The sequence below is a fragment of the Neomonachus schauinslandi genome, chromosome 7, assembly GCF_002201575.2.
Source record: "Neomonachus schauinslandi chromosome 7, ASM220157v2, whole genome shotgun sequence".
NCBI lineage: Eukaryota > Metazoa > Chordata > Mammalia > Carnivora > Phocidae > Neomonachus > Neomonachus schauinslandi.
This window is the reverse complement of record NC_058409.1, coordinates 4,679,881-4,751,058: the sequence shown is the minus strand read 5'-3', so window position 1 is coordinate 4,751,058 and position 71,178 is coordinate 4,679,881. Positions and strand designations below refer to the sequence as shown.

The following is a 71,178-nucleotide window of genomic DNA, read 5'->3' as shown; positions in this document are numbered from 1 at the left end:
ATAGATTAATCTTAAAAGCATTATGCTAAGTGAGAGAAGCAGGACACAAAAGGTGACATATTGTGTGCTCCTTTATATATAATATACAAGAAAAGGCAAAGCTAGAAGGGACAGAAGTAAAATCAGTGGTTCCCTAATGCTGGGGATAATGGGGGAAGGGATTAACTGTAAAGGAGCACAAGAGATAGTGAGTTCAGTGGTGAAGAGGCTGTATAAACAAACCTTATTCTTTACTAATTTAGTACCCAAGCCCAAACTTCTTTGTCTTGTCCACTTTTCACAAATGTATTATTGCTTTGTCTAAAAGCTGCCTGCTTTGGTCACTTCTCTGAGTCTTCCATTTCTGTGAGCTCCTGTACATGCAAATTAATCTGTCTTATGTCAATTTAGTATTTATTTATTTATTTTAAGATTATTTACTTATTTTAGGTGGGAGGGAGAGAGAAAGAGAGTCTTTAAGCAGACTCCATGCTGAGTGCGGAGCCTGACACAGGGTTCAATCTTACGACCCATGAGATCATGACTTGAGCCAAAACTAGAGTTGGATGCCCAACTGACTCTGCCACTGAGGCACCCCATGGTCAATTTAATTTTTAGAACAGCCAAAAGGATCTAGAAGGGTAGAGGAAACTTTTCCCCTCCCCTACAATATGGCAGTTCTATTTTTAATTTAAGGAAACTCTGGGGGCGCCTGGGTGTCTTAGTCGTTAAGCATCTGCCTTCAGCTCAGGTTATGATCCTGGGGTCCTGGGATCGAGCCCTCACATTGGGCTCCCTGTTCAGCGGGAAGCCTGCTTCTCCCTCTCCCACTCCGCCTGCTTGTGTTCCCTCTCTCACTGTGTCTCTCTCTGTCAAATAAATAAACAAATAAATAAAAATCTTAAAAAAAAAATTAAGGAAACTCCATACTGTTTTCCACGGGGACTGCACCAATTTGCATTCCCAGTAACAGCGCACAAGGGTTCCCTTTTTTTCACGTCCTGGCCAACACTTGTTATTTCTTGTCTTTTTGATAATAGTCATTCTAACAGGTGTAAGGTGATATCTCATTGTGATTTTGATTTGTATTTCCCTGCTGATGAGTGATGTTGAGTACTTTGTCATGTACCTGTTGGCCATCTATATGTCTTCTTTGGAAAAATGTCTACTCAGGTCCTCTGCCCATTTTTTTAATCAGATTGTTTGGGGTTTTTTTGCTGTCGAGTTATATGAGTTCTTTATCTATTTTGGATATTAATCCCTTATCAGATATATGATTTATAAATATTTTCTCCCATTCAGTAAGTTGCCTTTTCATTTGTTGATAGATTCCTTTGCTGTGTAGAAGCTTTTATTTTTTTTTAAATTAGGAAACACTTGATAAAAGGGTTGGGAGTTATAACTCAGTTTCCTTCTTTGTAGTGTTAAAAAGAAGACAGCAGGCCCAGGATGGAGTCACTTGTGCTAAACCCCACATCAGCAAACCAAGACTTAATACCCAATCTAATTAGTTTCAGCCCTCCAGGAATGTGACCTTTAACCAGTTCATCTGAAGTTACCTGGTCAGCACTAGTTAGGAGGTCCACCTGGCCTGGAAGAATGCATTCACTCTCTGTTAATAATTTCCTTTTCTCTACCCCCACTCTACCTTTACAAACCTTACCTTTTTGCAGCATTTTGGAGCTCCTCTGTATTTATTAGATTGGATGCTGCCCAAATTATGAATTAATAAGGCCCATTAGACCTTCAGACTTAAACTTGGTTGCATTTTTATTATTTAACAGATTTGGTGACAGTGGTGGGACTGAAGGAGGCTTCCAATGGCTTCAGGGACAGCAAAAACATAGGTGTGGTATCCCATAAACCTTTTGAGTTTACAGTCTTTCTCATGGTTTCCAAGGACCATAGGTAGATCCCCTTTCTGTTCTGAGCTCCACTCTCTGCATTGAGTTCCTGATCTAATTGGCTTTCTAGTCCAGGATTTAGCAGGTCAGTTTGAGCAGGTCAGTTTGACCATTAGTTCTGGAAATTCTTACCAAGTTCAATTTTATGATCTTAAAATTACAGCAAAGCCCTTTCTATGAATCTCTCTGAAGATGAAACACTTTTGCAAAAGCATCAGAGTAAAATAATAACTCTGTAAATGACAAAGACTGAAAATTTCCACGGTTAGAGATCTGATTAGAGTTCATTATGAGGCAGTTGACAAGGAAATTTGGTTATTTTTGTGACATACAACTTTTAAGATAATAACTAGGATTATGACGGGAACAATATTTAGTTATCCATTTAACCATAGTGACAAAAGATTTCGCAGGCAAACATAGAAGCTTACATAGTCCTGAGCAAAACTTAGCTCTTTCAATGATGAGTGTACCAGGTTTAATGTCGGTGATTATTTTTGACAAGACACAGGCCTTTGTTTTTCCTAGGCAGACTACTTAAAAGGTAAATAAATAAGCAACCTTTCATAATCCCTTATTATCGAGAGCAGACCAATAGTCCAAGAAAATTTTGTCCTTTGAGCTAAGAGAAAACCAAATTCTAACTTTGCTCCAGCTTATTTTTAATACAAAACTCATTTACTTAAATTTGTTCCAATCTTATCTAATCCAGATTATGTATAAAATTCCTTTCCCTTAGCTTTTTTTTTTTTTTTAAAGGTTTTATTTATTTATCTGAGAGAGAGAATGGGAGACAGAGAGCATGAGAGGGGGAGGGTCAGAGGGAGAAGCAGACTCCCCGCAGAGCAGGGAGCCCGATGCGGGACTCGATCCCGGGACTCCAGGATCATGACCTGAGCCGAAGGCAGTCGCTTAACCAACTGAGCCACCCAGGTGCCCCTCCCTTAGCTTTTCTAGTAGTTTTAATTACATATATTAGAATTGTTATCCTTTACAAACCTTAGTTTTTAGTGAAATTAAATAAGTAAACAATCATGAACTGTCTTTTATATTAACGTTCTGTGTTTTTGCAAATGTATTAATACATTTCATAATTTCTAGCAACATATGCTTTCTCATAGTAAATGTTTCAATGGGGTGTCATATATGTTTACTAACAGACCCAAATTTATTTGCAGTTCCTCTGTAATAAGCCAGAGGTAAATAAACATATATTCAGTAATAAATGTTTCAGTATCTTATCTTATTTGGAAATGATCTAGCTATTTAATGACCTCATCATTTAATTTAACTTAGCAAAACTTTAAGGTTTTAGGTGACCGAAATTTTCAGGGAACCTAAAAACTTTTATCCCCCTTACATCTATTTAAATCACTTGTTTTCAACAATTATGTTTGGAGTACCTACAGAAACCTCATTAAACATTAGACAAAGTTAACCATTACCCCCAAGCTATTTTTCTTGCTGACATATCTTGTAAGAGATAACATGAACTTACTTGGCTAGTCAACTCAGGTGGAATACAAGTTTTATGTTTAACGTTGATTGAATAAACCAACAACCTTAAACTAGCTTTAATGCCAAATCTTTTTCCCAGATCACATGAACCTGAAATTCCCTTGGGTTAGTTTCTATTATATTCTTGAGAATTTTTATGAAGTTTATGTAAGTGCTTATTTGTTTAAACCAACGAAAGAGAAGTCTAATGCAAATTAACTTGATAGTACCGTCTGGAGGTAGAAAATACCACACATCCACAACACACATGTAGAGACACACATAAACATGCAGACGGAATAAACAGAGACTTTATAGCTTCCGCTTTCGTTCTAAAAGAAGTTGGATCTCAGTTGTTTTTCTGGCGAGTGGAGTAAGTTAAAGCCACCTGCTCGGATGGCTAAAGCTAAGTTTCAAATAAGTTTTCCCCCATTTATTTTTCTTGTGATAAGAATGACCTTCCCGAAGTTTGTGCTTTAACCTTTGCCTCCCAAAGGCACAGGGAGAGAATGCAAGTTACAAGCCTTTTAAGAGAAATAGGGGAGGTTTCGGGGTGGGTAAAAAGGAATAGGTGAACTTTGAACTGCCTTCGGAGCTGCATCTCTAGCTTTGCAAGGATTTGTGAGGTCAAGACAATTGCTCTCCACTTCCCAAAGAATGACACTATATCCTAAATGACCTCCGAAGTTGATTTTACCCACCCAACCGCATTCTCTTCTATTTGCTTTTGGGGTGGGGGGTGGCTAAAAAATTTTCTATCAGGCTCTGAATGTCAGCTTTCAATTTGGCCGAATTTCTGATCGTAGAGTTTTAAATCCTTTTAAATACCTTGCCAGGTTTCAGCGTGGCCAAGCAGTCAATATTTCGGGCAGCACTAAACAACCCCATGGCCCCGGGAGGCACCCTCAGAGAGGGTGCAAGGGATATTGTCTTCACAAGATCCAGAGCCACTCCCAAAGATCAGTAACCAACGCCCTGGATTTGGAAAGGTAAAGGACAATGGGAAATCTGATTTGTCTCTCCGGGTACTACAGACAGAGATCCGGGCGCGAGAGCTGATTCTGGTCCGAAGTCTCACGTTAGCTGGCTTCTGCCAGTTTCCCCAGGATCCCATCTGCAGGCTCTGAATGGGGTTTAAAGAAGAGGATGTAACTCTGCTATTTACCAGAATTTGGCAAGATATTTCATTAGGGTTAATTTTATTTTTCCTTGGCTCCAGAAAAATCCCCAAGTCCTATCAACTCCTGAGAGGGACCCGCACAGGGGCCTTCCTTTGGGGAGAGATGTAGGGATGTCCATTAGGCCACTAACTGGGTAGACTTTTGTTGACATCTCGTAGATGCAATTCAGACCAAGGATTACTAGAGCTGAGTATTCAAATAAAGGAGGGTAGAGGGGAGCAGGAGGATGGATGTCAGGCTTACTGCCTTTTATTTTAGGCACCTCTTAAGTCTTCAGTTTTTCATTAGCCTTTAGCAACAAATCTTCCAATGAAGCTACTTAGGAATTTCGAAGCCCTTTGGAGACTTCTGCATGGCAATTAAAATAGTTACCCCATTCTGTCTATTGATTCGGGAACCCTTGCTTTCAAGTGCACCTCCTAAACAATCTTGTCTGATTGGAACATTCCTCGTAATAGCTGCTGTAATTTTCCCTGAGGGCCGGCGGCAGTTTGTTGGAACCCTGGGCCGCAAACTGAGTTCACCCCACATTTTTGTTGAGTCCTATCTGGCTATAAAGGGGGTGCAACCCACATTTCTGTCCAGCCACATTTTGGGGTCCCCCACTCTGATAGTTACCAAGCCAAGTTCTTGGGACACAAAATTCTAGGCTTTCTTTGATTAGATGTTGGCCATTTTTATAGGTCTTTATAGCTTCGGGGAGCATAGGTCTTTTTTTTTTTTTAAAGATTTTATTTATTTGAGAGAGAGAGAATGAGAGAGAGCAAGCACATGAGAGGGGGGAGGGTCAGAGGGAGAAGCAGACTCCCTGCTGAGCAGGGAGCCCGATGCGGGACTCGATCCAGGGACTCTAGGATCATGACCTGAGCCGAAGGCAGTCGCTTAACCAACTGAGCCACCCAGGCGCCCCGGGGAGCATAGTTCTTAAGCAGGGATGGTGGAAGGGGGCATCCTGAACTCTTTAGAATTTTAAGGATCCCATTTCTCTGACTAAGCCTTTGGGTCTCTGGGAGCCAAACTGATCCCCAAGAGGGATGTGCCGTGGGGTTGGAGATTGCGTGGTATTTTACAACGCACCTCGTTGCACGGGAATTTTCTTGCGGTCGGTGGGTGACCTAGGGTTAATCTAACCTATTCCAACAAATGGTGCTATTGCCCCCATAGCCAGGATTAGAAGACCCAGGAATCCAGGGGTAGAACCAGAGGTACCACTATTACCCTTAGAGACCCGCTAGAAAAATGTTTGCTTCTGGTTCCCACAACCTCGTGTTCTGCTGGTGCAGTGGTCTTGAGTTCCACAGGGTGGACTGCTCCCACCTGGAGACACAGCAATAATTACCCTCAACGGGAAGTTAAGGTGGTCACTTGGGACTCCTCGTGCCTCTGAATCAACAGGCAGAGCAGGGGTTTACCCGTGCTGGCCAAGGTGATTGCTCCCGAGTACCACCCCGGGGAAGGTAGACAGCTGTGCCGCAGTGGAATACAGGAGACCCCTCTGGAAGTCTGTAGTGTCACCACGCCCTGCGATTAGGGTCAAGGGAAAAGTATAACCACCCAACCAGACAGGACTATCGATGGCTCATAGTATTTATGTTACAGGATATCAAGGAGAAGCGTAAACATCACTCAAAAACATTACCTTCCCTTCTGGGAAAGGGGTTAGTGAGTTTCTGGTTGTATGCAGGAGAGTTGTATCACGTTAAGTGAAGTGACCTTGTTATTGCCCTTATATAGAGCTTAAGTGTGGCTTAAGGAGATGCATATGGGGCCAAGTAGACAAGGGGTGATGTGGTGATGTTTAATTGCATATGTCAACTTGACAAGGGCCCAGGGCGCACAGATATCTGATCAAACATCATTCTGGGTATGTCTGTGAAAGTGTTTTCCAGAGCAGATTCACATTTGAATTGGCAGACTGAATAAGGCAGATTGCCATCCTTAACATAGGTGGACCTCATCCAATCAACGGAAGGCCTACACAGGACAAAAAGGCCTACCCTCCCTTCTTTGAGCTGGGACATTGGTCTTCTGCTGTTGGACTCGAACTGAAACATCAGCTGGCCTTCTGTCTGGAACATACACCATGGGCTGTCCTGGTTCTGAGGCCTCAGGCTGAAACTCCATGTCTGTCTGTCTATCTATCTATCTATCTATCTATCTATCTATCTATCTATCTACCTATCTACCTATCTTCTGTTTCTCTAGAGGATGCTGACTACAGTAGTTAACCACATCTGCAAATGATGAGAGTGTGTATCTTTAATTCAATCATGCTTATTTTTTTCTTGTACTGACTAGTGCCCCCAAGAGAGAGTGATAATTGGAATTGTTGTCTTGTTCTGAGTTTAAAGGAATAAATACCTGAAATGACTTCATCACCAAGTATAATATTTTCTGTAGGCTTTTGGTAGCTAACTTCATCAGGCTAAAGAAGATCCCTAGATTACTAAGTTTTTAAAATCATGAATGAATATTAGATGTTACCAAATGCTTTCTCTGCATCCATTTAGATAATCATTTTTTCCCTTTAATCTGTTAATGCAGTGAATTACGTTAATAAATTTTAAGTCATTAATCTGCTGAAGTGCATTTCTGGGGCAAACCAGACTTGCTTATGAGGTTTTTAAGTATTTCAGGTTGCAAATGTTTTGACTAGGATTTTGGTCTCTGTGCTCCTTAGTTTGGCTGAAAATTTTATCTCTTGTTCTAGCTATGTTTTGGCTTCATAAAATGAACGGTAAAATACTTTCTTTTTTCTACTCTGAAAATTTTTATGTGAAGAAATGTGTTCTACTGCAGTAATGCTTCTGTATTGTGGATTTATGCGGTGTTATACGGAAGGTTTCTTGGTTTGTATGAGATTTTTCCCCAGAAAATTAATATTTTACACTTCGGGCAAGAGGATCTGAATGCAGGCAAGCCAGCGCAGCTGAGAGTAGTCCAGCTGGGGAGAACAGGACTATTCCTGACACCACTGTCTCTCGTAGCTCAGTGTGGCCGCCTGCTTTCAGTCTGAAACACTTCTATGTGGTCTTCCTAACTCAGTGACACAAACTTTCCATCATATTCCTTTTCCAAGGAATTTCCTTCACCATTCTTAATAAGTGAAGCGCCCTTGCTCTCTCTGTCTCGTGTGTATGTACTTATGTATCTAATAACTTACAACATCTTTTTAACTGTGCGATTACTTTTTATTAGGATTGTGGTTTGGCAGGCACCTGGGTGGCTCAGTCGGTTAAGCGTCTGCCTTCGGCTCAGGTCATGATCTCTGGGTCCTAGGATCAAGCTCCGCATCAGGCAGGAAGCTTGATCAGCAGGGAGTCTGCTTCTCTCTCTCTGCCCCTCCACACCGCTCGTTCTCTCTCTCAAGTAAATAAAATCTTCTTCAAAAAAGGATGGTGATGGAACGCCTAGGTGGCTCAGTCGGTTAAGCACCTGCCTTCTGCTCGGGTCATGATCCCAGGGTCCTGGGATCGAGCCCCGCATCGGGCTCCTTGCTCAGCGGAGAGCCTGCTTCTCCCTCTCCCTCTGCCTGCCACTCCCCCACTTGTGCTCGCGCACTCTCTCTCTCTCTCTGACAAATAAAATCTTAAAAAAAAAAAAAAAGGATGATGGTTTTTGTTAGTGTCTGGTTCTAAACCTGCTTATGGTTTGAATGGTCTGCTTATGGTTTGAATGGTCTGCTTATGGCTTGAATGGTCTGTTCCAATCCCATTCTTCCCACAGTAACTCCAGTTATCTTTCGTCGGCATTTTTAGGTGACACCAAAGTTATCAGGAATACATACACTGTGCTCCAGCAGAAACACCTGCATGCATTCCTTGATTCATTTGTGCCGGACTGTATCTGGAGTCACTGGTGGCTCTTCTCTCTGCCTGGGAGACATTGCTCTGTCACACACTTCATTCAGGTTCAGGTCTTTGCCCACATATGACCTACCATAGAGGATGTCTATGCATCCAACTGGATGTCCACGTGCAGAGGGATGCCCCCTACCCACACATCATACACAAAAATTCACTTCACGTGGATCAAAGCCCTAAATGTGAGAACTAAAACTATCAGAATCTTAGAATAGAATCTAGGTGTAAATCTTCATGTCTCAAATTTGGCAATGGATTCTTAGGACACCAAAAACATGAGCAATAAGATGTATATGTTATTTTGACTTCATCAAGATTGAAAACTTCTGTGTATCAAAGGACACTATCAGGAAAGTGAAAGACAACCTAGTGAATGGAACAAAATATTTGCAAATCATATCTCTAATAAGGATGTATCCAGAATATATAAAGAACTCTTACAACTCTTAAAACCACAAAAAGATTAAAAAAAAAAAAAAACCTAATACAAAAGGGTCAAAGTATTTTTTTTTAAAGATTTTATTTATTCATTTGAGACACAGAGATAGAGAGAGAGAGAGCATGAGCAGGGGGAGAGGCAGAGGGGAAGAGAGAAGCAGGCTCCCCGCTGAGCCAGGAGCCCCATGTGGGGCTTGATCCCAGGACCTTGGGATCATGACCTGACCCGAAGGCAGACGCTTAACCATCTGAGCCACCCAGGCGCCCCAAAAGGGTCAAAGTATTTAAATAGCCATTTTTATAAAGAAGATCTACAAACAAAAAGCCCATGAAAAGATGCTCAAGATCATTGGTCTCTTGGGAAATGCAAATGAAAATCACAGTATCACTTCACATATGCTAGGAAAATAATTAAAAATATGGAAAAAAGCAAGTGTTGGTGAAGATGTGGAGAAATTGAAATCCTTATGCATCGTGGGTGGGAATGTGAAATGGCTCAGCCACTGTGGAAAACGTTTTTATAATTCCTTAAAAAGTTAAACATGGAATTATCATATGATCCAACACTTCTGCTCTTAGGTATATGCCCAAGAAAACTGAAAACATATTGTATTAGGGTCTTCACAAAAACCAGAAATCTGTGTGTATGTGTGTGGTGTACAGAGAAAGATTGAGAAAGATTTACTTTAAGGAATGGCTCACAGAGTTACGCAGACTGGCAGGTTCAAAATCTGTAGAGTGGGTCAGCAGGCTGGAGACCGAGTGTGAAGGCTGTCTGCTGGTAGAATTCCCTCTTACTTGGGTGAGACCAGCCTTTTGTTCTATTCAAGCCTTCAGTTGATGGGATGAGGGCCACCCACATTATGGAGGAGAATGTGCTTTACTGAAAGTCCACCAGTTTGAATCTCATCCAAAAAATACCCTTACAGAAACATCCAGAATAATGTTTGATCCAGGCACATGACATATAAAATTAACCATCACAAATCCACCCCTTGTCAACACCCATTTGGGTCTCCTTAAACCATACTTAATCTTCAAATGAAGGTAATAACAAGATTATACTTCCACCTAACATGACACAACTATCCCGAGTACAACCAAAAATGTACTAATCTCTCCCCCAGAAGAGGAGGTGAAGTCCTTAAGTGATGTTCACTTTTCTCTCTGATATCTGTAACTTCAATACAATGATATAAAGTAAAAAAAAAAACTTAAATATTATGATATAAAGTCAACAAATCTTCTGTTACATGATAAGGGAATAAGAGAAGTGGGGCGCCTGGGTGGCTCAGTCGGTTAAGCGTCTGCCTTCGGCTCAGGTCATGATCCCAGGGTCCTGGGATCGAGCCCTGTGTCGGGCTCCCTGCTCAGCGGGGAGCCTGCTTCTCCCTCCTACACTCCCCCCTGCTTGTGTTCCTGCTCTTGCTCTCTCTCTGTCAAATAAATAAATAAAATCTTAAAAAAAAAAAAAGGAATAAGAGAAGAAAGAAAACAAAACATATAAACATATATCACAAAAAATGAACTCATGATAATCATAATCCTTGTTCGTGTTAACTGGTCACGTGGTCGGAGCTGGTATTTATAACTACCTTCTTCCACTACCCATTTTATATTCCCTTTGCCCTCAGCAAGTTGCTCTTAATCTGGTGACCTTCAAGGGTATGAGCCATTAGCAGCCTTGTCTGGATTGGGTTGTTTTCCATTGAAGGTAGTCACAGTGTTGGACCACCGCCACCTCTATATCATTTCAAAACATCTGACTCATCCCCAAAGAAAACTCTTTGTCCCTTAAGCAGTGACTCCCCAATCCTTCCCCCGACCCAGCCGTGGCAACCACAAATCTACTGTGTCTCTGAATTTACCTATCTTGTATAGTTCACGTAAATGCGTTTGTGTAGTACGTCCCCTTTGGGGACTAACTTCTTTCATTTAGCGTAACGTCTTTGAAGTTTATCCCCATTGAATCCTGTATCAGTATTTCATTCCTTTTACAACCGAGTAACATTCCATCACGTGAACCTATCTTAATTGCTTCTTTCAGTCATCCACTGGTGGACGCTTGGGTTGTTTCTAACTTCTGTCTGTTATGCATAATGCCGCCATGAGCATTTGTGCAGAGGGATTTTTGAGGGGGTCAGGTGCAGAGGGCCAGGCCTGGCAGGGCAGCAACGGAACGGGAGGCTTCTGAAGGCACACGTGTCTCACGTCTGCCCACACAGGACATTCAGGGAGGGCTCGGGGGATGTCCTCGGATACAACCAGGTGTCTCAACCTCCTCGTGCCGCAGACCATGCCATTTCTCTCACAAACCACGTCCCCCACTCCCTTTGAACAAACATGAAGGTGGACTGTGTGCAACCCAATCCAGGGATCAGCAGCTTTGAAGCTAAACATTAAGTGAACCCCGAGAACACAGAGTTTTAAATGAATTTTGCAATAAAAATCATCTGGTAGTTCAGTCAGGAGGCTAGTCTAAAAACATATATATATATATTTTTTTTTTTTTAAATTTATTTATTTGACAGAGAGAGAGACAGCTAGAGAGGGAACACAAGCAGGGGGAGTGGGAGAGGGAGAAACAGGCTTCCTGCTGAGCAGGGAGCCCGATGCGGGGCTCGATCCCAGGACCCTGGAATCATGACCTGAGCCGAAGGCAGGCGCTTAACGACTGAGCCACCCAGGCGCCCCTAAAAACATAGATATATTTAACCTTCCAGCTTTGGGGCTAGAAATGTGAAAACATACCGAGAGTAGCAGCCCCGAGCCTTGAATTTCATTTAGTCTTGACAGTTGAACTAGCTGGAGCTGAAATTATGGACTCAGAAGTAAAAGTTGTCGAAAACCCATTTTATGATGGGTTGTGTGAGCAGCCCCTGGTCTGCTGTGCTGTGTGGACTTGGGGGAGTCACTTGGGGGAGTACCTCTCTGTTTGTGTCGTCTGTTTAAGGTGTGTGTCGTCTGTTTAAGGTGTCGTCTGTTTAAGGTGAACAAGGACCCCTTTGCCACTGCATGGGGCTGAATTAATTATAATGAATTTTTCTTTCCTCGTCGGTCCCTGTTTCTTGGCCTCTGTGCCGCCCAATTTTCCATCCCTCCTCACCTCCTTGGCCCCCCCCCTCCCAGGCTCCTCTCTTCTATTTTACCTCCCACTGTTGGGGAGCCTGGGGCTCCGTCCTCACCCTCTGTCCACATCCTCTGCCTGGCTGAGCTCATCCATCCATGACTTTAAATACCACACATTTGCTGATGCCATCCCAGCTTCATCTTCCAGCCTGGCCTCTTCCCTCAATTCCAGACTCGTGAATCCAACCATTTGAATGAGATTCTCGGCTTTCCTGTGTCCCAGACTGAGCTCTTGATTTCTGCCCTCCACGGACCTTCTCTGCCCTGGTCCTGGTCTGGATGTTCTCAAGGAATGCTCCTTCTTCCTCCCAGGTGCCCCAGCCACGACACCTTCTTCTTCCTCACGCTCAGAGCCAGTCCTTCCCCCTGCCTGGAGCCCACCCACTTCCCTTCCCTTCCACCTCCGGCAGCCCGGTCCCAGACCCTCCCCCGCCCCCTGCACCATTGTTTGGGCTCTGCCCCAGTTGCCTGCCGATGGTCTGTCTTGCATTCAGGAGCCAGTGGGATTCTGGAACCTGCTTTGTGACATTGGCGGCAGCGGCCTCCTCTGATCCATTCTGAGCAGGGGAGGGCCGTGGGGGACTGTGTGAGCCCCGCCCACCCACCTCCAACATCCAGTTTGTGTGGCTCTTTGTAATGCCAGGCTTGGTGCCTAGTGCCAGCTAAGTGCTCCGTCCTTCCCAAGTTGTAAAATGGGTAGAGCTGGACCCCGTTCTCCTGGCTCCCAGCCTCTGCCAGAGAGAGGTGCCCGGACAGCTCTGGGAGCAAGACTGGCGGGGCCCTTGAATGTGGTGGGGGAGGAGAGAAGGGTGACATGGCTTCTGCTCATTCCCTCCGCCAGTTTTGCCCAAATCCCTGCGTCCACCCTAATCCGCCCTGCCTAATGGAGCCCAAGCCAGCTCAAGCCCCTGTGGGATGAGCCTGCAAATCCCTGGGGCTGGGAGCTCCCCACCTGTCTCCTGATGCCCTTTGCTCTCTCTCTCTTTGCATCAGAGAACCAAATCCGGGGCCTCAGACAGGAATGATGGTAAAAGTGTATTGTGGCTAAAGCCCCCCTCACCGTAGCCGTCAGTGATGAGATGGGGAAACTCAAGTCCAGAGCCTCACACTGTGGAAGTCACTGCTTCAGACCCCAGAGCCCAGGAGGGCTTTCCACATGACCAGAAGAACAGTTCTTTAGGGTTCCATCATCAGATGCGAGAGGTTGGGGCAGAAGCTGCAGGGTGAGCTGGCCCTGTCCCTCCAGCCTCCTCCATCAAAGGCCGTGTGGGCAACCGGTTTCATACCAGCCTGCGTGCAAATCCTGATGCTGACCCACGCCGACTATGTGACCTTAGACGAGTCACTTCATTCCTCAAGGTCTCTATTTTCCCATCTGCCAAACGAGGCTCATGGTAAACGGCTCCTCTTTGTAGGGTTGTTGTGTGTGTATTAATCAGAGTCCTTGCTAAGATTAAAGGTCGGCTTCCTGGTGCTTCCTTCCTGGCCAGCCCTGTTCTCCCTCCTGCTGCTCAGATGTACTCGGCTCATTCAGCCTGAGCTCTTTCTCCCTCCATTCCCCGGGGAGTACTGCAGGGTTTTGCAAGGACAAAGCTGGGGAGCGCCTTGGGTAGCTGGAGCCAAGGCCCTGGTGGCTAGGAAAGAGAGGAAGAGAGGGACAAAGAGAGAACGAAATTGACAGAGACAGAAAGAGAAGAGACAGAGATGGGCAGGGGGCAGAGACAGAGATAGAGAAATAAACCGAGAGACAGAGAAGGACAGTGTGGGTGTCAGAGACAGCCAGAGAGAGTTGGGGTCAGACACACACCCAGAGAGGAAAGAAACAGCCCCAGGAGAGTAGGGCTCCCTCCTCTCCTAAGAGGGAGGGAAAGGAGATGGAGAGAGCGCCCCTTCTGCGCACACCCCATGTTCAGGAGGGGTCTCCACCCTCAGGGCGGCCTCTCATCCCTTCCCCAGAATCCCTAAATCCTCTCTGGGCCCTGCACATCTGTCACAGCCCTGTCCTGACCGACAGCGGCTGGCGCAGGTGAGTGTGGCTGGGGAGTGCGTTTGCGTTTGGTTGTGCGCTGAGGACGAGGGCCGCAGGGCTGTCCGGGAGAGGCAGGCCGGCGCGGCGGAGACAGGGGTCGGGCAGGGGGACCTGAGCGATAAGATCCAGAGGCTGTGTGAGCGCGGTGGAGGCTTGGGAGGGCAGGGCGAACTGACATCCCACCTCCTCCGCAAGCGGCTCAGCCAACATTTGTCGCGCGCCTCCCCTTCTCCCCGGGACCCGGGGCGCCTCCCCCTTCCTCGCGGCCCGGCGTCCTCCCTCTGCCAGGCGCTCAGAGCGTTCCCGCGTTCTGTTCCCCTCCAGGCCGGGTCTTCCTCCCGCAGCGGGACGGCGGATGGCCCGGCCCCGGAGCGCCCGCGAGCCGCGGCTCCACGCGCCGCGGCTGGTGCTGGTGCTGGCGCTGGCGCTGGCGCTGGCGGGCGCGGCGGGCGCGGCGGGCTCGGTGCGCGTGGCGGGCGGCCTCACGCTGGGCGGCCTGTTCCCGGTGCACGCGCGGGGCGCGGCGGGCCGGGCGTGCGGGCAGCTGAAGAAGGAGCAGGGCGTGCACCGGCTGGAGGCCATGCTGTACGCGCTGGACCGCGTGAACGCCGACCCCGAGCTGCTGCCCGGCGTGCGCCTGGGCGCGCGGCTGCTCGACACCTGCTCGCGGGACACGTACGCGCTGGAGCAGGCGCTGAGCTTCGTGCAGGCGCTGATCCGCCGCCGCGGCGACAGCGACGAGGGGGCCGTGCGCTGCCCCGGCGGCGTCCCCCCGCTGCGCACCGCGCCCCCCGAGCGCGTCGTGGCTGTGGTCGGCGCCTCGGCCAGCTCCGTCTCCATCATGGTCGCCAACGTGCTGCGCCTGTTTGCGGTGAGGCCACTCTCTCCCTGTCCCCGTCCCGTCCTCGGCCTCGGGGTGGCCGATGTCTGGTCTCCTGGCAGAAGTCCTCAAATTCGCAGAGATGAACCGCTGCTTCAGAGAAACCCTGTCCCGTGCGCCAGATGCAAGCCTGAGCCACATCAACCCGACCGGTGCTCCCTTCCTTGTCTGCTCTGGGGCCCTGCGAGAGCTGCCATCCGCGCACACAGCCCTTTGTGAGAATTAAGGAAACCTACCTTCTGCACGGTCAAGGCGGCCCCCTCCCAGAGGAGGCTGCAGCCTTCTCTTGGGGGCCGATTGACCAGAACAGGGCAGCCTGTAGTTTAGCGCTTGCTTGGTTGTCCTCGTTTGGGACACACACTGCACCCGCCCTGTGTGGTGGTCTCGCCCCGGGCCCTTGGGAGATCTCTGGGTAATGAGGTGCAAGTTTTTCCTGGAACCAGGGCCCTCCTTCTGGTGGGGCAACTAGGACATACCCCAGACTGCTGGGGTGTGGAGAGGGTAATTCCCTCATCTTTAGGAAACCGTCTTAAATGCAGGGCAGCCCCTTCCTTGAACCCTGGGGGACAGTGACTGGGGGAGGGGCATAGGAATCAGGAATTGGGGGGCCTTTGGCATTAGAGTTTGGGGGTTTTCTGTAGTAGTCATTCACTGGGGTTCAGTGGGGGGAGGGGGCATTTCTGTCCTTCGCTCTTTCTGTGAAGAGAAGAAGGCTTTGCTTCCATCTGGCTAGGGGAGGGGACTTCCGTTCCTTGAGAGTTTCTCTGATTCTCCCAGGCGTGGCCTCTGTTTCTACCATGCTGGGTAGGGGTTTTATCTGGGCCCCTCTCCATCATGTGCATCCATGTAATTCCCCCCACCCTGGTTCCCACTGAATAACAGCTTGTCATACAGACACACCTTCTAGTTGGGACAGGGAGAGCTTATGTGTGTGTTGCGGGGGGGGGGGGGGTAGTCTCTGTCTCACACGCCTGCCCATGTAAGTGTGTGTTTGTACCTCTGTCCCCTGTCCTGCCTGGAGCTCTGGTTTCTGTCCCTTTCCCTGTGTCTGCCCCTCTAGACTGAGTGCAGAGATCTCAAACTCAGGGGCCTTCAGGGGCCAGGTTTGGGGTATAGATGAGTGAAGCAGGATCCCGCGAGTCCAGGGCCCACTGCTGCCAGCTCAGCCCAAGACTGGGGTGGTGCCCCACTCCCACATTTTAAACACTGGCTGCCAATCCAAAAATTTAGAAAAATGAAGACATTGGTGCATGAAAGGCAACCAGGGGCCAGATTTGGCTCCCTGGGGGACCTTTTTGCAGTTCCTGGTCTAGGAGCAGAGCTGAGGGTTTCCGAGTTCACCTCCATATGTGTGTGCATCACTGGGATCGGCATTTTAGATGAACTTCCCGGAGGAGGTTCAACCTGTACAGGAAGGTGGTTCTGAAGATCAAACTTGAGCGTCTGGAGTGCCCACAGTAGACACAGTGTCCGTTAACTGCTCTGGGCCTTTCTCTGACCTTCCCTCCTTCTTTGTGGTTCTTCTTGTTTTTCTCTATCACCCTGTCTCTCTTCCCCCTTCCTCCTTCCCTCTTTCCTTCTCTCTCCCTCTTGCTCTTCCCATCATGTCTCCACACTCCACGCTTTCTTTCTGCCTTGCTTCAGACATCCCTGTCTCCCCTGGACCAACTCAGCCCACTCCTTCCAGAACATTCCCTCTCTTCTGCCCTTCACACCAGCTCCCACCTCATCCCTCTTCTCTGCTAGTCTCCCTCTCCCTGACTTCCTCAGCCTTCTGCTACCACTCTCCACTCTCCTTTCATACTTGCTCTTCCCCGCCCCCCCCCCCACCTTCTCCAGGATCAGCTCAGCCCATAATCCCATGGAACTGGGCACACAGACAAACCCAGGTCCATGCGGGCCCCTCCATTAGGCCAGAAACAGCTCTGAATCAAATAACCCCTTCCCAGCTCCCCTGCCCGCCCTGACCCTGCCTGGGGCTGCCGCTTCCCTACACAGACTTGTCCCTCTGTGTGAATTAGGAAAATAGGTTGTCCCCTGGGGCTGACAAGGAGTCCCATTCCCCTTGCCATTGCAGCGTGTGCCCAGCAGCTGGATTGCTGCAGGCTGGACTTGAGGCCCTACTTCCCCTTTGCCTGGACACACCCGGTTCCTATGTATACGGGGCCTTGCCCTCTCCCCTAGACCCTCATACCTCCCACATTCCGTCAGATCATGTCTCAAATACAGAGCACTCCCCACACCCTTGGGCCTCTCCACCCGGCTCTCCCACATTGGCCCCTGGTGCCCTCATCCCAGACTTCCGTGCCCCGACCTGTGTCCTGGATCCCCGCTGCTCTCCCTCCCCCCGGGGGTCACTGGCCCTCCATCCGTAGCCCAGGTGTCCTTCCCTATTCCAGATACCCCAGATCAGCTACGCCTCCACAGCTCCTGAGCTCAGCGACTCCACGCGCTACGACTTCTTCTCTCGAGTGGTGCCACCGGACTCCTACCAGGCCCAGGCCATGGTGGACATCGTGAGGGCACTGGGATGGAACTATGTGTCCACGCTGGCCTCCGAGGGCAACTATGGCGAGAGCGGGGTTGAGGCCTTTGTGCAGATCTCCCGGGAGGCTGGTGAGCTGGGAGCGGGGGTCCAAGGCATCAAGGAGCCTATAGAGGGCTGAGCCAGGGGCCATCGGGCAGGGCCAAAGCCAGGAGATGGGGCACTGACTGGGTCCATGGTGGGGAGCCTGGATGGTGCCCCTGTGGGCAGGCGCCCCTTTCCTTTGGAGCACTCAGCCCCTGCCACAGTATGGGCGGCCCCGGTGGGTGGGTGCTTGGGTAGAACAAGAGGTGACTCTGGCATCCCCGACACCCAGGGGGGGTCTGCATTGCCCAGTCCATCAAGATTCCCAGGGAACCGAAGCCAGGAGAATTCAATAAGGTGATCAAGAGGCTCATGGAGACGCCCAACGCCCGGGGCATCATCATCTTTGCCAATGAAGATGACATCAGGTGGGACAGTGGGCACATTGAATCACAGTAGTTATCAGAGGCTCTCCTTAAAAGCCCTGCCCCCTCTTCTTACACATCCCCCAGCCATGCACATCCTCCCTTCCTCCTCCTCCCTCTTCTTGACCCCCCCCCTTCTGCCCTTACACACTTTTCCAGCTGCCATCTGTCTGTTTGGTGCAGCCAGAAATGAACTGGGCCCAGCCTGGGTGGAGATGCTCCAGGACTAGCCAAGGGGAACACACAGGAATAGCTGTCTGTTCTTATCATTCACAGTGGGGGAGAGACCCGGGGGCAGATCTAAGTGCCAAAAATGAGCTGTCAGAGAAGGAGGCCCGGGGGCAATTCAGGGGGTATCAGTAGGTGGCCATGGACCCTGGCCTGAGGCCTGTGTGGCTCCGAGCCAGCAGGAGCCTCTGCAAGAGAAGGGAGGCCCTTCTTCCAGGCGTGTGAAGTGGGCTGCAGCGCACCGAACAGGAGGGCAGGCCTGGGGCCAGAGCCTGGCTGGAACCTTTACTACCTGAGAAGCCCGGGGCAAGTGTCCAAAACCCCCTTCGCCCCACTTTTCCTGATAAACGAGGGTCTGATGAGTGGTTTGGAATGGGATAGAAGGAGAGAGAAGAACAGGAAGTGGCCAGAGGTAAGTTGGAGGAGGATCTCAGGCCCTTCCTCACCCCTCGCCCTGTTCCTACCAGGAGGGTCCTGGAGGCCGCAAGCCAGGCCAACCTGACAGGTCACTTCTTATGGGTCGGCTCAGACAGCTGGGGAGCCAAGACCTCTCCCATCCTGAACCTGGAGGACGTGGCTGTGGGGGCCATCACCATCCTGCCCAAAAGAGCTTCCATAGATGGTGAGTGCAGGGATGCCCACCCCCACCACGTCCCAGGCCCCTGCTTGTCCTTTCCCACGATCCCCTCTTGGGGGTGTGCATTTTCCCCATCTGTACAATTGTATCCTGCTCCATGTCCCTTCCGGGATTCCCAAATTCTAGGATTCTGAGATTCTGTGAATACATCCCTCCAAGCAGTGTTTGATTTGGCAAAGGAGGAAAAGCCCACCCCACTGTACAGGGTCAAGAGTTAGTTGTGTCTTTTCTGTTTTTGTTTTTGTTTTAATTCAGTGTCTATCTGCCTGGTATTCCTGGTTCTGCAAAAGACACACTAATTTGACGGTGGGGGAAGAGGGAGCAAAACTGAGGATGGGGACCTATTGTCTTGTTGATCAAATCATGAAGCCTGCCTCCCCTCCCTTCCTCCACCATCCTTTACGACAGGATTGATTGTTTTCCCAAAACCTGAACTGAAGATGCCTTGACGAGGTGCTTCAGGGCTATTTTATGAGGCTAAACCTTGTAAAGACTGAGAACCCTGACTTTCAGGGGCTCCCAGCCTCCCACCCACCCTCACACTCTTGCTTTCCTTTAGAGTGCACTTGGTTGCATTTGACAAATTAGAATGAGAGTGATTTTAGCAATAAAGGCATTTCATCAACAGATTAAGACATCTGAAAATAGGCCACTTCAGGTCTGGGACAGTGAGTTAATGATGTTCTCAAAGCCCCGAGCCCTGTCCCCGCTTCTGTTCCTGTCCCCGCTTCTGTTCCACCATTCTCGGTGGTTGCTCTGTGCCTTCGTGACTCAGGTATCTTATTCACAAAGTGGCTGCTGAAGCTCCGCCCATTAAATCTTCACCGCAGCATCCTAACCAGGAAAGAAGGAGCAGCATACAAGTCTTCAGTGTGGCAAGGCTCTGAGTTTACAACAGGATGCACATTCTACCCTGAGGCCCCGAGGCGGCTTTGAAATCATGGGCCAGAAGCTGGTCACGTGGCCAGTCCCAGCTGCAAAGTGAGCAAGTGGTGAAGGGACACAGAAGAGTCATTCAGATGGTTGCCGTCTGTCCTCTTTCCTCCCTCTCAGGATTTGACCAGTACTTCATGACCCGCTCCCTGGAGAACAACCGTCGGAACATCTGGTTTGCCGAGTTCTGGGAAGAGAATTTTAACTGCAAGCTGACCAGCTCAGGTACCCAGTCAGATGACGCCACCCGCAAATGCACAGGTGAGAGCTGCCCAGGGTGGCACGGGAGATGAGGGAGAAGATGGGAGGCCAGGCGGGGCACCTGGGAGGGCCGGGCACACTTCCTCTGGGCATCCCTAGGACAGGCGAGGAACGCATCGGCCGGGACTCGACCTACGAGCAGGAGGGGAAGGTGCAGTTTGTGATCGACGCTGTGTACGCCATTGCCCACGCCCTCCACAGCATGCACCAGGCGCTCTGCCCCGGGCTCACTGGCCTGTGCCCCGCGATGGAGACCACCGATGGGCGGATGCTGCTGCAGTATATTCGAGCCGTCCGCTTCAATGGTGAGTGGGAGCCAGATCCGCTCCCACAGGGAAGGGACGTGCCAGGGATGGATCTCTGTGCTGGACCTGGGGTGACTCAGGATCAAACGGATGGGAGAGGCAGAATGGGATCGTGTCCCCTGGTACCAGCAGAGGGCCTGGCACACAGGCAGGGCTCAGAATAAGGTCTGGAAAAGGCCTGAGTGGACTCAAGCCACCCTCGTGGTTTGTGCGGAGAGATACACTTCTTGTTCAGTGACGATCCTTTGTAAACTTAAAAACGGTTCTCCCACCAAATATTGAGCACCTCCTCTCTGCCAAGCTCTCTGCTAAATAGCACAGCTTAACGTCACCCCAGATCAGCTTTACGAGCTGGTAGAACAAGCCTCTAAAAGAAATAAGGCTGATTGTTCTTTGTACAAGTCTGAACCCACCGTCTCTCTTGGCCGGCTAAGCCGTTTCCTTTTCTTTTTAAATTGTGGTAACATACACGTAGCGTCATGTCTACCATCTTCATTTTTTTTTTTTTAAAGATTTTATTTATTTATTTGAGACAGAGAGAATGAGAGAGAGAGAGCACATGAGAGGGGGGAGGGTCAGAGGGAGAAGCAGGCTCCCCGCCGAGCAGGGAGCCCGATGCGGGACTCGATCCCGGGACTCCAGGATCATGACCTGAGCCGAAGGCAGTCGCTTAACCAACTGAGCCACCCAGGCGCCCCTACCATCTTCATTTTTAAGGGTACGGTTTAGTGTGTGCACTGTGTGCAACCGTTCTCCAGAACTTGTTTTATCTCCCAAGACTGAAATTCTGTCTCCATTAAACACTAACTCCCCATTCCCCCTCCTGCAGCTTCTGGCAGCTTCCATCCTACTTTCTGTCCCTGAGATTTTGCCGACTCTATGTACCTGAGAGGGATCATGCAGTATTTGTCCTTTTGTTCCTGGCTCATTTCCCTCAGCATAACGTCCTCAACCTTCACCCATGCTGTGGCCCATGTCAGAATGTCTTTCCTTTTTAAGGCTGGAGAATAACCTTGCACCAACGAATAGGGAACATTTTGTTTATCCATTCAACCCCCATTGCGTCCACCTTTTGGCTACCAGGAATGATGCTGCCGTGAACATGGGTGACTCATCTCTGAGAGTCCTGGAGCTGAGTCCCTTCTTTGGGGCATACGCCTGGAAGTGGGGTTGCGGGGTCAGGTGGTAATCCTAAGTTCAGTTTTTGGAGGACCGGCCACACTGTTTTCCACAGTGACGGCACCATCTTCCATCCCCACCAGCAACCTCGGGGTTCCAGTTCCTCCACATGCTCCCGAGGCTTGTTCTTTCCGGGGGTGGTCACAGTGGCCATCCTAATGGGTGTGAGGACGCTGAGCGTCTTTGCGCCTGCCCGTTATACTCTTCCTTTATCCTGGCCGGGCCCTGGGCCTCTCCGGGAGGGGCTGGACAACCAGCTGAGGGTGCCGGGCTCTCGGTCCAGGCAGCGCGGGGACCCCCGTGATGTTCAACGAGAACGGGGACGCGCCGGGGAGATACGACATCTTTCAGTACCAGGCGGCCAACGGCAGCGCGGGCAGCGGCGGCTACAAGGCGGTGGGCCAGTGGGCAGAGACCCTCAGGCTGGACGTGAGTGGGCGCGGACACGCGAGCTCGGGGCGGCGGGGGCGCGCAGGCCGCACCGGCCCCCCCCCCCGGACGCAGGTGCCAGGCCCGCGCGTCTCCCGTGCCGCAGGTGGAAGCCCTCCAGTGGTCGGGGGAGCCCCGCGAGGTGCCCGCGTCCCAGTGCAGCCTCCCCTGCGGGCCGGGTGAGCGGAAGAAGATGGTGAAGGGCGTGCCCTGCTGCTGGCACTGCGAGCCGTGCGACGGGTACCGCTTCCAGGTGGACGAGTTCACGTGCGAGGCCTGCCCCGGGGACATGCGGCCCACGCGCAACCACACGGGCTGCCGGCCCACGCCCGTCGTGCGCCTCAGCTGGTCCTCGCCCTGGGCCGCGCCGCCCCTGCTGCTGGCCGTACTGGGCAGCATGGCCACCACCACCGTGGTGGCCACCTTCGTGCGCCACAACAACACGCCCATCGTCCGGGCCTCGGGCCGCGAGCTCAGCTACGTGCTGCTCACCGGCATCTTCCTCATCTACGCCATCACCTTCCTCATGGTGGCCGAGCCCGGGGCGGCCGTGTGCGCGGCCCGCCGGCTCTTCCTCGGCCTGGGCACCACGCTCAGCTACTCGGCCCTGCTCACCAAGACCAACCGCATCTACCGCATCTTCGAGCAGGGGAAGCGCTCCGTCACGCCCCCGCCCTTCATCAGCCCCACCTCGCAGCTCGCCATCACCTTCAGCCTCACCTCGGTGCAGGTGGGCCTCGGGCTCCCGGGGCCACGCTGGGGGCGGGGGTGGGGGTGGGGGTGGGGGCGGGATGGAAGGCGGCTGGGCTAGGGGGTTGTCCTTCACTCTGAAAATCAGAGAAGGACTCTTCTATTTTGGCTCCTATGTTTTTTTGTTTGTTTTTTTTTTAAAAAGGCTGCAGGAGGGGCGCCTGGGTGGCTCAGTTGGTTAAGCGACTGCCTTCGGCTCAGGTCATGATCCTGGAGTCCCGGGATCGAGTCCCGCATCGGGCTCCCTGCTCGGCGGGGAGTCTGCTTCTCCCTCTGACCCTCCCCCCTCTCATGTGCTTGCTCTCTCTCATTCTCTCTCTCTCAAATAAATAAATAAAATCTTAAAAAAAAAAAAAAGGCTGCAGGAGACAGGGCCCCAGTGTTCTATAAGCGGAACTCCTCCTCCCTCCCCCCACCCCATCCTGCTCCATCCTGGAGGGAACTGGGTCAGTAAGATGGGGAGTGCCAGCATCCAGCTCCATTTCTGTAAAAAAAAAAAAAAGAGAGATTATTTTCCTACACGGAACAGGTTCTTCCACAATTTGGCTCCCATATAAAAATAAGGCAAAGAGGGGCATCTGGGTGGCTCAGTCGGTTGTCTGCCTTCGGCTCAGGTGGTGATCCTGGGGTCCTGGTATCGAGCTCTGCGTAGGGCTCCCTGCTCGGCAGGCGGGGAGCCTACTTCTCCCTCTCTGTCTGCCTGCCACTCCCCCGCTTGTGCTCTCCCTCTCTCTGTCCAGTGAATAGGTAATATCTTAAAAAAATAAATAAAATAATAATAATAATAATAATAATAAGGCAGAGAGCTATCTGACAATTTTTCTCAAGCAGAAAAAGAATCAGTTTCCATAAAGGGAGTTCCTGCTGCCCGGTCACTGGGGTAACCTGGATGAGAGGCACGGCTCCAGCGACTTTACTGTGGAGTGGGGTGTCCAGCTCCATAAATGGCCAGGATTTCATGACATGTGTACAGCAAAAGCAGAGTTCCTTCAGGGGTTTCTCTAAGGTTATAGCACTGGAAATTATTCTCATGATCTGGGAAGCACTGGATGTTTTCAGTGCTCAGGTGTGGGCGACATTGCGGCACCATAGAGCCAGGCCAGTTCTCAGGGCTACGTGGAGGGCCTTTGCTCAGCCTACTTTGGACATGGCACACTCTGCACTCCAGGCAAACCCTTCCCCCTACCTAGCTCTGTGTATGCCACGTTCATTCCCACCTGCAGGCCTTGGTCCATGCGATTCTCCACAACTGAAAGGTGTTGCCATCTTCCCGCAGAGAGCAGGGCCCAAGCTATCCCTGTGAGGGCCAGAACGCCAATGCCCAGTGCATCCCGACCTCTTACCTCCCTGCTTCCCTGCCCGAAACCCCTGTGGTGCCCCTGCCCCCAGGACAGAGGTACTTAGACTACAGTCAGTACTTCCTGGCTCATCTATGGACTCCCCACATTATACCTTCCTTTCCGGAAATCCCAGGCTCCTGCAAAGAGGCACACCTGCAGTTTTACTAGGTTATTTATCAATATGGTGCACACGAAATGGCATCTCATTGTTTTAATTTGCATCTACTTAGTTACAAGTGCAACTGGCCTTTGAAGTTTCCTCTTCTGTGATGTGCCTGTTCCTGTGCTTTGCTCATTTTCTATTATTTTGTAGGAGGTGTCTTTTTTTGTTTTTTGTTTTTAACAGGTACTAGATGCTAGTTCCTTATCGATTACAGGGGTTGTGAAATTAGTGGGGTCCATTTTGGTTGCTATTCTGGTGTACCTCAGACCTTGGATAGGTTTCTCATAGGCAACTTTTTTCCCTACCTAGAAGCTTGTTCTAAGAGGCGCCTCCAGACTGCCTTCCTGGACGTTGGGTGGGGTGTTATTAGTCCCTTGTCCATGGAGCTACTGCCTCTGGAGAATCACAAAAAGGTTCTTCTTTTGGTTGTACAAATTATTAAAAAACATTCCTTCCTCCAGGATCACACAGCCCCACTCTAGGTACATAGCATGACACTGAAGTGTTGGCTAAATTTCAGCCCTACCTGCCCCACAACACACACACACACACACACACACACACACATACACACACACACACACACCAGGCAGTCTTGTACAGTGAACAACCTGCACAAACGAACAGGACAGCCCTTCCAGGGTCCTACCTTCATGCAGGTGTCTAAGTTCCTGCTCCCCAGCTTCCCTTGGCTCAAGGTCATGTCTCCTGTCACTGTGAGGGAACTGCTACTCCTTCTCCTCCCTGTTAGTGCTTGCGTTTGACTTTTTTTTTTTTTAAGATTTTATTTATTTATTTGTCAGAGAGAGAGAGAGAGAGAGTGCACAAGCAGGGGGAGCTGCAGGCAGAGGGAGAGCCAGGCTCCCTGATGAGCAAGGAGCCTGATGCGGGACTTGATTCCAGGACCCTGGGGATCATGACCTGAGCCTAAGGCAGACGCTTAACCGACTGAGCCATCCAGGCGTCCCTGTGTTTGATTTTGATAACCTCCCAGGCCACCCGGCATCAGCTCACATCCTTACTACTCTCTATTTCGTGCCTCATTCTGAGCTTCACTCTGCATTCCCACATGATCTCATTACATTATGTTCAAAAGTTCTCTGGATCTGGAGAAGGAAGGGGTCCTCAGGAATGAGGTTTGCCATGTTGCTAGACGGGGTTAAGCTAGTGTTTTCACATCTACAGAATGGAGATGGTCCTGCCTACCTGGGGGGTAGAATACAGGAAGAGGACATCCAGGGGCCTGTTACCCAGCCAGCCCTGACATTGCCAGCATGTACCTCCACTGTCCACCAGCCTTTGCATGGGCAGTCCCCTCCTGGATGGCCCGCCGCTCTCCCTGGGGGCTCTCAGTCCTGAGCATCCCACTCAGTAGGCCAGGAGCCTCAAGGCGACCCTAACCTGCCAGAGACATTGGTGGGTGGCCAGGCTGGGTATGTCCCTGATCCGGTGTTGGCTCCTGCAGGTGGTGGGAGTGATGGCATGGCTGGGGGTCCAGCCCCCACACAGCGTGATCGACTATGAAGAGCAACGGACAGTGGACCCAGAGCAGGCCAGAGGGGTGCTCAAGTGCGACATGTCGGACCTGTCCCTCATCGGCTGCCTGGGCTACAGCCTCCTGCTCATGGTCACGTGCACGGTATATGCCATCAAAGCCCGTGGCGTGCCTGAGACCTTCAACGAGGCCAAGCCCATCGGTTTCACCATGTACACCACCTGCATCATCTGGCTGGCTTTTGTGCCTATCTTCTTTGGCACTGCCCAGTCAGCTGAAAAGGTAATCTGGGGTCCCCCGTTGGTTCCACTGCCTCCTTTGTTTCCTGCCTGTCCGAAGAAGGGCTCAATTGTCCCAAGAGCTGGGCCACCCACATGAATGATTGCTTGTTGGTTAATTCATTCATGTACTTAAAAACTCATTCACTTGTTTGTCAGTCTCCCTTTGCTGCCTCAGTCAGTCCTGTTTTCCTTCCTTCATTCATGTGTTCATCCGTGCTTCTAACCATCCATTAACTTGGATTTTTTTTTTAAGGATTTATTTATTTATTTTAGAGAGAGAGAGCATGTGAGCCAGAGAAGAGGCAGAGAGAGAGGGTGAGGGAGAATCTCGAACAGATTCCATGCTGAGCATGGAGCCCAACACGGGGCTCAATCCCATGACCCGAGATTATGACCTGAGCTGAAACCAAGAATCAGATGCTTAACTGACTGAGCCACCCAGGCGCCCCTCCATTAACTTATTTTTATTCAGTTACTCCTTTATATACTTTATACCCATCAGTCCATTAATCTGTCAATCTATTTGCTTGCTCATAATTCAGTGATTTATTTGTGTGTATAGTAGAACATGTTTATTCACCCCTGGCCTTCATATGTTTGCCCACTTGCTCTTTTATTCAATGTGTTCACTCATTTGTACATTTGAAAACATTCATCCATTCATTAACATGCTCTAGCACTTTTTAGGCATACGGACCACTTCCCCAGGTGTCACTCGCTGTGAATGAGCCCTTCACTTCCCTTGGTCACTTGTCCACTTGGTCCTGTGTTATTCATCCTCCTTCCTGCCTACATCAGAGCCACACCATGACCATCACTTCTTCATGCCACAGGGCCTTTGCTTATATGGTTGCCCTTTCCATTCACCCAATGAACAGACCCATGTGGGGGTGGAGGGTGGGAGAGAACAGGGCCGAGTCCCACCCAGTCCCTTCCTCCATGGCTCAGATCTACATCCAAACCACCACACTGACTGTGTCCTTGAGCCTGAGTGCATCAGTGTCCCTCGGCATGCTCTATGTGCCCAAAACCTACGTCATCCTGTTCCACCCGGAGCAGAACGTGCAGAAGCGGAAGCGGAGCCTCAAGGCGACCTCGACAGTGGCAGCCCCACCCAAGGGCGAGGACACAGAGGCCCCCAAGTAGTGAGTGGGGAAGGAGTGGGGATGGTTGCTCCCTCCCTTCTGCTCTTTCCTTTCTCTTGCTTCACGGTGGAAGCTGTGGAAAGTCCAGGTCTGCAGTGAACAATCAGAAGGAGAGAGTCCATGAAGCCCATGACCACTAGGATGGGGCTGGCCTCCAGAAAGACCTGCACCCACACACCACACTTCATCCCTGCTTTTCCGTGCCTGTTGGCATCATGCATACCCCCTGCAGACCAGACTTTCTACTCATGGTGGGAAACAGCTACCGAGAGGATCCTACTCTAGGGAGGGACTGAACTTACACCCCTGGTCTGAGTTCAGAGAGTGTGATGAAGCCCCTGGACGTGGCCCAGCGTGAGTGAGATTTCTACCCAAATAGCCATCAGAACGTGGGGATTGGGCAGGATGCAAGAATGTATAGATCTCACTTTAGAAATACAGGGCTGGATTTGGGGAGGGGCAGTTTCCACAAGAGACCTGGGGTTCTGTCTTCTGGCCTGAGTAACTCAGGCTTGGCACTGAGGGATAGAACCTTGGGTGAGAGAGCCCTGTGAGCAAGGATGGACCTGGGACAGGACGTGGGAACCAGCAGAGGAACTGGGACATACCCCATGGGGTTACTTGTGTTGAGGTCTTTTTCTTGGGACCTTCGCCCCTAGGGTCTGGGGCATGTCACACTTAGACCATAGCTTTTTGCCTTTCCTGTGCATACTCCCTTAAATGACCCCCAAACACTCGTGTGGTGTTAGTGGTGTGAGAATAAAGCAACAGGGTGACAGTTGCCCTCTTCTGATGCCCATGAGGGATTATGGTCAGGAGTTTCAGGTTGTATCCATGGTGATGATTAATTCCAAGTAGATATCTTAGGATGAACATCAAAACTTTCCTCTCCCAACATTTACTGAGAGGTCCCCTTTGAAAGGCAAACATGAAGCATGGGGAGGAAGATACTTGGACTTCAGATGCATGGACATTTATTTTTCAGGTTTTTTTTTTTTTTTTTCCAAAAAGCTTGGTTTCAGTTATGGAATTGTATTTCCCTGTGGTACAATTTACATTTGTTAAATTGGCTCTTTTCATTTATCAGTTTGAATTCTCTAGTATCTAATGTCCAGAGCTGATTCTGAGGGTCAACCACACTTCATACATAAAAGACTCTTTCCTCTTCCTCTGCTGCATAAATAGATTTTGACCCTGGGGCCAGGTGTTTCTGTGTTCTTTAAGTTAATAGAGCTTCTCAGAATAACATTTTTGGTGTACAGATGCTCCTTCCTCACATTTTTTGCATTTCTCTGGTTTCTCCACAGTGTGAATTATGAAGTTTTATCTATCACTCAGTGCTTTCCAAAATTCATTTATTTCATAGGACTTCTTTCCTGTGTGGGTTTTCTGATGTATAATGTGATGAGGTGTTTTCTTGCTGAAGGCTTTCCCACATTAGTGCTTTGATAGGGTTTTTCTCTTATATGAACTCTCAGAGAGCCGGTGAGCTCCGATATCAGAAGGAAGGTGTTCTTGTGTTTTTGTTGTTGTTGTTGTTTTCTTGATGTTTCTCCCAGGATGAATTCCCTGTTGTGCAATCAGTGTTGACTTCTAGTTAAAAACTTTCCCACATATTTTACATATTTGTGGTTTTCCCCACTTTGAACTCTGTGACTTAGAGTTTGGAGGATTTCTTAGTATAACTTTTCTACATTTAGAGGATTTCTCCCCAGTGTGAGGTTTCTGCCTTAGAGTCCTGGCTTCCGACTGAAGATTTTCACACACTACCCACATTCGTTCATACCAGTCTCTCTGATGTGAATGCTTTGCCACAAGCAGGTTCTGGTTCCTTCTTATGGGCGTCTCATATTCAGTCCACTTGTCATGATTTCCACAGCAGGTGCGCCATTTTGTGTGCAGTGGGGAATCCTCAGTGCGGGGTTGACAACTTCCTGAAGGTCTTCCTGTGCTATTTACAAGCATAGTTTTGCCTTCTCTGAGGTTCAGTCTATTTGAACCCCTGAATAAAGGCTTTTTTTTTTTTTTTCAAATTTGTGAAATTTATAAGGCATTCTGCCTGTGTGGTTTCTTTTATGCTGAATAAGAACTGGGCTATGCTTGTTGGCTTTCTCACATTCATTGCCCATGAATGATTTCTTCCCAGTATGAATTCTGTGTTCCAGTGAAAATGGGGCTCTGGATTGGAGGCTTTCCCACATTACGATCACAGTGTTTCTCTCCAGTATGAGTTCTCTAAAGCAGAGGAAGATTACATTTTGGTATAAACTTTTATTCACCTATTTGCAAGGGTATCATCTGTGTCCAATGTGTGGAGAGTTGTATAAGGAGGGCCTCTCTCATATTAACTATGTGCTCATATCTTTTCACTAGTGTGAATTTTTCAGCACATCTATTACATTTACTATAGCTTTGTCACATTTACTACATTTTGTACTCTTTGGAAATTTTCCCCAAATTCATTACTTTCATTGTCTCTCACTCAGTGACTTCTTGTTGAATAAATATACATTTTTCCAGAAGTTTGACTTGCATTTTCTGCTGCTTTTTTATGTAGTCACCAATTTGCAAGACTCCTTCTAAACTGGAATAAAGTGCACAATTCCAGGTGAATCTTACTCTGGTGGGATACTAACAAGTCTTTGCTTCCTGTGTCTTTCCCCTCCATCCCACACACCAGTATCAAAATCATCATTCCGGGGCACCAGCTCCCCACCCTCATAGGGATGCTGCTATGGGCCCTGCCCTCTTCCGGCACCTGTATCTGGCTGCGATTCACTCTCATATTTGCCTGCAGACTCAGAAACAGAAATAGCAGGAAGGACACATGGGTCCGGCCCCACATGCTGTTCACTGATACAACCTGGCAGATGAAATATTATTAGCTTATTCTACCAGGGCTCTTGAATGTTGAACTTACCCATACTATCAACTTCTGAGTTATTTTTTTTCCCATCCTGATCTGCCAGACAGGGAAATTTCCAGGGCCCACAGACTTTGTCTTGCCCCAGACACTGTAGACTTCCTCCAGTCAGCTTTTGTATCTAGAAATTGTACAGCGTCAAGGTTAAGACTTCTTGAGATCAATACCAGCTCTGCCACATTAGTAAGTGACCTTGGACAAGATGATTAGCCTCTCCCACAGTTGCTGACAGCCAGAGTCTCTTTGATCCCTGCAGATGCCCACATCACTGACCCCATTTCCCAACATCCACCCTCCCAGTCCTACCAGTCACTATCCATGCAGACCCCACTCATTACACAAACCCCACAGCCGTCCGATCCCAAGACCCCATCTCAGACCCCTCAAATAGCATTCCTTCTTGGGCGCCTGGGTGGCTCAGTTTGTTGGGTGACTGCCTTCAGCTCAGGTCATGGTCCCGGAGTCCTGGGATCGAGTCCCGCATAGGGCTCCCGGCTCGGCAGGGAGCCTGCTTCTCCCTCTGACCCTCTCCCCTCTCATGCTGTTTCTCTCTCTCTCAAATAAATAAATAAATAAAATATTTTTAAAAAATAGCATTCCTTCTTCAAAACTGCTCTCTAGAGAAATGTGTGCTGTATTTCCCTCATAAAAATATGAATTCTACACGGGTCTGGCTGTGAAGGGTCTTGAAAGGCTTTGCTTCCCATGGTTGGCCAAGGGAAACCATGGAAGGGTTTACACAGGTGAGTGCCGTGACTGGATCTGTGGGGTGGACAAAGTCACTGGTGGCTGGAGTGGGAGGTGGTCCAGAGGGGACCAGAAAGATTGGTGAAGAGCCTGAGGCAATGCACCAAAGGGAATCTGGTGTATCCTCGCCTGTAAATATTTATAACCCCATTTCCCCACCATCACAATGACTAGAAATGATAACATTAGGTAACAGTGAGCAATGCTGTACCTTGGCTGAAGTATATTGCTGAAATAAATTAGCAATCGAAACTTATGTGATTTTTAAGTTCCTGTATTTAAGTTCTTCCAATTTTGGAATTTCTTATTCACTGCAAGGAAAATTAATTGGGAAAGAACAAACTAATTGGAAAACTTCCCAATATTTATGCTCTGGTAAAATTTATTCAATAGCAACAACTTGAAGCTTAGAAGTTTAAAGCACAAAACCTGACACCTGGCAATCACTTGTGCCAAGCTCACTGCAGTGGCTGATTGGGCTGTGGTCCTGCCTCTTCCTGTGGAACCTCATCTTGCTAACGCAAGTCCTCACTCTGGGCTCCACCCACACCTTTTTAATGGCACTTAACTAGCCCCTGCTAGTTCCTGCCTTGTGCATCCAAACCTCTTTCCCTGTCTCACTGAACTCAACAGCTTTGTGTCTGTTGTTAATTCTAGAGAAGTCCAATGCAACCACGCAATCTACAGCTGGGTCTCTCACACTCTTTCGTGGTACCCCATCTGTGTAAACATGCATCCCACAAACTACAATTATTTTGCTAATTATTTGTGTTTCATTTTGCAATACCCATCTTCCGTATTTAAGTTCCATGAAAGCAGTACCTAGATGTATGCATACCATCTGTGTATGTACTATGCTTGGCAGAAACGATTAATGGTTATTGCTGTTTCTCTAGCTACTAGCTTTGGCTTTCTGCTTTTGGAATACCTCCAGAAGGGCACTCCTAGTAATTACTCTCATTTGGCCTGCGTTCCGGACCCGCCATGGTTATCCACGAGATATCCCAGGGCTGATAGTTGTGAACCCATGGTTCTTGTACTCTCAGGCTAGAGGAGCACCTGAACCCTTTCCACCTTGCCAACCCAGGGCCGAGGAAAGGTCTTTTCATGAAGGAAGTGGGTATGGAAAACCATGCTTGGAAGATAGTTGCAAGGCTGGGGGCTTGCTACAATAGCCCTCCACCCATCAATAGCCACATCAGCCCCACTCCAATGTCTGGAGCCAAGCGGCCTTTCCAGGGTGACCTAGAATGTGTCCATGAAGGAGGGGGGTGAGTGCAGCAGGGAGGCATGTGTGCCCTAGAGCTACAATGACTGGGTCACATCCTCAAATCATGCATGTTACCAGCTGTGCAACTTCCAAAATACTTTTAAACCTCTCTGTTCAACTTTCAAGTGGGGATGGGACAGTCTCACATAATTGTGAGGATTAAATGAGTTACTATGTGCAGAGTGCTTACAACAGTACCTGGTCTGAAGGATGTCCTCACATACTAGCTGCTGTCCCCAGCAACTGGGGACACAACTGTTTCTATTCCACAGCCTGAACTATGGTTTCTGGGGCCAGGTAGGTTTGGGTGCTCATTGTGGGCAGCTAGGACCAGACTGGCCATATAAAGATAAAAACACCTGGAAGCATTACTTTTGGCCATGTCTTAAGAGATAACCAGGTAACACAAATGCAGTTTGTACCTCTTAGAACACTGTGTACTTTTCTCATTTATTTTCAGAAAGACACACTGATGGATCATTCTATGGTAGCAGTTTTTAAGAACAGTGATGAGTGGCAGACAGGGTAATACACAGGATGAAGAACATGCCCAAGCAACCAAATCCTGGCACTGGCAGAGAATGGTCATTAGCACAACTGAGAAGTTCATGAGTGATGGGAAACAATCAAACCTTGTATTTTCTTTTTCCCTTCACAAACTGGTATAAAAATACTAAAGGTAAAAATACTACCAAAAATATATTTAGCAGGAGTTGAGGTGGGGCTAGAAGCTGGGACCTCTCCCAACTGCAGGCTAGAGTAGGGTGGGAGTGTTTCCTGTGTCCACATTGCCTTGCTGGCTAATCCAGTTAAAGGGAGGGGAGGGCAAAGTGCAGAGGGAAGAGGATGGCTGGAGGCTATGCACTTAGACTAAATTCATGTTCAAGGGAATTAAGTTGTTTTCTCAACCAAAGATGCATGCAATTTAGGGCTGTTTTGTTCCAAGACTCTGAGGCTCAGGCACTGAAACCGGGAAGCCCTAGTCCGCTGAGGGTCAAGGTGCCATTCTAAAAGCTGTTGCTGAATGTGGAGGCCCAGAGGAACTGGGGAACTCAAGAAGTTTGATCGACCTCTGCCTCCCAGGGCTCCTGAGTTCTGAATGCTGGGTCTGGGTGTGATATCCCAGAATGTGGAGGAAGGCAACGTCTTGGGCAGACATTGCTGGCAGTGAGGCAAGCTCAGTCGGCGAGGGAGAAGCCAGGCGCCCAGAGTATCACCTGGAGATGGGGCGACCTGACAAGAGAGCATTGGAGGAATGTGAAAGGGGAAACTGGAGCAATTATTTTTCCCCCAAGAGCTGGCAGTTTCAGGGGTATTCATGGGAGCCCACAGACAATGATGATTTTTAACAAAGTTTACGGTGCTAATCCTCTTCTCAAACCCTTCCCCCAGGCAGAGTGGAATTGGCCCTTCCACTGGGTTTGCCTACTGGGCGATTCCACAGTAGGCCAGGGGAGCTCTGATGTGTCAGATGTGGGAGGTGGGGTCTAGGTCTGCTTCTCTGGCTCCTCTCTCTCTCTAGTTCCAGCGAGGGGGTAGGGAGACTGGCTCAATCATTATCCTGCGATGGCGTAGTCATGGGTGCGCTGATAGGGCAGGGAGCAAACCCAGGCTGCACGGACTGTGATGCAGGAACAGATGCTGGAGCTGTCCCCGGGATGGAGGAGGCTCTCAGAGGGCAGCCGGTCTCGGCCCCGGCTCAACTGCAGGCACAGGACCCGTGGCATCAGCTCTCATTAAATACAAACAAAATGAACAATGAACTCAGCTGAGCAGTGTTCCACAGGGATTCAAGGTTTAGGACCAGGCAGGCCTATGGCTAGTACTGAAGGCAGGGATCTGTAGCAGCGAGCGAGTTTTTGGGTTTCCTGTGGAATCTGGGGTCTCCAGCCCTGTGAGGCTGCAGATGAACACGTGTGGGCCCAGCGTACAAAGAGCTCCAAGTCACCCCTTGAAATACTGCTTCACCTGCAGCTTAGCAGGGGAGAAAGTATGAGCTGCTGATCCCCCCCACAGGAGATGCCTGCCCACACTGGCGGCCTTTATTCAATGGAAGCTGAATTTAGAGAACTTAGGCTTTAGAGCAGCTGGAAGCTTCCAAGTATGTGTTCAACCTGGAGTCTACTGATTCCACCAGGATACAGACTATCCACTTCTGCACCTCCACGGACTAAGAACTTGCCACTCCGTCTCCCAGAACAATGGTTGACTTGCTCTTCCGTCTTCATGATGTGGTGTGTTCCAATTTGCAGTGTGGGCTCCCCATCCTTTGTGGTGGGGAAGGGGACAGCGCTACCAGCGGCTGTGTGTGTGGAGGCACACGTTATTTTATCTCTGTGATTTCTACTGAGAGTAGTGAGGAACCAAAGATGAAGAAGGAACTGTACCTGCAGGAATAGAGTATCGCTAAAACTTTTGGGCATGGACAATGCCCTGCCAGAGAATGTCATGATGCTCTCAACTTCTTCACCCATGGAATTACTCTACAGATAGCTCACCACTGTCAGAACGGGACAGTCTCTAAATAGTAGAATACCCAGATGGAGGAGAGGAAATGCCCACTTTCAAATGCCAAAGCATAAATTCCAAGCTGTTTGTCCTGTGAACACAGTCTAGACCTTCAGAAAATTGGACAGGTCAGGGACCAGGATGCAGCAGTTAATATTCTGGGGGTAACAAATATATACTCTAGTGCAGTGGACACAGAGGACTGACAGCCAAGGGCAAGAGAGGGGGTCAGGGCCTTTGAGAAGTGGCTTTGGGGCTCTAACTTGTGTCAGCTGCATGTTAGGAAATGGCAAGTCACAGAAGCGGAGGGGGCCTAGAACACTGCTAGGTGGTTGGATTGTCACATCTGAAGCTGAGCAGTCCCCTGACTGCTGTGTGTGGGGTAAGTACAGCGAGGAACAATTGGAGGTAATGTCTACACAAACTAAGCCCCTACTTTAAGGTACCATCCCAGTGTCAGAGTCAAGGTGAGGCCCAGAGGAACTGGGGAACTCAAGAAGTTTGATCGACCTCTGCCTCCCAGGGCTCCCGAGTTCTGAATGCTGGGTCTGGGTGTGATATCCCAGAATCATGGACTGTTTATGAGGCCAGATCACCACATTCCCCAAGGGCAAATGGGGTGATGATAAGTGACACAATGTCACCAGTTAGGAGGTGCTAAATCAAGAGGGACACACCATTCAAATGAGTTGTCCCAGAAGGAGAATATGGGTAAGCAGCCAGTGGACACCCAAGTCAGGGAAATCTGAGAAGATGGTTTGAAGCAGAAGGTGGGAAAAATAATTTAAGTAACTCTGGGGCCAATGCATGGTGACTGCACTTTCCTTACACCGGGAAAGTGGGTGGGTGAGAACAAAGGGTTCCATTGAAAAGTAGAAACCCTCTTATATAAAAGAAGTGAGTGAAATGCTTATAGACCATTTTCTTTTTTGTTCCTTTGCTTCTCAACCTGGTCTTTTACAATTTTATAATTTCTCTTAATAGTCAAAATGTAAATTTGATAATCTAATTTCTATGTTGTTAATGAAGCTTCATTTTGGTTATGATATTTGATAATTCAGACTAATTAAACATTACTGGTATTCAATCGAGGCAGTTCTGAACTAGGAGGGCATGCCATTCTTAAATTCTCAAACCCACAATACCGTGAAGCTGGATTCTCCGTAAATAAAAATTCCATCTTCAGGTAGGCTTTCATGGCTATTCTCTGGAATGGATTCTCTTACATTCAATAATTAACATACTCAGTCTCAAAGCTCTGCCATGTAAACTATAATCCTATCACTTTTCTCCAACATGATGTCTCTGATGCTGAATGAGGTTTGCAGTCTGGTTGAAAGCTTTCCCGCATTTATTACATTTATAGGGCTTCTCTCCTGTGTGAATCCTCTGATGTTGAGTAAGGTGTGTGCTTCGAATAAAGGCTTTCCCGCAGATTTTACATTTGTAAGGTTTTTCCCTGGTGTGGATTCTCTTATGTTGAGTGAGGGCTGAATGGTCACTGAAGGCTTTCTCACACATATTACACGTATAAGGTTTTTCCCCAGTATGAATTCTCTGATGTTGGGCTAGGGCTGACTGATCCCTGAACGCTTTCTCACACAAACCACATCTGTAAGGTTTCTCTCCAGTATGAATTTTCCGATGTCGAGCGAAGGATGAATTATCCCTGAAAGCTTTCCCACATTCACTACACTTATAAGGTTTCTCTCCAGTATGAATCCTCTGATGCTCAGTAAGGGAAGAGTTCACCCTGAAGGCCTTTCCACATTCGTTACATTCAAAGGGCTTCTCTCCAGTGTGAATTCTTTGATGCTGAAGAAAACTTGTACTCTGATTAAAGGCTTTCCCACATTCATTACATTTATAGGGTTTCTCTCCACTATGAATATTCTGGTGTTTGGTAAGATGTGCCCTGCACACAAAGGCTTTGTCACATATGTTACATTTAAAAGGTTTCTCTCCAGTGTGTATTCTGTGATGGTGGGCAAGGTGTATGTTTCGGATAAAAGCTTTCCCACATAGATTGCATTCGAAAGGTTTCTCTCCAGTGTGAATTTTCTGATGGTAAGTGAGTGAGGAGCTCACGGAGAAGGCCTTGCCACATTCCTTACATTCGTACGGTTTCTCGCCAGTGTGAATTCTTTGGTGGTGGATGAGGTGTGTACTCTGGTGAAAGGCTTTCCCACATTCTCTACATTCATATCGTTTCTCTTTAATAACAGTTTTCCGATTTGCATTCAGTTTTTCAGTATGAACTTTCTGATGTTTATTAAGGGTTGAACTCTTAGTGAAGACTTTTCCACACTCACTACACTCGAAGGCTTTTTTGGTAGATTGAAATCCCTGACTCTGAACAACAGATGAGCTCACAGTGCAGTGCTTCCCAGGTTCATCCCTGGCCTGGGCGCTGAGCACAGAGGGGGTTTTCTGGTGAGCAAGGACCCCCTGGCCTCCATGCTGCCATTCCAACAGGCCATCATATTTCCAGTGACTATCTCTAGCGAATCCTTTCTTTATCATCCACTGATCCAAGTCTTCGTCAGGAATATCCGCCTTGAGAGGAGAGTTCTTACTCACGGGCATAGTCATCCAGTCTGAAAGACATCAAACATAATCGTATGTTTTATCTACTTGGGGTAAGAAGATAAGCCTGTTTATAATTCTGACAAAGAGGCTGCAGTTTTGAAGGCGTCTTGAAGGGAAGATAGGACAGGAAAGGGGAAGAGAGGTGAACAGAGGACGTGGCAGGTAGGGGATGATTTAATGTAAGATGTTTGAAGCAGGACAGCTTGGGAGCTTGAGTTCAGAAGTACAGGCCTGGGTTGGGATCCTGAGTACAATATTCATTTTCTTTGTGATTACAGAGAAGTTACCTGACTTTCTAAGCCTCAAAAAGCCTACGCAGACCCTACTATGCTAATGGATTAAAAAAAAAAAGTACCTTGTCTATTTTAGTGGTATGGTCTTTATTTTTTTTAAAGATTTTTTATTTATTTATTTGACAGAGAGAGACACAGCGAGAGAGGGAACACAAGCAGGGGGAGTGGGAGAGGGAGAAGCAGGTGTCCCGCAGAGCAGAAAGCCCAATGCGGGGCTCAATCCCAGGACTCTGGGATCACGACCTGAGCCTACGGCAGATGCTCAACGACTGAGCCACCCAGGTGCCCCAGTGGTATGGTCTTTAAAATAACCTAGATAACCTGGGCCTAGGAAACCAGGGAAACTAGAGGTCAACACTTGGTAGAGAAGCAATTCAATTCCTGTAACTACTAAAAGCAACATTTTTATGTTTTATAGACTCATTTTAGCATTCAGATGGCTAATAATAAAGGCCACTATAAAGGTTGTGTGAAACACTCATATCTGCTAATAAAAGTAGGACCTCCTACTACTGGTGAGGAAGTAAAGTCTTTAAACCTATACGAATAATGTAACATCTATGTGAGGAAAATGTACCATGAGGTATGTGAGGACGGAAAACTAGGAACAAAGCAGCAAATCTGCCTGGATATACGCAGTACATCTTAGAGAGTGAGGCCCTGACTGGGGAAAGCAGTATACTAGTCACTAGAAATGGGACTCTGCTACTGGGATACGAGCCATGGTCCCATGCATTATCTGACAGAATCACTTCTCTCCCCACAGACAAATTCTGTCCTTACTCAACAATTGTCTCACTTCATTTCATGGTACAGGCAGACCTCAGAGATACTGCAGGTTCGGCTCCAGACTGCCACAATACAGTGAATTTTGCAATAAAGGGGGGGGGTTGAATGAATTTTTTGGTTTCCCAGTGCATGTAAAAGTTACGTTTACACTATGCTATAGTCTATTAAGTAGCACAGCTTTATGTCTAGAAAAACACTCTATGTACCATAATTATAAAGTACTTTATTGCTAAAAAAATGCTAACCAGCATTTGAGCTTTCAGCAAAATCTTTTTGCTAGTGGAGGGTCCTGCCTCAGTGTTGATGGCTGCTGAATGACGGTTGCTGAAGGCTGGGGTGGCTATGGCAATTTCTTAAAATAAGACAACAATGAAGTTCGCTGCATCGATGGACTCTTCTCTTTCAGGAATGATTTCTCTGTGGCATGAGGTGTTGTTGATAGCATTTTACCCACAGTAGAACTTCTTTCAAAATTGGAGTTAATCTCTCAAACCCTGCCTCAGTTTTATCAACTAACTTTATGTCATATTCTAAATATTGTGTTGTCATGTCAACAACCTTCACAGCATCCTCAGCAGTAGAGTCCATGCCAAGAAACCATTCTCTTTGCTCATCTCTAAGAAGCAACTCCTCATCCGTTCAAGTTGTCTTATGAGCTTGCAGCAATTCAGTCCCATCTTCAGGCTCCACTTCTAATGCTAGTTCTCTTGCTCTTTCTACCATATCTGCAGTGACTTCCTCCACTGAAGTCTTGCACCCCTCCAAGTCATCCATGAGCATTGGAATCAACTTCCAAACTCCCATTAATACTGATTTTTTGACCTGTGACCATAAATTATGAATGTTCTTGATGGTATCTAGAATAGTGAATCCTTTCCAGAGGTTTTCAATTTTATCGCAAGAATTACCAAAATGTGACACAGAGACATGAAGTGAGCCAACACTGTGGGAAAAATGGCACCAATAGATTTGCTTGACGCAGGATAACCACAAACCTTCGATTTGTAAGAAATGCACATCTGCACAGCACAACAGAATGAGGTATGTCTGTATTAACAAGCAGAGTTCTGGACTGCATACTAGTTTTTCCTATGTATTTGTGAATATCTGCCTTTGATGTTAAGTCTATTTAAGACTTTGTACTAAGAAATGAAATGATAAGAGCTAGATACTACTTTGCAGTGATGCAAAGATGCCTGGAAAATCCTATCAAGAACAAGCCTCCTCATCAGTTTTTTTTTCCTACACACTCCAGAAAATCTACAAAGAGCTATAATCAACAAAACCAAACTAAACTAAACTAATTCCTTTAGTTATCTGGAAAAGACAGTTAAACAGGTGCATTTTAAAGCTAAAATCCTGGTGAGCTCACAATAATGTTGCTCAAAACAAAAATGGTCAGTTAAATGCCAGGATTGCCAAATCTTAACACCTTAAGGGCTGGCTTTCACTTCTGGACCTGGTAAAGTAGGCTGTGGCAGACATTCCTGCAGAAAACAACTGGAAAATCTTAAACGATAAACAAAAATTCTGTCTAAAGGCATCAGATGTCACTCGAGGCCAATCTGATAGTCTAATATTTGAGAGAGAAGGGAAATATAGAAAGGTAATCCCAATACTTACTGGTTTTTTTCCTTATAGAATTTGCTGAATTCTAAAACTTCTCAGGGCAAGAGACCAAAGCTAAGCAGAGTTTCAAACTTTTCTAATCTTAAGAAAATATGGTGCCAAAACCTGAGATCAGGATCTTCCAAAGAAGGGGGCAGTGGTCACAGTAAACATGTAAAGCTCTCAGTAGGCACTCCTGGAGGGCTACAACCTAGTAGCAGGGCAAACAAGAGATAAGCAAAGCTTTATAAACACCACAACCCAATCTCCAGCTAACACGTCCCTGGTTGGATTAAGGTGGTTCCTGTACACTCACTATCTGCCAGAAGAAAAGGTAAATCTTCTCTGGAGGAATATAACATCACCCAGAGCCTCTTCACTTCTTCAAACACAGTATCAGGGATTCAATCAAAATTTACCGGAGTACTAAGAAATTAAGTCAAGAGAAAAAACAGATAATACACAAAGACCCACAGAACCTGGTATGAGATACCAAAGTTATCAAACATGGATTTTGAGATAACCGTGATTAGTATGTTCAATAAAACAAATAAGAATGAGAATTTCAACAGAAGATTGGAACCAATGAATCAAATGAAAATTCTAGAAAAGAATAATTGAAATTAAGAACTGAACAGATAGATTTAATAGTATATTGGACATAGCAGAAGGGAGCAATAGTGCACTGGAAAAATACACAAGCAGAAAACATCTATGGTAAAACTTGCTGAAAAAAATTAAAAAGAAACATAGAAGACATGATGAAGAGACTGAACACATGTGTGACGAGTTCTAGAATGGAAGAAGGAAACAAATGGGACAAAAATACTATCTGAAAAATATAAAGGCTGAAAAATGAATTTGAGAAGCACTAGAGATTCCAAGCAGGATAAATACAAAGAAAATCCATCTAAACACAAAACTACTGAAAACCTAAGTTTAATCTTGACAGTTACTTGAGAGGAAAACAAATACATTACTTTTAAAGAAGAAAAAAATAAGACTGACAGCCATCTTTTCAACAAAATCAATGGAAGCCAGAAAAAAATGAAACATCAGGAAGTGCTGAAAGAACACAATTGCCAAACAGAATTCAATAGAAAGAAAATATCCTTAAAAAATGAATATGAAATGGGTGTTTCTATACAAATAAAAACAAGAGACTGTGTCACCAGCAGACCCATATTTAAAAAAAAAACGGTAACAAGTATGTCTAGGCATAAGAAAATCCCAGGTGGAAACATGGAAATGTAAGAAGGAATGAAAAGCAATAGGAAAAGTAAATATGTTAATACATGTAAGTATTATTGCACACAATAATTATGTCTTGAGAGGTTGAAAATATATATGTAATTAAATATACATAGCAAAAATAACACGAAAGAGATGAATGGATAAAGAAGATGTGGTATATATATACAATGGAATATTACGCAGCCATCAAAAAACCCCCAAATCTTGCCATTTGCAACGACGTGGATGGAACTAGAGGGTATCATGCTGAGCGAAATAAGTCAATCAGAGAAAGACATGTATCATATGACCTCACTGATAGGAGGAATTCTTAATCTCAGGAAACAAACTGAGGGTTGCTGGAGTGGTGGGGGGTGGGAGGGATGGGGTGGCTGGGTGATAGACATTGGGGAGGGTATGTGCTATGGTGAGCGCTGTGAATTGTGTAAGACTGTTGAATCACAGACCTGTACCTGTGAAACAAATAATACATTATATGTTAAAAAAAAAAAAAAAAGACGATAGTAGGAAGGGAAAAATGAAGGGGGGGAAATCGGAGGGGGAGACGAACCATGAGAGACTGTGGACTCTGAGAAACAAACAGGGTTTTAGAGGGAGGGGGGTGGGGGATGGGTTAGCCTGGTGATGGGTATTAAAGAGGGCACGCACTGAATGAAGCACTGGGTGTTATATGCAAACAATGAATCATGGAACACTACATCAAAAAAAATAATTACAAAAAAATAACACGAAAGATGGGAGAAAAAGGAGTTAATATTTTAAGGTACTAGCAATAAAATCTAATAGTTAAAGAAGAATTAACAAGCATTAGGATGAAAATAAAGCAAGAGAAGGCAAAATGAAAGACAAAAGATAATTTAAAGCAGGTGAGTAAAACACAAAATAAATGTGAAGATAACAGATATCCAATCCCATACATATTATTATCTTTTTAAAAGATTTTATTTATTTATTTGACAGAGAGAGCGAGCACAAGCAGGCAGAGTGGCAGGCAGATGGAGAGGAAGAAGCAGAATCCCCGCTGAGCAGGGAGCCGGACATGGGGCTCGATCCCAAGACCCTAGGATCATGACCTGAGCCGAAGGCAGCCACTTAACCGACTGAGCCACCCATACATATTAGTAACTGGTTTAAATATCCTATTAAAAAACTAAGATTGTAAGACTGGATTAAAAAAAAATCCAACTAGGGCGCCTGAGTGGCTCAGTTGGTTAAGCGACTGCTTTCAGCTCAGGTCATGATCCCAAAGTCCTGGGATCAAGTCCCACATCGGGCTCCCAGCTCAGCGGGGAGCGTGCTTCTCCCTCTGACCCTCTCCCCTCTCATGCTATTTCTCTCTCTCTCAAATAAATAAATAAATAAATAAAATCTTAAAAAAAAAATCCAACTAAATGCTTATTAGAAGAGAAATACCAAAACATAGACAGAGAAATATAGAAAAGAATGAAAAGGATTTATCATGCAAGCACTAACCACAAGAAAGCAGATGTATATATCAGACAAATCTTACAATATTAGAAAAAATAGACTTTCAGATATTTCATATTGACAGAAGGGACAGTTCTCCAGGAACATATTACAAATCTACATTTGCACATAACTTCACAATGTATAAAGTAGAAACTGAGAAAATGAAAAGCAAAAATAGAGAAATCTTAACAATCCTAGTAATATATGTTCACACATCACTCTCAATAACTCAGAAATCAAACAGTTAAGAATGGAGATGATCTGGGCGCCTGGGTGGCTCAGTTGGTTAAGTGACTGCCTTCAGCTCAGGTCATGATCCTGGAGTCCCAGGATCGAGTCCCACATCAGGCTCCCTGCTCAGCGGGGAGTCTGCTTCTTCCTCTGACCCTCCTCCCATTCTCGCTCTCAAATAAATAAATAAAAATCTTAAAAAAAAAAAAAGAATGGAGATGATCTCAACAATCTGATAAACAAATCTCAATTAATAGACTTGAAAATAGCATACCCAACAATGACAGAGTACGTATTATTAGTGCATACAGAACATTTACCCAAACTGACCTTATATTGAACTGTAAATGAATGCATTGCACAAGACTGAGAGCATTCAGAATATGTTCTCTGAACTCAGCAGAATTAAGCTGGAAATGGACACCAAAATACCAAAAAGATACTTAAAAAATCCACAGATATTTCTAAATTAAGCAATACATTTCTAAATAACTGATAGAGGAAAAAAAAAACCACAACAAAAATTAGAAAATAATTTAAATGATAATAAAAAGATGAAATGAAACTGATGCAGCTATAGTCATGTGTAGAAGGAAATGTACATCTCAAGAAATTAGAAAAATAGCAAATGAAACACAAAGGAGAAGGAAAGAAATAATAAAGACAACAAATCAATAACTTAATAAAAACTGACAGACTTCTAGCAACACTAATCAAGAAGAGAGAAGGCACACAATAATTATGTGTGTGCCTTACTAATTACTAATTATCACTAATGACTAATTATCAATAATGATTACTAATATTACTAATTAATTGCTAATATCAATTACTAATATCAATAATGATAAAGATGACATCAGGACAGATTCCACAGAGACTTATAAGAACAATAACATAATAAGGAAACTTTATGCTAATAAGTTTGGGCACTTAGACAAAAGGCTCAAATTCCTAGAAATGTGCAAAAAAAGAAACAGAAAATTTGAATGGTCCTACATCTAATAAATAAATTGAATTTCATTTTAAAACCTTCTCACAGGGGTGCTTGGGGTGGCTCAGTAGGTTAAGTGGCTGACTTTTGATTTCAGCTCAGGTCATGATCTCAGGGTCCTGGGATCAAGCCCCGTATTGGGCTCTTTGCTCAGTGGGCAGTCTGCTTAAGGATTCTCTCTCTCCCTCTCCCTTTGCCCCTCCCCCAGCTTGTGCTCACTCTCTCTCTCTCTCTCTCTCAGATAAATAAATCTTTAAAAAATAAATACATAGAAACTTCTCACAATGAAATTGCCAGGCAGAGCTGGCTTCACTAGTGAATTTGTCTAAACATTTAAAGGAGAAATAACACCAATCTTACACAAGCTCTTTCAGAGAACTGAAGAGAACAAACGTTTCTAATCGGTTTTATGAAGTTAGCACAACCTGCCAGATCTGATGAGGACAATTTAAAAAACAAGAATCGCAGACCATTCTTTCTCATCAACACAAATGCAAAATTCCTAAAAAAAATATTCAGCAAAAGGAATATAAAAAAGTGATATAAAAAAGGATAATGGAGGGGCACCTGGGTGGCTCAGACATTAAGCACATGCCTTCGGCTCAGGTCATGGTCCCAGGGTCCTGGGATCGAGCCCTGCATTGGGCTCCCTGCTCAGCGGACAGCCTGCTTCTCCCTCTCCCACTCCCCCTGCTTGTGTTCCCTCTCTCGCTGTCTCTCTCTGTCAAGTAAATAAATAAAATCTTAAAAAAAAAAAAAAGGATAATGGATCACAAATAAGTTGAAATTCAACGTTGTCTTCACATTTCAATCACCCAGTGTCATTCACCATATTAACAAAATACAGGAGAAAAATGGTATCATTCTTTCAATAGATGCTGAAAAGGCATCTGACCCAATTCAATACCGAGTCATGATAAAAACTCAGTAAAGTAGAAGTAGAACATAACTTCCTTAATCTGATAAAGAGTACCTACAAAAAATCTACACAAAACATCACAGTTAATTGCAAAATACTGAAAACATTCCCCTGGAACTACAATGAAAAAAAATGTCTGTTATCACAATTTCTTTTTTTTTTTTTTAAGTTTATTTAAGTAATCTCTACACCCAAAGTGGGGCTCGAACTCATGTCCCTGAGATCAAGAGTCACATGCTCTTTGACTGAGTCAGCCAGGCGCCCTGTTACTACAATTTCTATTTAAAGTTGTACTAGAAGTCTTAACTGGTGCAAGAAAGAAAAAAAATATCATTATTCTCAGATAATATGATTATATTCATATAAAACAACAAAATAATCTACAATCTATTAGAATTAATAAGGGAACTTAGTAAAGTTGCTGGACATAAGATCAATATATAAAAACCAATAGTCTATCTATATATCAGCAACAAATAACTGGAAAAGAAAACTTTCAGAAGATTTTATAATTGTATCAAAAACAAAAAATACTCAGAAATAAATATAATGAAAGATGTGCAAGAACCATACACGTAAAATGACAAAAAATTTCAGAGAAATTATAAAGAAAACCTAAACAAATATAGGGATATAACATGTTCACAGAATGGAACACTACCAATTCTCCCCATTTGAGCTCCAGACTCAGGCCAATTCTTATTAAAATCCCAGCAGCAATTTTGTGGAAACTGAATAGTCAATTCAAAAATTCTAAAAGCAAAGAAAAGAATAAAGCTGGAAGACTTATATCATCAATTGTGAGACTCGTTATAATGTTAGAGTAATTAAAACAGTATTGTATTGGCACAAGATTAGGCAAAAAGAATGAAACAGAACAGAGTCTAGGAACAGTCCTATATTCCAACAGACCAATGCAAGAGATTACAGAATCCAGAATCAGACTCATGCACATGTAGTCGCCATATGACAAAGGAGATACTGCAATACAGTGAGGAGAAAGACCGTCTTTTCAGTAAACCATCCTGGGTCAACTGGATACCCATATGGAAAACAATGAACGATAAATCTTCCATGCTGATTTCAGACCAAAGTACGAAAGACAAAAGAATAAAGCTGCTACAGGAAAACAAAGATCTTCATGGCCTTAAACGTCTTATGTAGGACACAAAAAGCATTAACCACAAGGGGCAAAAAGACAAAACAAAACAAAACAAAACCACAAAAACCCACACCCTGATTAACTGGACTATCTTAAAAATTTAGAACTTATTTGTCAAATGACACTATTATTCAGAGTGGGAAACAACATTTGCAATACACATACATATACATGACACTTGAGAACTCAAATCCCAAATATGCAATCCTATCAATCAATAAGAAAAGATCAGACAACTATATAGAAAATAATGGAAAGACTTACAGGTACTTTACAAAAGAGGATATTAGGGGCGCCTGAGTGGCGCAGTTGGTTAAGTGTCTGACTCTTGGTGTTGGCTCAGGTCATGATCTCAGGGTTGTGAGATCAAGCCCCCCAAGTTGGGCCCTGCACTCAGTGCGGAGTCTGCTTGAGATTCTCTCCCTCTCCCTCTGCCCCTCCCGCTTGTGCTCTCTCTCTACAATAAATAAATCTTCAAAAAAAAAAAGAGGATATTAAAGAGATTAAAAGTAAAGATGATCAATTTCATCAGTCGTAAGTTAAGATACAATCAGATACTCCATAAACCCTCTAGAGTGGTGGGAGAAAAATTTAAATGGTAATACTAGGTCTATAGGAGAATGTGGAACCCTCACGTACTGCTGGTATACCACTTTGGAAAACTACTTGGCAGTGTCAACTAAAGCTTGCATTCTCATGAACATAGCACTCCTAGTTACATACCCAAGAGAAATGTACGTTTATATTTTCTAAAGGACGTACAGGCACGTTTAAAGCAGTACACTTCATAATAGCTCCAAGCTAGGAATGAATCAAGTGTCTAGCAACAGTAGAAAGTAGAAATGTTGGTAGGTTTACAGAGTGAAATACTGTAAATCGGTGAGAATGATCGAACTATTGCCAGACATGAATGAATCTCAAACATACTGTATGCACAGAAGAGTAGATACTGTATGATTCCATTTATATAAACTTTAAAAACAGGCAAAACAAGCCTATGGTCAGGGTAGTAGTTATCTTCAGAACAAAAGAAAGAGAGGGGATGGCAGGTTTCTGACATGCTGGTAATTCTATTTCTTGTCACAGGTACCAGTTATACAATATTTACACGGCAGAAATTTGTTGAGTTTGACACATTACTACAAAACATTTTTACTTGAAAAAAATCCGGCAGATGGCTTTCAAAAAGGATACTGTGGCTCAACAAAAATAACCAATTGCTGGCTTTCTTTTCTAGCAGCTGCTGGATAGTTTTATCTATTAAAGCCTTTTCTTGATTGTGATAATAAAATCACATCATCATCTACATTTAAGAGAATATTTGTCTTCTGAATGTTTAGTGTTCCAGGAGAACACTCATCTAATCAAGAAGGGAGTCAAATGCACCCCGGTTTCCCCACACTGAAGATGAACTGAGGTCAGGAGAGACTGGACCCCACTGAAGATCTAAGCCGGCAGGATCTGCTCTCCCTGGGGCCTCCAGGTCACTTCAGGGTGGGCTGAATTAAGAAGCAATACCCCTAGCTGCACTGTCCCACGTTACAAAAAACACACTATGGTCTTAAACTATGTAACTCCAGGGTTTCATGCAAAGCATGCAAGTGGTGTGATCCAAGCCCCTTTCACAATGTACTCAAAAGGTCACCCCTAGGGAGGGATCAGAAACTAACTCAATTTACTTCCAAATCACCTACGGTTTCAGGAACTGGCACCACCACGTACATGCGGAAGTGGGGAGTGGATTATGGAGCACTGGTTTAAGGTCAGTTTACAAAAGCCTTTAGGCCCCCACATCCCTTCCCCAACTCAGAGGAGCTCAGGAACTCCCTCTCCCAACTTGGGAGAAGACTGGAGGCCTTTTCTCTTGGAGGGAGCAAATCGAAGGTGCTGTGGACTGAAGACACCAGGGCAGCTGGTGGCAGGAGAGCGGTATTAGAGACTCAAGCCCCGCTCACCCACGAAGAGTTTCCAAAAAGGACCTTGATCCTCCCACCGTTTACCTAGGTAGACAACCGGGGACTACCAGATAGCGGAGGAAAGCTTCTAACAGGGAAGAGATACCAAAATAATCAAAGAGAAAAATTCGAGGACACAGAGCTTATGAAGGGAGAAGAAAATGTTTTCAAAAATCATTTATCTTTAGAGGTAAAAAATTTTAACTATAAAATGTGAATACCAGCATACAAATGAAGCAACATCCAGAGGAACAAGAGTTCTTGGAAATTAAAAAATGATGGCAGGATTTGAAACTCTGAGAATTCCTGCTGTTAAACAATTAGAAAACCAGGGGGGAAGAAAAGAGAGAGAGAAAAACAAACAACTTTTTAGGCAATGGACAAATGATAGGGAAAGATGGAGATCCTTGGAAGAAAAGAAACAGACAAGGGAAGGCCTAGGGATTTAGCCCGTGAGGACAGTGTCCAGGTCACAGCACAGGTACCAAAATAGCCCAGGAGGCTCAGTGAATTGAAGTGACAGGGCTCAGTATTCGGGGAGGCTGAGGCAGCTAACATTTGTGGCCCACTGAAGAGAAGCTGTGGAAACTGAATTTGCAGTTTAATACCTTCCCATGAGGAAAATTCCTGGCCTAGGAAACTTCACTGAGTTGACCAAGCATTTAACGAAGAAATAACACCAATTCTAAACAGATTTTCCTGAAAAATAATAGGGAAGGGGAAATGTCCAAATTCATTTTATGAGGCTAATGTTACTCTGATACCAAAAACAAAGATATTGTGAGGAACAGATCAGACTAATCTATCAGGAATACAGATGCAAAAATTCTTAACAAAATGTTAGCCAATTTAATCCAGCATATTTTGAAAACAATAAATCAAAACTAAGTTGGGGTCTTCTGGGAATGCAAATCTGATTTGATATTTTAAAACTAATCAATGTAATTGATCAACCATAGCAGCATCATAATGATTCAGAAAAGCATTTGAGAAAAATGCAATATCCAGTCATGATAAAACTCTCATCAGATGTGTCAGCTTCTTCAACCTGACGGCAGAAGGGCATCTACAAAATAATCTACACCTGACATACTGAATTGTGAAAGATCAAGTGCTTTCCCCCTAAGACAGGGGACAAGGAGGGATGGCCCCTCACACAGCTGCTGCTCAGCGTGGTGCTGGAGTCCTACCCAGTACAGTAAGGAGCACCTGGATCTCGCATCCACTGAAAACAGTTTCCCAGTTTAAACACAAAACTAGTACACAACACGGGATTCCTGCTTCTAGGCACATACCTTACTGAAACCGTATGTCTGCAAAGAGCATATGAACTAAAATACATCCACACGAAGAAGCCTTGTACTGGAATGTTCATAGCAGCTTTAGCCAAAAACAAATGCTCATTAACGACGACTGAACAGAGCTATTGCCATATGACAGGGCGCTAACTCAGCAACAGCAAAGAGTTTCTGACACGTGAAACAGCAAGGAGGAGTCTCAGAGATACTGCGCTAAGTGACAGAAGTCAGACACAGAAGGCTACGTGTCCAATCCTATGAAATCCTGGCAGATCAGGGTTGCCTGGGCTAGGGATGGGAGAGGGGATTAACTGCAAAGAGGTCAGAGGGACCTCTTAGGTTAGGGATAGTAAAAACGTCATTATTTGGAAGCAAACACATCAAATAATCAGCTAAAAGAAAAGTGGCTCTCTCTCCAGAGGGGAGAATGGGGAAAAGGGGGGACAAAGGGGCCACTCGTTTTTTTGTATTAAACACTATAGTTTCATGAAAGGCATGTATTAGTGTGATAAAACTTAATACCAAATATAAGAAGAACAGAATAAACTCTAAGAAAGTCAGAGATAAGAAATAAAGGGCAAAAAAAAAAATCAATGACCTAGATCAAGGTAAAATAGAAAGGATCAGCAGAGTCAAATATTCATTAAAAAGTCTATTAAAGGGGCACCTGGGTGGCTCAGTCAGTTAAGTGTCGACTCTTGATCTCAGCTTGGGTCTTAATATCGGGGTTGCGGGTTCAAGCCCCATATTAGGCTACTCAAAAAAAAAAAAGTCTATTAAAAAGCAAACCTCTGACAAGATTTTATAGAAAAAAAAAGACAAAAGTTAAGTACTATTAGAAATTCATGCTTCCATTCAACAAATACACACTGGGACCTGGTGCGCTGAGGAAAGAAGAACAAGCAAGACCAAGTCCTTCCCTCATGGATCTAAGGGTAGAAAGGACCATTTCAACACGACACAAACAGCATGAAGATAAAGACCATTAAGGCAAAAGACTGATACATTTTACTTCATTAAGAATTTCTGTTAGTAAAGACAAAAGAGAAGCTAGAGGGTGACACACATATTAACGGCTAAAATACTGGATTCCTGAATACATAGGACTTTTTACAAATGAGTAAGACAAACATAAACTATAATAGAAAAACGGGCAAAGAATATGAACATGTAAGTCACAGAACACAAATTAGCAACATATGAAAAGATGTTCAATTTCACCAGGAAACAAGGAAATGTAATTTAAAAGCACAGGGAGATACCGTCTCGCAGGAATGGGACTGGGAAAAAGTCTAACAGTTCCCAATTTTGGCAAGAACGTGAAGTAACAAGAACTTGCATCAACTATCAGTAATCTGGGAAAACCTAGCAGAGCTGAAGAAGCATCTACCCTTAAAGCCAGTGTTTCTACGCCTATGAAGACGCCTAAAAAAGACTCCTGCAGAAGGCCCATGTGTCCGAGGAAACGTGCATAAGAATATGCGGTCAGCAAAGTGCGCAAACAACCTATAGGCCCACCAGCAGCAGAACGGAAAACCTGCGCTATCGCCGTTGGGGCTATCGAAGTGCAGGGCCACGCACCTCGGCAAGGGCTTGAGAAGTGCAACCCGTGGACGGGGGTCTGCTGTACACGACGTGGGTCAGACGTGAAAGCGTGCAGAGCCGAGCAGGACTGCTCCGAGTTACAGAGAAACGTGGAAAGACCACGACGAGCAGCGTGGGGCTGCGGGTACTACTCAAGCCAGTGGCCGGGCTGGGCGGGGGGCAGTGACGCGCCGCGCACACGGCTCCATGGGGGCCCCAAGTTTTGTTTCTTCCGCCAGACAGTGGGGCACGGGTGCTGTGCCCTACTCTTCGTAACTGTCACAAGATACCACGGATCCTCTTTCGTATACAGAACGTACAGCCAACAAAACACATTTATTTTATTTATTTTTTATTTTTTTAAATTTTTATTTATTTATTTGCGAGAGAGAATGAGATAGAGAGAGCATGAGAGGGGGGAGGGTCAGAGGGAGAAGCAGACTCCCCGCTGAGCAGGAGCCCGATGCGGGACTGGATCCCGGGACTCCAGGATCACGACCTGATCGGGAGGCAGTCGCTTAACCAACTGAGCCACCCAGGCGGCCCAAAACACATTTATTTTAAAGTAAAACAAGGAAATGACCACAAGCGTAGAAATAAAATTACAACCTGTAAGAGATGTAAATAAGAGCTGGATCTCTGAAAAAAATTCCCAACAAATTTAAGAGGGGGGGTGGGAAACAGCAGATAAGGCTGGAAATGAGGAAGAAGACACACTATAAAGTGTTAAATTTTTAGATGAATGCTATGCCCAGTTGTAAACGAATATACTTCAAGGCTCAAACAAACAAACAAACAAAACCCCCCAAAACAAAAAAACAATAAAATAAAACCACCAACAGTTTAAAGCTAATTGGTAAAATGCACAACCAGTGTAACAGAAAGAAACCTTAACAGATTAATAAATATGGAAGAACTATAAAAAGTCATCAGCACACGACCTAAATTAAGGGACCAGGTGGTTATCTGTAGGTTCACTGAGTAAACAATTTCTAGGTGACTAAAGCTATTTTGCAGGAGGGGAGAAAATGAGTTTGAGGGTCAGATGGGTTTCAATGCCGGCTTCACCCCAATCCTGACTTGCCAGGAAATAGCAACATTAAATCTTTCCAAATGAGTTAACCATGTTGAGGCCTGGTTTTCTGTAAGTGGGGTTGATGTGACTTGCCTCACAGGTTGTAAGGACTGAATGGGGCAATTCCCCTAAATTCCCTGGGAAAACACCCAGCACGGTGATGGTCCCCAGGGGCTCAAATGCCAACTCTTTTCTCCCTCCGCTAGCGCAGGGCCCAGAGAAGAGAAACCTATCAGAAGGACTTTTTCTTCCTACCACTGAAAATAAGTGTCTGTTCTAAACCAAGGGTAGCTGGTGCAACAATGGAGAAGTTCTAGATGGGTTTTTGAAGTCCCAGGCAGTCATTATGAAGTGAAACAGAAATAAGAAAAAAACCAAAACTAAAAATGATCTAATGAGTGCTTTAAGAATAGTAATAATGAGAGAGTGACAAGAGGGCAATAAGCATTTGGAAATGACTACCATTTCTCCATAGCAGCAATTCTGGCTAAAAAAAACAAAAGAGAAGATGGTTCTATTCAAAAGTAAAAATATATCTTCCATAGATAATGAGAGGAACAGCTATAAAACTTCACTGGGAAGTGTAAAATAAGACTTCTTCCCATGCCTGATCAGTGCTGACCACTTATCATCCCTCAAGAATCGGCTCAAGGTTTGGGGTATCCAGGCAACTCGGGAATACGAGGTGCTGGACCCTGAGGGTCGGGAAAGGCACCTGGGAGGGCCTGAACCCTGACCACCTGGTTTTTCATGTCATTACCTACACCTGACTATCAAACTGCTTCTAGACATAAAACTCCTCCATCTTCATATTCCCCCCACCCAAGTGCAAGAAAGAACTAGTGGTAACGATGGGTAATGGAAGAACGGATGATGTTATGCTAGAGTGGCAGGACAGTGGATGAATTTCTCTTGCTTAATTGCCCCCCCCCTTCTTTTGTTAGAACACTGCTTGCATAATACAGAATGAAATACTAAAAATGCCTTAGCTTGGGTATAATAGAACATACAAATTCAGAATGCTACTGCGGTAAGTTAGAAGATATTTTTTTGGATAACTGAGTTTTAGAGTTAAGACATTTAAATTCCATAACAGATTGGGTCCATAAATCCCTGCCTGTTTTGCCGGGTGAAAAATCAGTACCAAAAGGTTTTAAAAAAATACTTTCCAGCCTACAAAATGCCAGCCCAAAGGGAAATGTCGTCACATCTTGGATAAGGCAATATGCTCCCTACAATATTCAGGAGCAAGGGGAGGGGCACCCCTACTCCTGCTCTTAAGCTACCGGACCCACAGGGCCCCTTGAGACAAGTAATCACCACCAAACTGTCATGTTCTCTGTATCCTCAGGCTACAAGTCTCTGCCACCCAGCAGGTGCCAAGTGAGCAACCCGGCAAAGTATAAACCTGGCCACATTCTCATGGTGCTTCCAGCCGAGTGTGGTGCTGACAACGGCAGAGAATAATTAAATGCTGGCCGAATATATGTACATACAGATGAACAAATACGAAGGCGGTTGAAGAAGTGTGCAATGTTTAGCCAGAAGGGCTGCCTCAGAAGGCAGATGGTTAGCCGGCCCATCACACCCTGCTGTGTGTAACCTGGCACGGTTCCTCACCACCGAGAACCGTGAGCAGAGACTGCACTGTCAGATGCTAAAAGAGACATGGGCTGGTGGGAGAAGCCCGAATTACACCGGAGGCCTTTTCCCAACTGGAGACTATTAATCTACGCCAAAGAAGGGAGAAGAAAATTCATGGAGAGGAGAGCCCATATGCACAGGGGGACCAGTGTGGCAACCAGATATTGCGGTGAATGAGAAGGGAAAAGATGACGTTTCGCAGTCCATGGGCCTGGAGTGTTTGTGGGGTCCCTCCAGGTGCCTCCCACATGCAGGGCTCTTACCAAGACAGAAGCTTCCCGATGCATCCTCCAGCATCCATTCTTCTCCTTTTCCCAGCTGGGAAAACAGCTCTGGTTGAGGTCCTAAGAGTCCTGTTTTTGAGGGGAAAATGGACCACATCTGTTCATACCAGCGATAAAATCATTGTAAGGAGGAGACCTGGTCCTCGGGACTTCCTGGGAAAGGTGACCCGATAGGAAGGCCAGGGGACAGGTGAGTCCTCAGAAGGAAGAACAGACAGTTGGGGCCTGACGCCAACCATCTGTTCCCATGTCCTTCTCCCTGAAGGGCTGAAACGGAGAGAGGATTCAACCTCATCGCCTTCGAAGCATCTGCACTTAGACTCCAAAGGAGTCACGTCCCCAGGACACCAGGGGTAGGCATGCAGCAGCCCTGAAGAGAACATCTTCCATCAGCCCACTCCCAGCCCAGTCTTCTGTGTGGAACCAGTTTAAGAGTTTACAAGGGTCCCAAAGGGATCCCCAGATGTGAAGATGAGCCTTCGGAGGCCCCCCGCTTACCCAGTGAGACCAGGTTGCTGTAGTTCTCCAGCATCACATCCCTGTAAAGGGCCCTCTGAGTAGGGCTCAGCTGTGCCCACTCGTCCCGGGTGAAGAGCACGACCACGTCCTTGAAGGTCACTGATTCCTGTAACAGCAAATCCCATCGCTGGTGACCTGCGGCGACCCCCTCCCATGGCTCTCTGGGAAGTGCTGAGCCTGGCAGTCCCCAGAAGCCGGCTGAGAGGTGCGGGACTGTGAGCATAGAGCAGGACGGTATTCTGTGACAACGTAAGCATTTCCTCAGGGTCTCCTAGGGGCCGAATTTTTATCAGACCTTACTTCCTGTCTTGAAGAAACACGTATTGTGGAGAAGATATGCTTCCTCAGCACTGAGACTTCATACTTGCTGTTCATTTTGCCCTGGACATTTTCTCCCATCTCCCTCAATCTGCCCAGCCCTGCCTCCACCCCACCCCATGACCAAATCCTACCTAGGCCTCAGCCTCCACATTTCCTTCTGGGCAGAGCCTTCCTCAACTCCTGTGCAGGCCCAGCAAAGCACCGTCCCACTTTATTGTGAGTTCTCATTTGCTTTCGGATTCCCCCCACTGGACTGTTAACTCCAAGAAGCTAGGGACTGTTTCCACATCTCTCTTGTCTTCCTGGCACGTCTTGGAGAACATGGCCCAGCACCTATTACTTGTTGCTTAGCAACTCCTGCTTGTCTTCAGCTACTCACCTGCTCACCCCCAACACACATACATGGTTCGCACAGGAATAGTCATTCTGAACAATATGACCTTGTCCCCTCTGATCTAGTGCCTTCCCTGGAACCTCTTGGCTGAGAAGCCAAGAAGCTGGTGTGCCCTGAGAAGAGTTAAGGAGAAGCCCAGAGAAGAAAGCCAATATACATATACATATATAAACATATACACATATATATCTCTCTTTTTATACATGTACATATAGGAGCAACGGGGTCAGGCCTCCAACTGAGACTGGATTAAGAGACAAGCTCTTGGGGCGCCTGGGTGGCTCAGTTGGTTAAGCGACTGCCTTCGGCTCAGGTCATGATCCTGGAGTCCCGGGATCGGGTCCCGCATCGGGCTCCCTGCTCGGCGGGGAGTCTGCTTCTCCCTCTGACCCTCCTCCCTCTCATGCTCTCTGTCTCTCATTCTCTCTGTCTCAAATAAATAAATAAATAAAAATCTTTAAAGAGACAAGCTCTTGGTCAGGGTGAAAAAACAAGCACACCCTTTTCAAACCTCTACATTCAAAACTTTTATAAGGCAAATTGGGGGTGGGGAACCCTGCAGCAACTCCCCACTCACCTGGACCATGGTTGGCAGGTGCCTGACGGCCATTCCTTCTCTGATAAGCCCTTTCAGGGACTGGCAGAGCAGGACTTAGGCTAGAAACTTCTACACACCTGTTATGAGGAGAACTGGGTTAAAAGAGATCACAGGACAGTCCAGACTGAGGCTGGGAGCATTCACGTCCTGGGAGTCCTCCAATACCCCCGAAGCAGTAGATTCTTAGTCCCTATTTGCTCCCAATTCTCTCTCCTCTCTGAGGATAGTTCTGCTGGCCTCCACTGTAAAGGGAATCCCTCAGCATGCAGCCATTCCCAGCCCCACACTTTCCCCCAGCATCTGGATCAAATCCGCCACATCTTCCCTTCTGTATCTTAAATACGTTGGCTTCTCCTTGCAGAAAGCACCCTTCAGTCCCAGATCTCAGGCTTTCTACCCACCCTCTGGCCTTTGCCCTTAAGTTACCCTGACAGGTCTCAACAGAACTTTCCCCCCTGCCTGGGAGGGGAGTGGAAGAAGTGGGGAAGGATGGTCTTCTTTCTCCTCCAAAGCCAAGCTATGAGAGGGCTGGATACTCACTGTCAAGGCCTCTCAGGCCAAGCCCTCCTCCGACCTCAGGCCTCTCCCCCTCAGCGGCCCAGTGTGGGTGACAAAGAGCCAGAGGAGGGCGAGAGGCAGTGCATTTGTGTGGCTGGGTGGCGGGGAGGGGGCTGGGAGTCTCATTCCTAGAAGCCACCCTCCGGCCCCCTGCCCGGTCCCCGCGGGAGCTGCGGCTGCGGCTGCGGCTGCCCCGGCCTCGGCGAGGTCCGCAGACGGGGCTCCGACACAGCCCGGAGCATCACCCCCGGAGCGTCCACCGGCTTCCCGGAGTCGGCTCCTCCGAGACACACGCAGAGGCCCGGACCGCATCCTCCTGCACATGCTCTCGCACATTCCGACCCTAAAACCAACAGCCCGCACCTGGCCGTCCTCCCCTTTCCTCTTCAATCAAACCTCAGCCATACGTCCCGGGAAGTTTGGGGCATCCGATCAGCGTCCTCCAGAACGGACTACGACCCGTACCTACTCGGCCTTCTTTCCCCCCCGCCCTTGCCCCCCGGCCCGACCACCCCACGGCCGCTCCCGCTCTCCCGACGCGGCTCTGGCCACCGTGCCTGGTCACCACCGGTTTGCCCTTCAAGGAGCCTCTGCCCGCGGCGAGGAACCGCAACCGCCACATCGCAGGCGGAACACAATGAGCGGGAGTCGGCAGCCCGGGTCGGAACTGCGCTTGCGCGTTGCCGGGGGAGCCGCGGAGCCGAATACCCGCGAGTCCGAGGGCTGCAACCCTTCGGCTTCCCAAGACTCCACTTCCCAGCGGGCGAAGCGGCGGCGAGCGCCACCCCTGCGCAGGGCCGAGAAGGTGATACCGTGCGCCTGCGCAGACAGGGCCTCGCCCTTCAACACGACTCCTGGGTGCTTTGCGTGCTGAAACTACATTTCCCAGAGGCCACGGCCCGCTCGTCGCGGTTCCCCTTAGTCAGCTCTCCCCGGTGCGCTAACCCGCGCGTGCGGCTTTCGTTCCGTTCCAGTCAGACTCGGAGTCAGCCTCAGCCTTGAAGTAACGCCCGGGAAAGGTAGAGACCAGCGAGAAGCTGACGACGGCGTGAAGTCTGTCGGTCGCCGTGGGGAGCGGATCGGGGGCGGTCCCCGAGGACGGAGTGAGAGGTGAGAAGCCGCAGAAGGCGCCTTCCTGACGGAGGACCGCGCGGGGACGACTTGAGAAGGCGGCGGACGCAACCCGTTGTGGCGGTGTGGCCCGGGGGCGGGGCCGGCGGCGGGGCCCGGGAGGAGCGCCGAGGTGGTGGGGCGGCCTGGGCTCGGCGGCTCGCCGAGGGGAGGGAGCGAGCCGGGAGCGCGGGGAGGTGTTCGTTTCCGCGGGGGCGGGCGGGAACGGGGGGCCTGTGGAAAATCGCGCCGGGGACGTTGAGGTGCCTTAGAACACACGTTTTCGCGAGCTCGGGGAGGAAAGAGGAGGTTTTAACTTTGTCGGTGGTGTATTGGGGGGGGAGTAGTAAAAAATGTGAGCTGAGGTTTGTCAAGGAGCTGTCAGCGTAGGAAGTGGTGTCAGGGACTCGAGCCACGGCGGCCTCCCGTGCGGGGTTTTACGGACGATTCCATCCTCCTGACAGCTCGGGAGCCTCGGTGTGTCCGGCGCTGTGCTGGGGGCTGGGGAGGGACCAGTGCAACCTGCACGTAGGCGGTGTCGGGAAACCTGTGGCGGTGGGCGTGGGGGGGCGTTGAGTCGCGTTTTGGAAACCCCCTTTTGAGGGGGGGACGCGTGAGCGGGGACTGACTCCGGCGAGGGAGGGAACCGTGTGAACACGCGGGGAGGGCCGGCGAGCTCCCGAGACAGAAGTGTGTGCTCGCTGAGCTCGGAGGGACTGGAGAGGGCACGGGGAGCCGGCGGGAGCCGGACGGGAGGCCTGAAGGGGACCGTCGGCTTCGCTCCGCGTGTGCTGGGCGCCACCGAAGGCGTCTGCGCCAGAGGGGCGGGGCCGAGCGCCACCGAAGCAGTCTGCGCGACAGGGGCGGGGCCGAGCGCCACCGAAGCAGTCTGCGCGACAGGGGCGGGGCCGAGCACACTTGGACGGGCTCGCGGGTCGGCTGGTGGGGGAGGGGGAGGAAGAGACGCCGGGGGCGCGGGAGGGACAGCCTCCCGCACCCATGCAGCCTTGGTGTGTACGCGGCACTGGTTCGGAGGGCCTAGGGAGTCTAAGTTTCTGGACGCCGTGCTAAGCAGTCTGGATGTCACTTTGTTTTCAGGTATATGCGGATGGTGAAAATCTGTTTATGGAGCACTATGTGTTGGGCACTTTTATAAGCACTTTACATGGGGACCTATTGTAATCCGAAGCTGTGCGGTTTGCACTACTAACAAGAGAAGTGAAGCACCGAGATGCTGAGTGTCCTGCCCGAGGCTTCGTGTCTAGTAAGTGGAACCGGGAGTCCTGGCCCTGGTGATAGAGGAGAGCTGCAGAGACTGCCCTCCTTACTTGTTGCCCAGAATGACCGAGAACTGACATACAAGGGCCTAAGGCTTCCAAAACTCCTGAAAAAGTAGTGCGACCTCCATGTTAATGACCCGTTTCTCCAGCTGCCTCTAAAGGTTAGTATGTCACCAAATTTTGAGTTACTGCATCTTCTTAGGCTTCAGTATGTTTCATTCTTCCTCTCCCCCTTGTCCGGTGCCATGCTTCTGACCCTTTATTTTGCTTTCTTTATCATTTTCATCTACTTTCTATCCATCTCTTCTCTCTGCCTCCTCTAGAAAAAAATATGTGAAGGCAAAGGAGGAAACTAGGTATAAGGGACAAATATTAAAGATCTAAGTTTCCGAGGATATGGTTGTTTCATTCCCCTTCCGTCTTTGTTCCAGCTCCCAAGAGTGAGAGCTTAGGGGTCACATAGCCCAAAAAGCCTGACCTGCCTGGGGACCCAGCGTCTATGGGGAGCCTCTTCCATTGCCACCCACAAACATCTTCTGTACCCATCACTTATTGATTCCCACCTCTCCCAATGAAAAATTGCCTTCCTTTGAAAAATGTTCCTATGGGGTGCTCGGGTGGCTCAGTCGGTTAAACAGCTGCCTTCGGCTCAGGTCATGATCCCAGGGTGCTGGGATCGAGTCCCGCATCAGGCTTCCTATGCAGTGGGGAGCCTGCTTCTCCCTTTGCCTGCTGTTCCCCCTACTTGTGCTCTCTGTCAAATAAATAAATAAAATCTTTAAAAAAAAATGAGAAAGGTTCCTATAGTTTCTACCTCTGCCCCACTCCCGTTCTCCCACTTTGAGCTGCCCGTCCCCGCCATGCTGCACCTTTGACTCTCCACACCTTTCTTGTCAGTGGTCATATAAACACACTCATGCCAGACTGTTCATTGGCCAGATCAACACCTTGCTCAAACCTCCTTTGTTTTGCCTACCTCCACTTTAGAGGCTGGAAGAGTATTTATTTTTTCAGCCTCCTTTGCTACTGGCCTCCATATAACGCAGCTGTGGTCAGTGAGATGTAAGCTGAAGTTTGCTGAGGGGCTTCTGGGACAACCTTTCTTGATAAAAGGCACAGATGTGCTGGTGCTTCCCATCCCCGTTCTTCCTACCTTGAATGCACATACTTTACCTGAAGCAGAGGAGCCATCATGTGACCGTGGTGGAAAAGCCATGGAACTAAAGACATTGAATTAATTTTGTCTTTGAAACGATGCCACCCACCTCCAGATTTGTTATGTGAGGAAAAAAAAAAAAATCCCTGCTTGCTTGTAAGCCTTGTTAACTGGGCTTTCCAGTATTTGTAGCCATAAAGCTCTTCTGATAGATACACCTGCTCTCCATGCTGGTCTCCCTCTAGTTATCTTTCTCAGTGTCTCCTTTCTCAGGTAAGCGAATGAGTCCTTTTCAGCCTTTAACTCACTCTTCAACCCACTAATATTTCACAGAGGTTATCAGTAACCAAAACCAAAGGCCATTTTTAATTATCTTACTTTAACCGTCCACGGCATATGAAAATACTAACTATTCTTACCTTATGTGAAATTCTTTTACTTTTGTGCCACCATCTTCTAATTTTTCCTTTTGCGTTTCATTTTCGTTTTGGTTGCTGTTTCCTCTCAGCTCTCACTGGTTCCACTTCCTCCACTTCCCCCATTCAGTGACAGTACTCTCAGAATACCCTTCACACCTACCCTGCCACTTAGTCTAGTGTCTGTCAGGAATCTTCACTTGGATTCCCACAGACTCATTAAAATGCCCCCAGACTGAACTTACCATTTCCCCACAAAATCGGTCAACTTTGTGTGTTCTTAATTATGGTACTCCATCCACCCAAATAAATTCAAGTTCCTACATTTAATCAATTACCACATTATCTAGATTCTGCCTCATTATTGCTTGAATTCTTCCCTTCCTCTTCCATGCCACGGCCAGTGTTTTAGTTTAGCCCTTGAAAAGCAAAGAATATATCTTATCCATTTTGATCTTCTCATCATATCTATCACATATTTAGCACTTATTAAGTATGTATGAAATAAATGAAATTGTCTTAACTACTGTCATCACTAGAGATCTATAAAACCTACGATTGTTTTGAATACATTTTGCGTTGCAAAGATTTTGTTAATATGTCACATTTTCATATCTATTAGTGTTTAACCCTTTCTCCTTTTCACTTTGATACAGAGTATGGTACAAAGATACATATTTGAATCCTATGTACTTAGAGACTATATTTAAGTTATACTGTTTTCTAAATAATTAGCTTACTTAACAGTAGTTTAATGACTGTTAGTTGAGAACTCAAAATAGCATGCTATTGCATTAAGATCTGTACAATTGTTTCATCACCCGGGTAGCAACCAGCCTAAGTTTTAGGGGAGAAAATAACAGTGCAGGAGGAGGGGGAGGGACATGGATGGATAATACTAGGATTTGGTAGAGGTAGAGAATTTTGACTCAAAACATTCAGGTAAACCAGATTGTGAAATAGGAGCATCTAGGTAACATATATAACATGGTAAAAGATCAAGGATTTCCCAGTATTGGTTATATTTATAGGTTTATAGCATTTTAGAGCTAATAGGGATCCTGGAGACCTTCTAAATTCAAAATCCCTCATTTACCAAATAAGGACACTGTGACCTGGTGAAAGTAGGTGACTTGTCCAAGTTAGTGGCAGATCAGGACTACATACCAAGTCTTTGGGCTGTCCAGTTTAGCACTCTCACCTTTTCTCTCCAGTGTGAAGTCTCTGATATCCAAAGAAGATCTACAGTAAGATACAATAGAACTTACCTTCAGCATGAATCGTCATTGTTTAGAACATTAGCTATTTAAACCTTCTGGTGTAAAGGAATGTTTTACGTTCTGAATTAAGATTTCTCTATTTTATATGGTTTCTTTGTGGTGGTATTATCTGATATAGAAACTTAAACTTCAACTAAAAGATTCCTACAATCATTACATTTATTAGGTTTCTATGTTACATGACTTATATGATTATCACCGAGGAGTTAATCCTGGTGAAGGGTTCAATGAAAAAACTCAGGTATGAGTTCTCTGATGTCGTGTAAGGTTTGTACTCCGACTGAAGGCTTTCCCACATTCATTACACTGATAGGGTTTCTCTCCTGTATGAGTTCTCTGATGCACTATAAGGGATGAATTTTTAATGAAGGCTTTTCCACACTGATCACATTCATAGGGTTTCTCACCAGTATGAATTCTTTGATGTTCAATAAGGTATGCACTCTGGCTGAAGGCCTTTCCACATTCGTTGCATTCATAAGGTTTCTCTCCAGTATGAATAACCTGATGTACAGTAAGGGAAGATCGCCCAGTGAAATGTTTTCCACATACCATACATTCATAAGGTTTCTCTCCAGTATGAATTCTCCGATGTTGAGTAAGAGATGAATTCTTGCTGAAAGCTTTTCCACACTGATTACATTCAAAAGGTTTTACTCCAGAGTGAAGTCTCTGGTGTTCTATAAGGTATGTACTTTGGCTAAAGGATTTCCCACATTTGTTACATTTGTAGGGTTTTTCTCCAGTGTGATTTCGTTGATGCAGAGTTAGGGTTGAGCTTTTACTAAAGGCTTTTCCACATTCACTACACTCATAGGGTTTTTCTCCAGTATGACTTCTCTGATGTACAATAAGGTGCATGCTCTGACTAAAGGCTTTCCCACATTCATTGCACTCATAGGGTTTTTCTCCTGTGTGAGTTCTCTGATGAACTGTAAGATTCATGCTTTGGGTAAAAGCTTTCCCACATTCATTACATTTGAATGGTTTCTCTCCAGTATGAATCCTTTCATGTTGAATAAGGGATGAATTCTTACGGAAAGCTTTTCCACACTCTTTACACTGATAGGGTTTCTCTCCAGTGTGCGTTCTTTGATGAACAGTAAGGTTCATGCTCTGGCTGAAGGTTTTCCCACATTCATTACATTTGTAGGGTTTCTCCCCAGTATGAATTCTTTGATGTACAGTAAGGGAGGAGCGTTCAATGAAGTGCTTCCCACATACATTACACTTATAGGGTTTCTCCCCAGTATGAATCCTCTGGTGCTTAAGAAGAGATGAGCTCTGGCTGAAGGTTTTCCCGCATTCATTACATTCATAGATTTTCTTTCCTACAAACATACTTTGAGTTTTAATTAATTCAGAATTCTGTTTAGTGTCTTCTCCATGTGAATTCTGATTATGGGGCCTTTGTCCCACAGGAATACTTTGTTGTATATCAAGGATTGACCCCTGACTAGAACATCTTTCAAATTCATGACCTCCACATGCCCTCCTCTCAGGGAGGGTTTCCTTATGAGTAACGGCCTCTTGGCGCAGATGTCTGTCCTGGTTTTTCTGTTGCCCATCTAACCAGTTATCAGGTTCCCAGGCTTCCCCTAAAGAAGAAGGCCAGAGGCCTTCCCTTTCCATCATTACCCCATAGGATAAATATTCAGTAATGCTGGGCTTTATAGTTGATTCTTTGGTTTCAAGTCTTGTCTCCCAGTCTGAAAAAAATAAAAATTCAAATACACATCGGTTTCTGTGCTGGAAGACAAAAAACTGTCTAAGGTGGGAATGAGAGAAAGAAACTGAGAATAACTGTGGGGCACATGTGAGAGCTTTCAAAGATGTCCCTACAATGAGGAAGAAAACCAGAAGGGAGGGAAAGAACAGTGAACCAGTTCATAAATAACAGGAGAACTAGAGGAGGCAGTAAGCAGAGAAAAGAGTAAGCCTGTGTATGCAGGAGGGATGGACACTGAAATCACTGACCTTTGGACAAGGCTGAATAATGAAAATGGAATGAAGGGAAAATATACAGACAAGCTGGGATCGGGGGAGGCAGATCAGAAAGCCCTGGTATTCCCACCAGCAGTTTCTTCTCCCCTGCAATGCTGCCTCTAATTCTGACACTAAATCTTTGTACAACACCACAGTGTGACACCGTGAAAGATTGTTGGCTCTGGAATCAGACATACTTGGGTTTAAACCCTGACTGTTAACTTACCCTCTTAACTAGTTGTTTCTCTGGGTTTTAGTTTTCACAGACCTAAAATAAAGATAAAAATAATCTGATGAGGATTAAGTAAGATAATGCATATAAACTACCCTTCAGGAATATGCTTGTTTGGAACATAAAATACCACAACCTACTTGAAACTTAAGGGAGGATGACACAATCTAAAGGTTCATCCTACCACCAACTTTCAACAGGCTATAAGTTTCTCATTCTCTTTAGGTAAGAGGGTCCTATAGGGCCCTACCATTTCCTACTAAATACCCATTCCTTAGAGATGTGAACTGCCCTCATTCAAAGATTTGATACACAGAAAGTAACAAAGTAATGATACACAGAAAGTAACAAATTTGGAAACTATGTAGAGGTTCAAGAAAAAAAATTGTGAAGTAATAAAAACAGGCAGGGAGAGGCAAAGCAGGATCTGTTGAGCTGCTTGAGATGGGGCTGAAGGAAGGACCTTGTGACCACTCTGACTTTATTTTATCAGATCCCCCTTCTTATCCTAGACAAAGTGGCTGGGGGTGGGGGCCGGGCAATGAGAGGCAGAGGACAGAAAACTACAATCTGAGAATCAGCTGTCAGCTTGATCAAAATTACCAGAGCCAAGATCAACACTGAACCAACAAACCAAAGGCCTGTGAGCAGGAGGTTTTACTATGAAGCATGAGGTATGCATTAACCGGACCACCTCCGTGCAACCTGACCTGCTTATGTAAAAAAAGAGAAAAAGTGGAAAGCCACACAGGCTCCTCTTCTAAAGCCACCAGGTAACCCCAGAAAGGACCTCTCCAATTGAGTGTGAATATCAACAGGTAACACATGAACTGGAGGCTACCTCCTGTCCTGTCACTATATCACATCCAACTGTGCAACCAAAGCTCTACCCAATAAACAACATATCACACTGTTAGACAAATATAAACTCAAGACAGAACTGCCCTCATTCAAAGATAAATGATACACAGAAAGTAACAAATGTGGAAACTATGTAGAGGTTCAAGAAATAAAATTTTAAAATAATAGTAACAGGAGAATGAGGAAAAAAACATAAAAACCACCTGGAAAATAAACACTGGGAGAATAATGAAATGCTTCCAGTCATCAAAAGGCGTCAAAAAGGAAGTAAACAAAAACAGTGACATACTGGAAGGAGATTTTTGCAACACACGGCCCATACAGGAGGACTAGAACCTCAATCTGGAAAACAGTGTCATGGAACACTAAGCCCACCAGAAAAATGGGCAAAAGGCTTGAATAGGCACTTAAGAAAAGGAAACGGTGGTGGTGAGTAAACAAGCAAAGATACCCAATCTCAACAGTACCCAGGAGAAGGGAGACTAAAGCTCTAATGGTAACATCCACCTGAGTAAAATAATTAAAAAGTGCAGACTGATAGCTTCAGATTTTAGAAAGATGTGCTTTAATGCAAACTTTCACATACTGCTGGTAGAGATGTAATTTGGTTCCAGTGTTTGAAAAAGTTTAACACTACCTAGTAATGTAGAACAGGCACACAGACTGTGATTTAGCAAACCCAGTAGTAGGTACATACACTTAGGAAATCTGCTTTGCAAAGGTACACCACAATTCATAATTTTAAAGGTAACATCGTGCACAAGAGCAAAAACCTGGAAACAACCCAATTGCTACCAACAACAGAATGGATAACTAAGTTGTGAAATATTTATTTATTTATTTATTTATTTATTTATTTATTTATTTAAAGATTTTATTTATTTATTTGAGACAGAGAGCATGAGAGGGAGGAGGGTCAGAGGGAGAAGCAGACTCCCTGCCGAGCAGGGAGCCCGATGCGGGACTCGATCCCGGGACTCCAGGATCATGACCTGAGCCGAAGGCAGTCACTCAACCAACTGAGCCACCCAGGCGCCCCAGTTGTGAAATATTTATAACAACAGGATAACTGAAAACAGTGAATGTTAAGGATGTCATGTTTGTGTCTCCCCAAAACTCACATGTTGAAGCGTAATCCCCAATGAGATAACTTTAGGGGGAGAACCTTTGGAAGTCATTAAGTCATGAAGGTAAAGCCCTTATAAGAAGTGACAGATGACAGACCTTGCTTCCCCTCTCTCTGCTCTCTACCATGTGCAGATGCAGTGTGAAGGCAGCTGTCCATGAGGCAGGAGGAGAGCTCTCACCAGGAAGCCAACCATGCTGGCCCCCCCATCTCAGACTTCCAGCCTCCAGAACTATGAGAAATAGATGTCTGATGTTAGAGCTACCAAGTCTATGGTGTTCTGTGATAGCAGCCCGAACCAACAGAGAACATTAACTAAAGCTACATAGAATAATCAGAATTAATAAATAATTTAAGCAAAGTCACACAAAAATATATATAGTAAGAGGCCATTTAGATAAAGTTTAAAAACAGGCTAAAACTAAATGTATTGTTTAGAGATTCCTTTATGGATGGCAATACTGTAAGGAAAAGCAAGGAAAGAGAATTATCACAAATGTGGGAAGAATGGTTATGTCTTGGGTAAGAGGATGTGAATGAGAAGGCTCAAACAAAGCATTTCTAAGATACAAGCAACAGGGGCGCCTGGGTGGCTCAGTCGTTGAGCATCTGCCTTCGGCTCAGGTCGTGATCCCAGGGTCCTGGGATCGAGCCCCGCATCGGGCTCCCTGCTCAGCGGGAAGCCTGCTTCTCCCTCTCCCACTCCCCCTGCTTGTGTTCCCTCCCTGTCAAATAAATAAATAAAATCTTAAAAAAAAAAAAGATACAAGCAACGTTCTGTTTCCGAATCTGGGTTCTAGTGTCTGGGTGTTTGCTTTCCTTATTATTTGTTCATCTTTATCATCGTGAACTATAAAGAAAAGCAGTATGGCATAATGGTTACGACAACTTTGGAGCCAGGCTACCTGGCTCCACTTAGCTGTGTGACCTTGGGCCTGTCTGTGTTCCTGTTTCCTCATCTGTTAAATGGCACCTATTGTATAGTGTTGATGTAAGAACAAATATTAGTTAATATTTATAAAGAGCTTAGAATATGTAGATTTTTGCTAAATAGTACATGTATTTTACATATTCTTCTGTATATATGACATTTCTTAAAATGAGAACAATAAAATATTTGCTATTTTGGAAAATATTAACAATTTTAAGTTGAAACATCACTATGTACTAAAGAAAAGAGACTTAGTATATCTTCATGGAATTTGGAGATCTAATTTAAAAGTTAATTCTGGAGATTTGCTGCAGGAAATGAAAAATGGATTACCAACAATTTTTTTAAAAACTGACTGAAGTGATCGCTCCGGGTACATGGGATGCCAAAAACAGGGAAGCCATGTCTACAAAGGACTGAGGAAAGACCAATGTGACTCAAGAATTGCACACGGCCAGTACTCTATACATGTGTAGAGAAAACCAAAACACATTCTTAAATATGAAAGATTTAGTAATTATAGAACTCCTATGCCGTTCCTGAACTACTACTTAGATAGTCGATTTGAACAAAGGATTTATCCAGGAGTTCCAGAATGCTCGCTATTAGGAATCTATTAATATATTAGTGGGACATGGGAAAAAGGACCTGTGACCAACCCAAGGGATGCTTCAGAAGTATTTGATAATATCCAATGTTGGATCCTGATTCAAAAACAAAATTATAAGCAGTGTACCAAGCATACACATAAAACTGTAGAATACACACTAGCAACAGAATCAAGGAAAGGATGCTTACTATTTAATATTATTCCCAAAGTGTGACCAGTACATTAGACAACGTAGAGGGGAGGAAATTTTACTTAGATCACATGACTGTCTCCCTGGAAAACATAAAAGTGTTAGGGTAGCTGTACTCAGAATTAGTGAAGTGTTGAAGGGCTGGGACCGGAGCACTAAGGATCAAAAACTATAGCTCTTCTAGGATTGGATGAGGTTTCAGATGCTTGCTATTTTGCTGTCTCATTAAACAAGGCCCCTGTAACGTGCACAGCAATGTGCCTGGCCGGGATAAGGGTTCATTGATTGTTACTATTTTGTGTTAAACAATATACAGCCCCCTCTTCCTTTTTCCCTAAACAGGACTTTGGAGTGATAGCCCATTCTCCCTTTTTGTCTTAGAATGTCTAGTTATAGGATTTATATAATTTTGGTACTCATCAGGACATGAACAAGAGCCCCCAGGACTGAGGCATCTGGGAGAACACAGATCCTTCAGTCTTTATGGCTGACACTGGCCATAGAAGAGGCCAAGAGCCTGCAGAGAATTGGGGTGGGTACAGCTCTCGGGCAGCAGGTCCTGCTCTTCCTATGGCAAGTCGATTTATTTCTTTTTGTCTTTCTTCAATCCCCTGTGTAGTAGGTAAGTTACTCCTTCCACTCCACCACTTATTCACCTGACTGGACCTTCCTACTTAACACTCTTGCTGCTGTACAGTGCATTCTCCATATAGCAGCCAGACGGATCCTCTGAACATGAAATACCTCTTTAAGAAATATCTATTGAGCCAGGTGCTGATTAGGGTGCTAGCAATGAACAAAACACATTTCTACCCTTAAGGAGCTTATATTTCCATGAGAGCAAGAAGGGCAGTCAACATAATAAATAAGTAAAATACTTAGAATGTAAGTGGCATACCTTATGGAAAAAATAAAAGCAAGAAAATGGAAATAGGGAACATGATGGGTGAGGGGAATGGTTTGTAATTTTACATAGAGTCTTCAGGAAAGGCCACAATGAAAAGGTGATATTGAAGCCAAGACTTTAGGGGGTGAGGAGGGAGTCACAGGACTATCAAAGGGAGAGCATCCCACACAGAAGGAAATCCCAGTGCTGAGGCCCCGAGGCAGATGTGGGCCTGCCCTATGTAAGGATCAGTGAACTGTGGATACTTCTATATTTATTATGGCCTTTTAGATTAGTTTTCCTACTAATGGAGGCAAAGACATGTGTCTGTACTATACATGAGGGAGGCTCAGGTTAGCATGAAGGTAAATAGGGACTCTGTAACAATATATAAATTCTGTGTGTATGTTAACACACACACGTGCACACAGACACAAGTAGTCACCCAGTACATTTCTGAGAATGATACAAAGTCGTGTATAAAACACAAATAATAGGTTTCTGTGTTTGGGGTAGTAAAGGGTGGCTTCCTGGAGAGCTTAAAATGTTACAGAATCCCTAACTATCTTATTTTATAGACATAATCTTTGGTAATAGATTTTAATACTTTGCACATGTTCTTGTTTGTATCCTTCATGACTGTACTTCACCAACAGATTTAAGTCTAATGACCACTGACTAGAGGGTAAAAATTCACTGCTTTCCACGTTACTAATAATTCCCATCTCTATTTCAACATTAACAAGTTTACTAGCAATAATGCTGTCTCTAACAGAACTTCTATCTCTATGTTTTCTACTCAGCTTTTATAAAATAGAGGCAAAATCTAATGAAGCATTCAAGAACTGTACACATGAAAACCTTAGTACAGAAAAAGAAAACAATCATCCAGGGCGCCTGGGTGGCTCAGTCGGTTGAGCATCCAACTCTTGATTTTGGCTCAGGTCATGATCTCGGTTGTGGGATTGAGCCTGTGTCGGGCTCTGCGCTGAGCATGGAGCCTGCTTAAGATTCTCTCTCTCTCCCTCTGCCCCTCCCCTCGTCCCTCCCCCCACAAGCTCACAAACACACTCTCTCTCTGTCTAAAAAGAAAGAAAGAGAGGAAGGAAGGAAGAAAACAATCATCTAAAAGAAAAATTGGGCCAGGATGTAGAGGTTCTATTTTTGCTAGATGTACTTGGAAATAAGAAGTCACAGCAAGGCAGGGAAAGAAAGTTATAACTTTTTTGTTTCAGAATTAGCATTAAACTCGAAGGCAGAAACAAAACAAGAAATCCGTGTTCAACTTCGGGCATGTCATTCCCCCTCTGAACCCATCTGTCCCACTGAGGGGGCGCTGGCAGTACCTACCCCATATGATGGTTACGAGGAGTGAGTCATGATGGCTGGAGAAGAGCTGAGCACAGCACTCAGTCCTCCACGCTTTCTTGTCTTGGTTTTGAACAGAAGAAGACTAAATGGTAGCTTAATCTCGCAGTTACATCGAAGAAAATCTGGAAAAAAACAAGACCTGGAGTTAGCACACCACCAATTTTCGGGGCTTCATCCTCTGGCTCCACTTTTCTCAGTCTTAGGTTTCTCCTCTCTGCTCCCGTAAATACACTTGAGTCTCTTCGCTGGTAAACAAACCAGAGGCACTCGACCTCTGACTTGTCTCAGCTCTTGCTGTATCTTCCTTTTCCTCTAAAGTGAATCCTGTTGAAACAACTGTCTGTAATGTCTTTACTTGTTTGCTTCTTTACTCATCTACCCACAGCACATTTCCCTCTGCACCAAGAGTGCTCTTCCTCAGGCCACATCCTTAGCGTCCTTCTGGCTAAGGCCAACAGCACCCTCTAGTTCTTGGTTGGCATGCAGTACTCTCCCACTGCTTCTCTCTTCCCTTGGCTCCCCCTACATTCTCTTCTCCTCCTTTCACAACTCTTTCTGTCCTCTTCAGTGGGGCATCTTTGGCCCCAAGTCAATCTTATTGTCCTTTAGGGTTCCATCCTTGCTGCTTTGCCCTTCTCATTCCCTCTCCCTGATAATTAATAATACTCATTGATATGAATGTCACAGTTAGGATTATAACTTTCAAATCTGTATTTTCACCTAATGTCTAAAAATTCTACTTGATGTCATTCAATATTCATTTAACAAACATATATTAAATACCTACTCTGGCAGGCAACGTGCCAGGCAGGGATATAAAGCAGTTAGCTCAATCATGACAATTCAGTGAGCCTGCACACTGGTGGCTGGACAGACATTCAGAGAGACAAGGCAAATATAATGTGAACTGCAATCATAAACAAATGAAGAGTCTTTAGATTTAGCCCAGTGGAGAAACCTGAAGACCAGTAAAGAAGATAGAGGAAAACCCAGGATCAAGAATATATGTGTTCACCTCTGCTGCCTCCAGAAAACCCACCAAAATGACAGTGGGATAATTAAAAAGGCATATATCAACCTACTAAAATAATCTAGAGAATAAGGGAAAAAATGCTGCATACATATACCAAAAAACAAAACAAACAAAAAATATTCTCATACAGACAAAATAAATTAATGCATGCATTAAAAAATATTGCTGTTAAGAAAGAAGGAACACTCAGAATGAAAAGAAGGCTCATAGAAATTTAAAAATATAATAGAAATAAATTTTTTTCAGAGAAGAACTGAAAGACTTTAAGGAATTTATTTAAGAAATATTATTAAGAAATAATATTAAGAAATATTAAGAAAGAAAAATTCCTTTAAGGAATTTATTTAAGAAATAAATTTAAGGAAATCTTTACATCTCCTGGCACTCTTCCCTTCAAACAAGACCATGCAGTCGCCCACAGGGTCTTTGCACCTGCTGTTCCCTGGACCCAAAATGGTCTGCATGGCCTATCACTTTGTGAATTATCTGTTCAACATCCACCTTCAAGGAGAGGCCCTCTCTGATCACTCCCTCTAAAATAAAGCTTCTGTTAACTGATCCAGTTCCCTTATTCTGCTTCCTTTTTCCACATAGCACTAGGACTCTACACTATTCCTTCCTTTCCTTTCCCTTCTCCCTCCATGCTTGCTTTCTTTATTAATTTACTTTTCCCCCACTAGACT

General features: G+C 46.0%; 3 protein-coding genes across 3 annotated transcripts; 1 reads left to right on the top strand and 2 right to left on the bottom strand.

Moving 5' to 3' along the window:
• Window positions 1-14,375: 14,375 nt before the first annotated feature.
• On the top strand, window positions 14,376-27,041 carry GRM6 (glutamate metabotropic receptor 6). The gene is made up of 10 exons (XM_021690935.1): window positions 14,376-14,891; window positions 17,300-17,516; window positions 17,762-17,897; window positions 18,590-18,744; window positions 19,813-19,953; window positions 20,058-20,258; window positions 21,721-21,866; window positions 21,973-22,596; window positions 25,585-25,896; window positions 26,844-27,041. The coding sequence occupies exons 1-10, from the start codon at window positions 14,376-14,378 to the stop codon at window positions 27,039-27,041; spliced, it is 2,646 nt and encodes an 881-aa protein (XP_021546610.1).
• An 8,696-nt stretch (window positions 27,042-35,737) lies between these two features.
• On the bottom strand, window positions 35,738-55,481 carry ZNF454 (zinc finger protein 454). The gene is made up of 4 exons (XM_044916917.1): window positions 55,449-55,481; window positions 54,136-54,262; window positions 53,617-53,706; window positions 35,738-37,085 (listed from the first exon to the last, which is right to left on the bottom strand). Exons 1-4 carry the CDS (start codon window positions 55,479-55,481, stop codon window positions 35,770-35,772), a joined length of 1,566 nt encoding a protein of 521 aa, XP_044772852.1. The 3' UTR covers window positions 35,738-35,769.
• Window positions 55,482-61,413: 5,932 nt separating this feature from the next.
• On the bottom strand, window positions 61,414-62,975 carry ZFP2 (ZFP2 zinc finger protein). Its single transcript, XM_021690934.2, has one exon. The coding sequence runs from the start codon at window positions 62,902-62,904 to the stop codon at window positions 61,507-61,509; it is 1,398 nt and encodes a 465-aa protein (XP_021546609.2). The 5' UTR covers window positions 62,905-62,975; the 3' UTR covers window positions 61,414-61,506.
• Window positions 62,976-71,178: the final 8,203 nt, after the last annotated feature.

Excerpts from the sequence above, each read along its gene's own strand:
- GRM6 (XM_021690935.1), top strand. The coding sequence starts at position 14,376 with ATGGCCCGGCCCCGGAGCGCCCGCGAGCCGCGGCTCCACGCGCCGCGG. Across the intron at positions 17,517-17,761 it reads GCAGATCTCCCGGGAGGCTG|GGGGGGTCTGCATTGCCCAG; the intron begins GTGAGCTGGGAG and ends CCCGACACCCAG. Across the intron at positions 21,867-21,972 it reads CAGAGACCCTCAGGCTGGAC|GTGGAAGCCCTCCAGTGGTC; the intron begins GTGAGTGGGCGC and ends CCCGTGCCGCAG.
- ZNF454 (XM_044916917.1), bottom strand. The coding sequence starts at position 55,481 with ATGGCCGTCAGGCACCTGCCAACCATGGTCCAG. Across the intron at positions 53,707-54,135 it reads CAGCAACCTGGTCTCACTGG|GACTCTTAGGACCTCAACCA; the intron begins GTAAGCGGGGGG and ends CCTCAAAAACAG. Across the intron at positions 37,086-53,616 it reads ATCGGGAAGCTTCTGTCTTG|ACTGGATGACTATGCCCGTG; the intron begins GTAAGAGCCCTG and ends GATGTCTTTCAG.
- ZFP2 (XM_021690934.2), bottom strand. The coding sequence starts at position 62,904 with ATGATGGAAAGGGAAGGCCTCTGGCCTTCTTCTTTAGGGGAAGCCTGG.